Source organism: Bubalus bubalis, chromosome 15 (assembly GCF_019923935.1).
Source record: "Bubalus bubalis isolate 160015118507 breed Murrah chromosome 15, NDDB_SH_1, whole genome shotgun sequence".
Classification (NCBI taxonomy): Eukaryota; Metazoa; Chordata; class Mammalia; order Artiodactyla; family Bovidae; genus Bubalus; species Bubalus bubalis.
Genome location: NC_059171.1, coordinates 47,837,493 through 47,909,581, shown reverse-complemented (window position 1 = coordinate 47,909,581; position 72,089 = coordinate 47,837,493). Strand labels below are relative to the sequence as shown.

The window sequence follows — 72,089 nt, the reverse complement described above, 5'->3', positions numbered from 1 at the left end:
CATACCAAATCACAGAAAGCAGCACACACACATGTCCTCCGATTGCTGAATCTGCCAATCAGTCACACCTCCAATAACAATCAATCACACCTCCAAAAACTGTAGGTCCCTTGAATCAGAGGCTCCAGGCCACCGTCATTTCTCCACGAACATCATTCAGGTTACACCAGGAATCACCAGGAATCAGGATTTCCAACCATGAAGAGGTTGGCCCATCAGTCATTCACAGCAGTTAGAACTCAGCCGCGTTCATTTCCTAATGCTGCTATAACAAACTACCGCAAACGGGGTGGCTTAGAAAAACATTAAAGTCTTCTTTCACAGCTCTCGAGGACGGATGCTGGAGATCAAGGTGTCACCAGGGCCGCCCCCCGCCCCGCTCCACAAAGGCTCTAAAGAAGAATCCATCCTTGTCCCTTCCGTCTCCCGGTGGCTCCAGGTGGCTCCAGGCTCCCGGCAGCGTCTCTCCAATCTCTACCTCTGTCTTCACACAGCAATCTTCCTTCCGTCTCAGTGCCTGCTCCTCTTCTTATGAGGACACAGCCGCTGGATTTAGGGGCTACCCCCAATCCAAGATGATTTCATCCACAAAGGCCCTATTTGCCAATCAGTGAGATTCTAAGGTCCCAGGTAGACATGAAGATTTAGAGAACACCATCCAGCCCACTACAGCAGCCATCAGGCTAAACACGAAAGAGCCACACGTCAGCGGCCGTCTCTGCGACCACGTCCTTGACGCCAGGCGTAACCGCTGACAGCCCGCAGGACCCTTTCACCCCGGGCTCCGTTCTGCCAGCTTCGCCCCCTCTCGCCGGGGGTCAGGTGGTTGCATTCCAAAGGTCGCACGTGGAAGGGAGAATAAAATTTAGTTTGAACAGATGCTGCACCGGGCAGCAGTCTGAGGCGACAGCTTGCATTTCCCGTCTTCCCAAAGGGAGGTCCTGCACTTGAGGTAAAATACTCCGAGGGAGCCGCGAACTAGGGAACCGTGACCTCCCATTAGATGCGCTGGCTATTTAATTTTTTTCTATTTGGAAATAGTCTCAGAACTACTTGTTGAACTGTTACTCTTTGTGACATATCATACCTTTGTTGGGCTTCCAGTTGTTAAGGAATCCATCTGCCAGTGCAGGAGACCGTTTGATCCCTGGGTCGGGAAGATCCCCTGAAGAAGGAAATGGCAATTCACTTCAGTATTATTGCCTGGGAAATCCCATGGACTGAGGAGCCTAGTGGGCTACAGTCCATGGGGTGGCAAAGACTTGGACATGACTGAGCGACTGAGCATGAACACACACACATAACTTTGTTGTGAACAGCAAGTATATAGATGTGAGGGTCTGTTTCTGTTTCATTTAATAAGGTTTGTTTTTATAAGAATGTATCCATTTCATTCAAATTTTACTGTGCTGCTGTAAAATTGTTTATAACATACTTCTGTCTTTTCAATGTTTGAAAGATCAATAGTGATATTTCCCTTTTCAATTTTGACATTGGTAATTTGCCTTTTTTCCTTTTAAAGTCAGTCTCACTAGAGATTTATCAATTTTGTAAGTATTTTCAAAGACCAATTTTTGGCTTTTCCATTCTTTTATTTTAAACTTTCTGTATCCTTATGTTATAAACATAAAGTTGAGCATATATGTGTCTATGTATGTGTCTATCTATCCGTATCTAATAGTCTAGGATCAAATTATAAAGAAAAAAGTATGCTCATATATCCAGTTTGTAATATATTCATGCAAAGTAAATGCCTCAGTGGGGTAAAAAATTACAGTACTATACAATCTGTGGTTGATTGAAACTTGTGTAGTTTAAGGGTCAACTGTAAAGTAATATAAGAAAGGCACTTAGAACGGGACACTGACATGTAATAAGTGGTCAGGAAATGATAGCTGATCTTTTAAAACTCTCTTATTTTTAGCTTTTTGCTTATATTTTGTGCTAGTTGTGTTGTCTTATAAATAGCAAGTCAGTGAGTGTTGTTTTTAAAATGTGGTTTGGGAATTCCCTGGCAGTCCAGTGGTTAGAACTCAGCATTTCATTGCCAAGGGCCTGGGGTTTAATTCCTGGTAAGGGAACTAAGATCCCACAAGCCGTGAGTCACAGCCAAAAAGAGAAAACTGTGTTTTTATTAAAAATAAACATCCAGAAAGCACACAAACTGTAAATCGATGGATATTCATAAAGTGAACAGAGCTGTGGAAACAGTCTTCAGATCAAGCACACCCAGAAACTCTCAACTTGCCTCATTCCAGGCACTGGCCTCACCAAGGGCACCATTTCTAACAGCACAGACGGGTTGACATTGTTTTGAATTTTATCTGAATGGATTTATATAATGTGTGCACCTTCATGACTCGGCTCTTTTGCTCAACATTATGTTTGTGAGATTTGTCCATATTTGTAGGTGCAGCTGCACTTGTTCACTCTTATTGCTGCATAATACTTTATTATGTGATGTATCACAGTTTAGTTTTGCAAGACTCTTGAGAGTCCCCTGGACAGCAAGGAAATCAAGCTAGTCAATCCTAAAGGAAATCAATCCTGAATACTCATTAGAAGGACTTATGCTGAAGCCGAAGCTCCAATATTTTGGTCTCCTGATGTGAATAACCGACTCTTGGAATAGACCCTGATGCTGGGAAAGATTGAGGGCAGAAGGAGAAGAGGGCATCAGAGGATGAGATGGCTGGATGGCATCACCAATACAATGGACATGAACTCGGGCAAACTCCGGGAGATGGTGAGGGACAGGGAGACTTGGCGTGCTGCCGTCCACGGGGTCATGAAGAAGAGTCGGACACGACTGGGCAACTGAAGAACAACAAATATGGTTGATGGTCTTTTGGTCTTTCTTGGTTAGGACTATCTCAAATGATGCTGCTGTGAACACTCTTATGCATGTATTTTAGTGAACCTCATATGCATTTTGGTTGGGAATATGCCTTGAGATGGAATCACTGGCTCACAGGATATGCATTTTTTTCAATTTTACAAGGCACTGTTAAACTGTTCTACAGAGGGGCTGTACCAGTTTACACTCCCACAAACCTTGCCTTTTAATAAGAGTTTGTAATTGTCATAACTGTTATGACCAATGTCATGTTATTTTGTGGTTTTGTTTTTGGTTTCCTTGCTTTTCTTTTATATTTAGTTCTCCTTTCACTATAAACAGAACTTTGTTTGGCCTGCCTTTTGAAATAACTTGGAGGATAAAGAACCTGTTTTTAATTTTACTAATGGTTACTATACGGCAATTCACAATCATTGTCACAAGTCTGTCTAATTATCAAAATTACAATAAAAACAATTAATGTTGACTCACTTTTCATGAAAGGCAAAGATTGCAGTGCTTTTACTCCCTTACCTGAGTCCTGTCTTCAAGAAATTAATGTTGTGTCATAAATTCTATCATCCAAAATTTAGCCCATCAGAGAGGTGCTAATTTGTAGGGCTTGATATTGGCCCATATTAAATTGATCCAATGGCACAATGCCATTGACCTTGAATACTTGTAAGAAAAGCTATGAAACTCCTGATTGTAATTATGAGTATCTTGTTCATTGCATTACTGTGTTTTCCCAGCAAGGCATTTTCCCCAGATCTCAGAATCAGAAATTGTGCTTTTCATGAGCATGTGGCTTATTTCTACCTTACAAACCCAGATATTTTCCTTTTTATAACACTGACTTGTAGGAAATTTAGAATATATTGGGTTGGCCAAAAAGTTCTTTCAAGTTTTCCCGTAAGCCAGGAAAAACCCAAATGAACTTTTGCCCAACCCAATATTTTATTTCTCTATGTTTATATTTTGAAAACAATATTATACTCTTTTGGAAATGAGACAAAATATGAATCACTGCGGCAGGGCAAAGATGTCTTCCATGTCAAAGGTGGTTATCTCCAGGGAGAGAAGTGAGAATGAGAAAAATAAAAAGTGAAAAGAGCTTATTCATTTGCATTATTTAAGTATGAATTTGTATGTTATTGGTATAATTTTAAAAAGAAGTATGTGTACATTGAAAAGAAAGAAACTAAAGGTAAATACATGTAGGAGCTGGGATAGAACTCCCTAAGACATGAAACCATATAGAAATGATATAGCGATCTGACCCAAAATTTCAAAACTTTCTTTCCAGAAGAAACACTAAAAACAAAGTCCCCAAATCAGTAGACTACTGACAGACAAGATTAAAAACAAATGTTATAGACAAAGATGAATAACCTTAAAATATAATGAGCTTCTACTAATCAAGAAGAAAATGAGAAACAGCTAATAAAAATGAGCTAATAAAATAGGATATAAACAGGCAAATCACTAAGAAGAATGATAAAAGACCTATTAACATATATTAGTTAAACTAATAAGTTAAGAAGAACCGCAAATCAAAAATAGATTTTGTATTTCACTCTAAGTTTTTCACTTATCAGATGGGGAAATATTCAAAAAATGCATATAACTGATGTAGGTGAGCGGGAAAAGGGCATGCTATGGATGGTTATAAAAATAGCACAGCCTATGGGAAGGATAATTGTGTACTATATGAACTAACAATCCCATTTTTTAGACTATTCTACAAATACACAAAGATGCATGAATATATATACATATATACATGCATACAGGCAGGCCTTCACAGACTTGCACTGCAGTATTATTTGTAGGAATACAGATAGTAGAAATTATTTAAATGATCATTTTGGGAGAAATTTATTAAAGGAACACTGAGCATCTAATGTGGAAAATTCTGAAAGAGATGGGAATACCAGACCACCTGACCTGCCTCTTGAGAAACCTATATGCAGGTCAGGAAGCAAAAGTTAGAACTGGACATGGAACAACAGACTGGTTCCAAATAGGAAAAGGAGTACGGTAAGGTTGTATACTGTCACCCTGTTTATTTAACTTCTATGCAGAGTACATCATGAGAAACGCTGGGCTGGAAGAAGCACAAGCTGGAATCAAGATTGCCAGGAGAAATATCAATAACCTCAGATATGCAGATGACACCACACTTATAGCAGAAAGTGAAGAGGAACTCAAAAGCGTCTTGATGAAAGTGAAAGAGGAGAGTGAAAAACTTGGCTTAAAGCTCAACATTAAGAAAACTAAGATCATGGCATCTGGTCCCATCACTTCATGGGAAATAGATGAGGAAACAGTGGAAACAGTGTCAGACTTTATTTTTTAGGGCTCCAAAATCACTGCAGATGGTGACTGCAGCCATGAAATTAAAAGACACTTACTCCTTGGAAGGAACATTATGACCAACCTAGATAGCATATTCAAAAGCAGAGACATTACTTTGCCAACAAAGGTCTGTCTAGTCAAGGCTATGGTTTTTCCAGTAGTCATGTATGGATGTGAGAGTCAGACTGTGAAGAAAGCTGAGCACCGAAGAATTGATGCTTTTGAACTGTGGTGTTGGAGAAGACTCTTGAGAGTCCCTTGGACTGCAAGGAGATCCAACCAGTCCATCCAAAAGGAGAACAGTCCTGGGTGTTCATTGGAAGGACTGATGCTAAAGCTGAAACTCCAGTACTTTGGCCACCTCATGCAAAGAGTTGACTCATTGGAAAAGACCCTGATGCTGGAAGGGATTGGGGGCAGGAGGAGAAGGGGACAAGAGAGGATGAGATGGCTGGATGGCATCACTGACTCGATGGACGTGAGTTTGAGTGAACTCCAGGGGTTGGTGATGGACAGGGAGGCCTGGCGTGCTGTGATTCATGGGGTCGCAAAGAGTCGGACATGACTGAGCAACTGAACTGAACTTAACTGAACTGAAGCATCTAATTCCAGAAAAACATCTACTTCTGCTTTATTGACTACGCCAAAACCTTTGACTGTGTGGCTCACAACAAACTGTGGAAAATTCTGAAAGAGATGGGACTACCAGACCACCTGACCTGCCCTCTGAGAAATCTGTACGCAGGTCAGGAAGCAACAGTTGGAACTGGACATGAAACAACAGACTTGTTCCAAATTGGGAAAGGAGTACATCAAGGCTATATATTGTCACCCTGCTTATTTAACTTATATGCAGAGTATATCATGAGATATGCTGGGCTGGATGAAGCACAAGCTGCAATCAAGATTGCCGGGAAAAATATCAATAACTTCAGGTACGCAGATGACACCACCCTTATGGCAGAAAGCGAAGAACTGTAGAGCTTCTTGATGAGAGTGAAAAAGTTGGGTTAAACCTCAACATTCAGAAAACTAACATCATGGCATCCGGTCCCATCACTTCATGGCAAATAGATGGGTAAACAGTGGAAACAATGACAGACCTTATTTTGGGGGGCTCCAGAATCACTGCAGATGGTGACAACAGCCATGAAATTAAAAGACGCTTACTCCTTGGAAGAAAAGCTATGACCAACCTAGACAGCATATTCAAAAGCAGAGACATTACTTTGCCAACAAAGGTCCATCTAGTCAAAGCTATGGTTTTTCTAGTAGTCATGTATGGATGTGAGAGTTGGACTATGAAGAAAGCTGAGGGCCGAAGAATTGATGCTTTTGAACTGTGGTGTTGGAGAACTCTTGAGAGTCCCTTAGACAGCAAAGAGATCAAACCAGTCCATCTTAAAGGAAATCAGTCCTGAATATTCACTGGAATAACCGATGCTGAAGCTGAAACCTCAATACTTTGGCCACCTGGTGCAAAGAACTAACTCATTTGAAAAGACCCTGATGCTGGGAAACATTGAAGGCGGGAGGAGAAGGGGACGACAGAGGACAAGATGGTTGAATAGTATCACTAACTTGACAGACATGAGTTTGAGTAAGCTCCGGGAGGTGGTGATGGACAGGGAAGCCTGGTGTGCTTTAGTCCATGGGTCACAAAGAGCTGGACACAACTGAACAACTGCTGAACTTAACTGAAGCATCTAATAACAAAAATACGGTAGTTTTATCTATCAGTTCAGTTCAGTCGCTTAGTCGTGTCCGACTCTTTGCGACCCCATGAATTGTAGAATGCCAGGCCTCCTTGTCCATCACCAACTCCCAGAGTTCACTCAAACTCATGTGCATCGTTGAGTCAGTGATGCCATCAAGCCATCTCATCCTCTCTTGTCCCCTTCTCCTCCTGTCCGCAATCCCTCCCAGCATCAGAGTCTTTTCCAATGAGTCAACTCTTCGCATGAAGTGGCCAAAGTATTGGAGTTTCAGCTTTAGCATCATTCCTTCCAAAGAACACCCAGGGCTGATCTCCTTTAGAATGGACTAGTTGGATCTCCTTGCAGTCCAAGGGACTCTCAAGAGTCTTCTCCAACACCACAGTTCAAAAGCATCAATTCTTCGGCCCTCAGCTTACTTCATAGTCCGACTCTCACATCCATACATGACTACTGGAAAAACAGTAGCCTTGACTAGATGGACCTTTGTTGGCAAAGTAATGTCTCTGCTTTTGAATATGCTATCTAGGTTGGTCATAACGTTCCTTCCAAGGAGTAAGTGTCTTTTAATTTCATGGCTGCAGTCACCATCTGCAGTGATTTGGGAGCCCAAAAAAATAAAGTCTGACACTGTTTAACATATTGTGGCACGATTAACATAGTGTGGGCTTTTTCAGGTCAGTATAGATAAAACTTTTCATACTGGAGAAGGGAATGAACAGTATGAAAAGTTTTATCTATACTGACCTGAAAAAGCCCACAATATGTTAATCATGGTTGAATGAAAGAATGAGCAGTTGGAAATATATAACATGAATGAAAGCTCAAGTGGATCAAAACTAGATATTAAATAACCTCTGGGCTCAGAGGGTACAGAGAGGGTTCTGGCTTCTTCTACCTTCCTTAGGGTTTGACAAGTAGGCAGTGTGGTCTTAAGTTTCCCAGGTGGTGCAGTGGTAAAGAACCCTTGTGTCAGTGCAGAAGATGCAAAAGGTGTGGGTTCGATCCCTGGGTGGGGAAGATCCTCTGGAGTGGGAAATGGCATTCCACTCCACTTCTTACCTGGAAAATTCCATGGACAGAGAAGCCTGGTGGGTTACAGTCAGTTGCGTCTCAAAGAGTCGAACTACAGGACTACGCCTTTGTAGTCTTAAAGGGGCACTGGCCCTTCAAGATTAGCATGGGGCTAGTTTGCCTGAGAGGATAGTGTCCTAGGGGTGTGTGTGCGTGTTGTGCGTGTGCACACGCGCATGTGTAAGAGCTTTTTTGCCTGTATCTTTGTTTGAGATTGGGTTGTGAATTGGGTTCTGTTTTTACTCGCCACTCTTTCCCCTCTCTGCGACCACCCATAAGGACCTAGGACCTAGCCAGGGAAGCCAAACAGGATCTTGAAGAAAAGCCAAAACTCCCCCAAACCAGTAAGGCTCCCTCTCCACACAAAGACTGCCTTCACATTTCCAAAACGTGTTCTCAAATCTTGCACCATCCCTTCCATTGTGGATCTGCTTCCAAAGCCCACCTCTGATGAGAGGGGAGCCTGAGTTCTCAAGGTGCAAGGGCAGCAAGAAAGGAGTCGGGTATCTGTCTCTATGCCTGGGCATGATCTACACTTCTCCTGGTCTGTGTGGTCAGACTGCTTTTCTCCGCTTCTCATTGCCAATGATCCCATAGCTCATGAGGAGCCTGGCAGGCTATAGTCTGTGGGGTCGCAAAGAGTCAGACACTACTGAGCCACTAAGCACAGGACAGCACAGCACAGGAAGGTCCTAGGGAGTGAGTGGATGCAGTTAGCGGAAGACGCAGGGCAGCGCTACCTGTGTCTCCTGGCCCCTCTGCACCCCCACCCCCAACACACACCCTTTAACAAGATACACAAGTAACTGGGCCTCACGTTGGCAGGAAAAATAGTTTGTTCCCCTTCAGATTTGACTTAACATTTTTCTAGCTCCTTTTTTCCCTCTGTTCCTTCTACCCTTCCTGTTTCTTTTTTTAAAAAATAGTCTTTTTTTCTCCCCCCCCCCGATATCCTAGAAAATAACCAAAATAGCCTATGTGATTTCACCACAGGTAATGAAGTTCTGACCTCAAAATTGTATTGTTGAATGAAGTCCTGCACATAAAATAGCCTACAAGCTTCTGCCAACAGCAAACATACCAAAATGAGGCTACAGAATGTATTTCTTGGAAAACCAAACAAAGGAAATAGGAAGAAATGGGCAAAGTCCATTTCTTTTCTCTGCCTGCCTCCTGTTGCCTAATTCTCAGTTTTCATGAGGTCTTTGGAAAAGGGCAAGATTCCAGAGTTGTGGGCCTGTACTTATTTGATCCTGTTTTTCATGGCTCCCTTTCTTCTCTTTAGCTTCTCTCTCATGGATGGTGCTCACTTACTACATGAACCGTATTATTACCAAATGACATTCAGTGGAGACACCATATATGCCTTTTCTGGAACAAGCTGTAACAAGAGTCTAAAACATGACTTGTGGTTCTCAAAGCGTTTGGTCAGCGTCCATGCACTCTTCCTTGGGGAGGTTGAGACTTGCTGTGTTTGAAGAGTGTGGGGTCTTTCTCAAAAATACTGTGGTTCCACTTGCTAGGTTTGCAGGATGATTACAGAGCAATGGGGTGACAAGTGAAAATGAAGCCCTTTGTTGACAACACAATGCAGGGCCACTCCCCACACCCCAGCCAAACAAATTCCCTTGTCTGTCTATCAGAAGGGAAGTGTGTTTGGCTAAGCAAAGATGGGGTGTGGTGGGCAAATGCAGGGGAGAAGGAGACAAGGGAATGGTGAGGGAAAATGTAACGAAGTTTCTGTGCCCTTGGGGCTTCTGATTCTCCGCAGCTTGGAGCTCATGTCTACCACCGTGGCCTGTGGTTCCCCACTCCCCGTCCCTGTTGACTGGGCTGTCCTCTCTAGACCCTGCCACCCTCACTCCCTCCAGGCCCCCTCATAGCTGGGCCCCTTCTAACTGATGTCTAGCCAAGAAAGAACACACGGTGCCTTTCTGGATAATTTTCAGGAAATTCAAGAAGAGATGAGAAAATGGAATGTAAAAAATTAGTGTTTTAGTTTTTAATTTCCCTTCGAGAAATCTCATTGGTGGAGGCCTCCTCCAATGGTTGGATGGCTTAGATATTCTCTGAGCTAATTAGGTCTTGACATATATTTGCCAAGTATTCTGTATTATTTTTTTCTTTCATTTCCAAAATTTTAAACCTAATTCACGGGGCCATGAATACAACAATATACCAGCATGGAAAATAAATTCATTTTGAAAGAGGAGAAAGGGAGCCTGCTGTTTGATTTACATCATTTTGTTAACGGGTTAGTCAACATTTACTCAGAACCCTCTGGGTACAGAATGTAATAGGCATGTGGGAAAATTACAAAAGATATGGGAAGACATTTTTTTCTGCCTGCAAAAATCCAACTAATTCACTCTAATGGAAGACACCAACTAAAGACATATGAGAACGGCTAAGAATACAAATAAAAGGAACTGGTTGTGTCCACTAAGGACATGTTAATTTCAATTGCCCATGAGTGCTGAAGGCTGGCTCAGACTCACTGGCAATGAAGTATCCCAGTTGGGGACTTTGTGGCATTTCCCTGGCGAAATCCATCCAATAGCAGGTTTCACCTTTCTTAGCAATCTAGGAGGAACCACACAGGTAAGTGTGGCGAACTTGAAGAGCTGATTTCCTAACCATAATATTGTTTAACCATAATGATATTATGGTGGCCATCTTTGGATTTATGCCAGAGGCTTTGTAATTATATCATCTCAGGACTCTTCTATTTGCCTTAGAGTCAGAAAAAGCAGACATGACATTTGGCTCTAAAGACATCAGTTGTTCATTGTTCAGTTGCTAAGTTGTGTCCGACTCTTTGCAACCCCACAAATTGCAACATACCAGGCTTTCCTGTCCTTCATTATCTCCCGCAGTTTGAGCAAACTCATGTCCACTGAGTCAGTGATGCTATCTAAACATCTCACCCTCTGCTGCCTCTTGTCCTCTTGCCTTCAATCTTTCCTAGCATCAGGGTCTTTTCCAATGAGTCAGCTCTTCAAAACAGGTGGCCAAAGGATTGGAGCTTCAGCTTCAGCAGCAGTCCTTCCAATAAATATTCAGGGTTGATTTTCTTTAGGATGGATTGGCTTGATCTCCTTGCTGTCCAAGGGCATCGGCGATACCACCCAATCCTTCTGTCCCTCCTTCTGGCCAGCTCTTTTTGTGGACTTCTTGTAAAGTCAAGTGTCTGCTCTGGATAAATAAGTCTTTCAAGAGGAGTGTGCTCTGCTTTTTCAAAGCTTCCTTATCTGTGTTTACTGCTGGCAGAAATCTGGAAAGCTGCCAAGAACCTGGCCAAAGTCTCTATTTTGAATGAGAACATCTACAGGGTAGGTCCAATCTCCCTTCTGATTCATCAAGAGTGTTTCTGGGTCCTTTTGAGAACTATCAGGTTTAACTGCCTGTGCTTTTGAGCGAAGTGCTTTTGAGGCCCACTTATTTTCTTGGGCTCCAAAATCACTGCAGATGGTCACCGCAGCCATGAAATTAAAAGACGCTTGCTGCTTGGAGGAAAAGCTATGACAAAGCTAGACAGCATATTAAAAGGCAAAGACATTACTCTGCTGACAAAGGTCCATCTAGTCAAACCTATGGTTTTTCTTGTAGTCATGTATGGATGTGAGAGTTGGACTATAAATAAAGCTGAGCACTGAAGAAGTGATGCTTTTGAACTGTGGTTTTGAAGAAGACTCTTTCAAGTCCCTTGGACTGCAAGGAGATTCAACCAGTCCATCTTAAAGGAAATCAGTCCTGAATATGCATTGGAAGGACTGATGCTGAGGCTGAAGCTCCAATGCTTGGCCACCTGCTGTGAAGAACTGACTCATTGGAAAAGACCCTGATGCTGGGAAAGATTGAAGGTGGGAGGAGAAGGGGACAACAGAGGATGAGATGGTTGGATGGCATCACCAACTTGATGGACATGAGTTTGAGCAAGGTCTGCAAGTTGAATGGACAGGGAAGCCTGGAGTGCCGCGGTCCATAGGTTGCAAAGAGTCGGACACAACTGAGCAACTGAACTGAACTAGTAACAAAGCATGTCAGAGCACCTTTTTGGAAAGACAGATTTTTTTTTTTAATCCATCACAGAACAATGTTTTGGAAAATAATAATAAACTACTAGGAAAACTCAATTTTAAAAAAAGCCCAAAGACTACTAAGCACAAGTTTAAATCTCTCTCTTTTTTTAGATTCAATACACAAAAACTATTCTGTCAAACTTCCATAAAAGTTCTAAATGTTTACTCTGTTTCTAAACTTATCTCACTGAAGATTTGTTACCAACAATTTGCAGGATGGACTTGGGTTCAATCTCTAGTTCAGGAAGGTTCCCTGGAGAAGCGAATGTAACCCACTGCAGCATTCTTGCCTGGAGAAGTCCATGGACAGAGGAGCCTGGCGGGCCACAGTCCATGGGGCTGCAAAGAGTTGGACATGACTGAGCAACTGAGCACAAGGTCCAATCTAACAGTGCTCGATAAATGCAGGGAGGAGGAATGAAATAATAAAATAATACCAATTACATGTGCTAGAAAATAAGCACATGTAAGCAGGGACCTTACCAGTAAGATTTAACAATATTGCTGAGAGTGTCCCAAGAAATGTCACTTTCACTGGCATCTTCAAAGGAGAAAGGCTTGCTGACAAACAAGAGGGAAAATGGATGAAGCTTCTTTCCCTGGAACCTGCCCACTATACACTTGCAGGCCACACTTCTCCATGAAGATGGCAGGAACAGAAATACCTGGGAGATACATTGGTGCCAAGGAAAATGGGTGGACCTGGCAGCCCAAGGCCTGGCATCAACGTCCCAAAGACCCTACCCTGCTGGCTTCCCCATCCAATGGCACATTTATCCTGGGTGGGCTGCTCTAACCAATGCCCCCTTCGCTCTTGGCCCTAGTGGTACTCAGCCTGGTAAGTATAATACTTCTCAGCTTACAGGTAATTTTCTCAAGAAATGCCTTGCCTCCTCTCCTTCCATCCTTTTCTCTCTCTCTCTCTCTCTCTCTCTCTCTCACACACACACACATTTGGTGGACCCCTTTACAGTACTTAACTGGTGGGTCAGTGATAAAGTATCTGCCTACCAATGCAGGAGACACAAGAGATGCAAGTTCGATCTACGGGTCAGGAAGATCCCTTGAAGTAAGAAATGACAACCCACGCCAGTGTTCTTGCCTGGAGAATCCCATGGACAGAGGAGCCGCGGGGGTTACAGTCCATAAGGTTGCACAGAGTCAGATACAACTGAGCCCATACCTCTACCATTCCAGCACTTACAGTGTATCATTGTATTTTTGTACATGGTTACTTTCTTCACATTTTTAGGTCAGTGAGGGTTGGGAATCATACCTGTGATGTCTGTCCCTGTGGATTCTGAGTCTTGTCATGTTGTTTGGAACCAGGGCACTCATATCTGTGTGAGCGACTGCTGGGCCTCAGCAACCACTCTGCTTGTACAGGCTCACCTTGCTTTATTGAGCTTTGCAGATACTAAGCTTTTTACGACTTGAAAGTTTGGCACAACCCTGTGTTGAGCAAGTCTGTTGGGGCCATTTCCCCAACAGCATTTGCTTGCTCCCTGCCTCTGTGTCACATTTTGTCAATTCTGGCAATATTTCAAGCTTTAAAAAAAATTATTATATTTGTTTAGGTGATCTACATTCAGTGATCTCTAATATTACTACTATGACTCACAGAAGGTTCAGATGATGCTTAGCACTTTTTAGCAAAACAGTATTTTCTACCTAAAGTATGTACATTTTTTAGACATAATGCTATTGCACACGTAGTAGGCTACAGTATGCTGAAAACATAACCTTTATACGCACTGGGAAAGCAAAAAATTCATGGGACTCTTTTATTACCATGTTCTGTGTATTGCTGTAGTCTGGAGCCTAACCCTGTGATCTCTCTGAGGTCTACCTGTAATGGATTTTTTCTCCATTTTCACTTGTAAACTTTTAATTCAATGAACTGACTTTGATAGGCTGAAATCATGAAGTAACTTAATTTTGTGTCACTGTCCCTTCAAAACCACTCTGTGGGCTCCTTCTCTTTCTGCTAGTGGGGATGCACTTGAAGAGGTCCTATAGCTTGTAGTGTCTGTCATGGGTCATAAAAAGTCACTTGCGTCTCAAGAAATGACTTACGTTACTAGACAGCCACTGCGAGGCCATGATGGGAGCTGTGAACTTTTGCCCACCCCACCCCCAACCTGGGGTATCTGGGCTGCAGGCCTCACCTGGGTCCTAGCAACTGGGGATCTGATCGCTCCCATCAGTCCCTGTGGTCAAGGTCTTTAGTGAGGATGGCGGCCTTGCTTTGGGAGCCCTGCACACAGCAGACTCGGGAAGGCCCTAGCAGGCTTCCAGTGACAGGGGCTGGGGGGCAGTGTCCCTGGGCCCCCACCCTTTTCTGCACTTTTCCATTGTGGGTGTTCTGCAAGCTGGCCTCGGGTTGGGGGGCGTTGCGGTGGGGTTGGGGGTTGGGGGGTGGTCAATGTCTCTTCCCTCCTGCTGGGAGGGGTCCAGCACCTGCCGTCCTGTGGGCTCCCACCAGATCCTTCAAGGCCCTAGGTCCATAAATGAAGTGAGGCAATGTAATGTTACCTTGCCCAAGCTCACTCTGCTAACTGCAGGACAGGCCAATACATCGGGAGGTCCTGTTGTTGGGGGAAAGGAACACGACTTTAATCGGAAATGCAGTGGATGGCGGACTAGTATCTAAAAAACCCATCTCCCCTCAGCTTAACTCAGGCTCCTTTTATATAGAGGAAGGGCAAGGGGAAGGGCCTACTGAGATGTTGACCAATGGCTGAGCAGGACTGCTAACGGTAGCTCCTAATGGTCACTAACTTAGGGGAGGGGCCCACTGCTGATGCCGACCAATGACTGAGCCGGACAGCTAACAGCTGTGCCCCACCCCGCCCCCATTACAGTCACATCTTTTGCTCTTAGGAGGACACCAAAGACTTCCTCAGAGATACATTTGAGGATTTTTTTTTTTTTTTTCAGTCTTTGCTTTCTCTCACCACTTCTGACACCGTTGACCACTTCCCCCTTGAAGCCCTTCTGCTTGGTTTGCTTGACCTCTAGCGTCTCTTCACCTCTTTCCCTTCCCTCTCAGGCTCTCTCAAAAGTTTGTGTTTTCTTGATTGCTCCTTACCTACAGTGTCTCCAAGTTACCGGCCCAGTCTCTCTCCAGCCTTGTGTGCTAAGTCGCTTCAGCCGTGTCCGACCCTTTGCGACCCTACGGATTATAGCCCTCCAGGCTTCTCTGTCCGTGGGATTCTCCAGACAAGAATACTGGAGGGGGTTGCCATGCCCTCCTTCAAGGGATCTTCCTGACTCAGGGATCGAACCCGTGTCTCTCCCATCTCCTGCATTGGCAGATTGGCTCTTCACCTGGGAAACCCTCTCTAGCCTTAGCTGATTGCTTCTTTCACTGGTGGCTAGATTCATTCACTCCTTCCTTCATCACTGGGCCCTGGGCACCAAGCCCTGAAGCACATTCTTCAGATTCAAAACTCAGCTTCAGGACTTCCCTGGTGGTCCATTGGTTAAGACTCCACACTGCTAATGCAGGGGATACTGGTTCAATCCCTGGTGGGCGAACTAAGATCACACATGTGGTGCAGTGCGGCCAAAAAAAGCAAAAATGAAACAACTCAGTTTCAGGTCATTCCTCCAGAAAGCCTCTTCTCAGCTTCCAGACAGAATTCAGCCTCATACCTGAGGCACCTTCTGCTTGAGGTGCCAGGTACTGATCCCCGCTCTAAGACTTTGCCCATTGTTGTAATTATTGTCTGGGGTGTCTGCCTCCCCCTTTAGACTGCGAGCCCTTAAAGGCAAGGACTCTGTTTAGTAAATTTTGTACCCCTGTCATATTCAGAAAATTGGAGAAGGCGATGGCAACCCACTCCAGTACTCTCACCTGGAAAATCCCATGGACGGAGGAGCCTGGTAGGCTGCAGTCCATGGGTTGCTAAGAGTCGGGCATGACTGAACGACTTCACTTTAGCTTTTCACTTTCATGCATTGGAGAAGGAAATGGCAACCCACTCCAATATTCTTGCCTGGAGAATCCCAGGGACAGAGGAGCCTAGTGGGCTGCTATCTGTGGGGTCGCACAGAGTCGGACGCGACTGAAGCGACTTAGCAGCAGCAGCAGCAGCATATTCAGAAAAAGTCTATTAGTGATTATTGAATAAATTAAAATGCTGAGTCTGACTAATGCTGTGTCTACAATTACAAATAACTTTATCTTTGCAATATTACCTGGAAGTAATAACAGTGAACATCAGATCTAAGGCTCTTCTTCTAAGGGCAGGCTTGGGTGGAGGAGGGGTGGGTGGAGGAACAGATCAAACGCACTTGTGTCCATAGCCTGGCTTTGCATGCCTGTATGCTAAGTTGCTCTGGAGAAGGCAATGGCAAGCCACTCCAGTACTCTTGCCTAGAAAATCCCATGGATGGAGGAGCCTGGTAGGCTGCAGTCCATGGGGTCACTAGGAGTCGGACAGAACTGAGCGACTTCACTTTCACTTTTCACTTTCATGCATTGGAGAAGGAAATGGCAACCCACTCCAGTGTTCTCACCTGGAGAATCCCAGGGACGGCAGAGTCTGGTGGGCTGCCGTCTATGGGGTCGCACAGAGTCGGACACGACTGAAGCGACTTAGCAGCAGCAGCAGCAGTATGCTAAGTTGCTTCAGTGGTGTCTGACTCTTTGCAACCCTATGGACTGTAGCCCACCAGGCCCCTCTGCTCATGGTATTTCCCAGGCAAGAATACTGGAGTGGGTTGCCATTTCCTCCTTCAGGGGACCTTCCTGATCTATGGATCGAACTGGGCTAAGAATGGTCACTTTCTATTCATATGGCTCTTATGAAGAGTAAAAATGAGGGTTGGGGAAGCACTTACTATAATTACAACTTAAGCTAGTGGATGTGATGGAATTCCAGTTGAGCTATTTCAAATCCTAAAAGATGATGCTATGAAAGTGCTGCACTCAATATGCCAGCAAATTTGGAAAACTCAGCAGTGGCCACAGGACTGGAAAAGGTCAGTTTTCTTTCCAATCCCAAAGAAAGGCAATGCCAAAGAATGCTCAAACTACTGCACAGTTGCACTCATCTCACATGCTAGTAAAGCAAATGATCAAAATTCTCCAAGCCAGGCTTCAGCAATACATGAACCGTGAACCTCCAGATGTTCAAGCTGGTTTTAGAAAAGTCAGAGGAACCAGAGATCAAATTGCCAATATCCGCTGAATCATCAAAAAAGCAAGAGAGTTCCAGAAAAACATCTATTTCTGCTTTATTGACTATGCCAAAGCCTTTGACTGTGTGGATCACAAGAAACTGTGGAAAATTCTGAAAAAGATGGGAATACCAGGCCACCTGATCTGCCTCTTGAGAAATTCATATGCAGGTCAGGAAGCAACAGTTAGAACTGGACATGGAACAACAGACTGGTTCCAAATAGGAAAAGGAGTACGTCAAGGCTGTATATTGTCACCCTGCTTATTTAACTTCTATGCAGAGTACATCATGAGAAATGCTGGGCTGGAAGAGGCACAAGCTGGAATCAAGATTGCCGGGAGAAATATCAATAACCTCAGATATGCAGATGACACCACTCTTATGGCAGAAAGTGAAGAGGAACTAAAAAGCCTCTTGATGAAAGTGAAAGAGGAGAGTGAAAAAGTTGGCTTAAAGCTCAACATTCAGAAAATAAAGATCATGGCATCTGGTCCCATCACTTCATGGGGAATAGATGGGGAAACAGTGGGAACAGTGTCAGACTTTATTTTTTTGGGTTCCAAAATCACTGCAGATGGTGACTGCAGCCATGAAATTAAAAGACGCTTACTCCTTGGAAGGAAAGTTATGACCAACCTAGATAGCATATTCAAAGGCAGAGACATTACTTTGCCAACAAAGGTTGGTCTAGTCAAGGCTATGGTTTTTCCAATAGTCATGTATGGGTGTGAGAGTCAGACTGTGAAGAAAGCTGAGCGCAGAAGAATTGATGCTTTTGAACTGTGGTGTTGGAGAAGACTCTTGAGAGTCCCTTGGACTGCAAGGAGATCCAACCAGTCCATCCTAAAGGAGATTAGTCCTGGGTGTTCCTTTGAAGATAAAGATGCTGTGGTATTAATGGAAACAAGATCATACATTTGCAAGGGGGAGAGATCGAGGGAAGGGATTGTTAGGGAGTTTGGGATGGACACTTACACGCTGCTATATTTAAAATGGATAACCAACAAGGACCAATTGTAGAGTGCATTGTATCTGATCAATGTATATGGCAGCCTGCATGGCAGGGGAGTTTGGAGGAGAATGGATACATGTATATGTATGACCAAGTTCATTTGCTGTCCACCTGAAACTATCACAACATTGTTTATTGGCTATACGCCAATATAAAATAAAAAGATAAAAAAAAAAAGCAACAGACATTTGCAGAGCTCAAGGAGATGCAGAGCCGAGTATGAACCCATTAAAACTCAGCATCTCTGAAATGAAAATCACCAAATATAAAAATACCCTACATAACTGATAACTTCAGTTTTTTTTTATTTAGGCAATTAGAAATAACAGAAAGAAACTTCTACTACTTCTAAAGCCAGATTTCCAGATTAAAGAGTGAAGCTGTGGATCTACATTCAGCTTGGTCCCTCCCATTGGCTGTTCTATCACATCAGATCATAGTAATGTGTAGGGCTTCTATTTGGAATTTTGAAGCCCAGTGTGTGAAATGGAAGAGGATTCTTTCAGCTGGAAGTTTAGCTCCTACATAAAGAAACAGCTGAAATCATCAATACCAAAAAAAAAAAAAAAAAAAAAAAAATCACAAGCCAGAAGTGTTTCCTTTAGAAGAGAATTTGTGACATTAGTTTAAAAAAAAAGGGAACAAATGTCAAGGGCAGCTGGGTTAATGAGTACAGGAAGTACAGCTGCTCTTGCCGATGGGGACTGGAGCGCTGACGTGGATGGAACGGGAGCGGAAACCACGTCCATTCATAAGGGAGGGTGATTGGCATTGCCGGCTGAACGACAGACGCTGGGCTGTAATTAGAACGTTGGCGCTCATCAAAATCCAGTAAAGCAAGAAGAGCTATGATTACTTAAACCTGAAGCTACATTCCGCAAAATGGCTTTGCTTTTCAAATTCTTTATTGTTTTAGTATTCATTGGAAAAAAAACCAAAACCCACAGACCATGCAAAATTAAGATGCAATATCACAGAAGAATAAATGAGATGAGCCTGCTTTCTGTATAATGGCCAATATTTAGAGATGTGCTCTATAAATTTCAATGAAAATCACTGCAGAATATTTCACTTCAGAAAGACATTTCTTTTGGCTAAAGGGCTCTTTCCCCATCCTCCTCTTGTTTCTCGGTACCATTATTTCTGCACTGAGACAGAGCTGACCCACTATGTCATGGTATAAACTGAGAAATGACTTCTAGGTTAGAACTGGGCTTTCTATTCACAGAGAATGACTGATGTGTAGTTACCCAAGTTCTCTTTGAAGATAAGGTTGAACCAAGCCTTGAGTACTTTCTTTTGAACTCTTTAAAGCTTCATATGTGTATTAGAATTTGGTTAATCACCAGTCTTCTAATGTAGTCCTGGTAGTCTTCTAGACCTTAATCCTACAGAATTGAATTCACTTTTTAAAAGCACTTAAGGCTGTATATTGTCACCCTGCTTATTTAATTTCTATGCAGAGTACATCATGAGAAACGCTGGGCTGGATGAAGCACAAGCTGGAATCAAGATTGCCAGGAGAAACATCAATAACCTCAGATATGCAGATGACACCACCCTTATGGCAGAAAGTGGAGAGGAACTCAAAAGCCTCTTGATGAAAGTGAAAGAGGAGAGTGAAAAAGTTGGCTTAAAGCTCAACATTCAGAAAACGAAGATCATGGCATCTGGTCTCATCACTTCATGAGAAATAGATGGGGAAACAGTGGAAACAGTGTCAGACTTTATTTTTCTGGGCTCCAAAATCACTGCAGATGGTGATTGCAGCCATGAAATTAAAAGACGCTTACTCCTTGGAAGGAAAGTTATGACCAACCTAGATAGCATATTAAAAAGGAGAGATATTACTTTGCCAACAAAGGTCTGTCTAGTCAAGGCTATGGCTTTTCCAGTGGTCATGTATGGATGTGAGAGTTGGACTGTGAAGAAAGCTGAGCACCGAAGAATTGATGCTTTTGAACTGCGGTGTTGGAGAAGACTCTTGCGAGTCCCTTGGACTGCAAGGAGATCCAACCAGTCCATCCTAAAGGGGACCAGTCCTGGGTGTTCATTGGAAGGACTGATGCTGAAGCTGAAATTCCAGTACTTTGGCCACCTCACGCGAAGAGTTGACTCATTGGAAAAGACTCTGATGCTGGGAGGGACTTGGGGCAGGAGGAGAAGGGGACGACAGAGGATGAGATGGCTGGATGGCATCACCGACTCGATGGACGTGAGTCTGAGTGAACTCTGGGAGTTGGTGATGGACAGGGAGGCCTGGCATGCTGCGATTCATGGGGTCACAAAGAGTCGGACATGACTGAGTGACTGAACTGAACTGAACTGAATCTTTTATTAGCATAGATACAGTATAAGCATTTTCCCCTCTGAGTTACAGATAACCTGTGTCTTACTGTTCTGGGTTTTTTAAAATTGCTTGTTTTTGGCTGTGCCCTATGGCATACAGGATCTTAGTTCCCGGACCAGGGATCGAACCCATGCCCCCTGCAGTGGAACTGCAGAGTCAACACTGGACTGTCAGGGAAGGCCCTACCTGTGTCTTACTGTTCTGTTTGTTTGTTGTGAATGAAATCAGCAAGAAATAGAAAAGGACCACTCTATTTTGTCAGATCACTAGTAATCTAAATTTTGTAAAGTTGCATTTTTGAAACATTAATCTCAAATTGTTCTCACAAGGAGTATTACTATAGTTTATCATATTTGAGGGAGGAAGAAACTATTAGTCCAGAAGTCAGTCAACCAACATATAACAAGAGTGGCAACCTCAGTCTTCAGATTTTGGTCTGTTTCATATATTATCCACACTTCGGTATCTGCCTTATCTAGGCCCTCCAGTCCAGTTGTAATTTCTAGGACATTTTATGAGATCAGCTCAAATTTCTTGATAAACACTATCTTGTAATATACCCTTTTCCTTTCCTAGGTAAATACGCTCATTTACCTGATGGAGTTTGAATCTTTCTGTTAGAAGGTAAGGCAATTCTAAGCAGCTAATAGCTCTCTGGGAGTGGTACATGCCATCTAAATGAATGTACAGTTTCATAACCATAGGTATCTGATTTTTAAAAAAATCATTTTTTAGAGATTACACATACTATTTACTTTTATGATTATTGTATCACATAAATGTAAACCATTCAATACAGACTTGAAAGTTTGCTTTATGAACACTCATGTTGGGTAAAAGCATGCATGCAGTCTTCCAATGACTAAATGCTGTGATGGTGACTTGAACATCTCTTGCAGCATCGCTAGCCCCTGAGCTTGAGGGCAGCAGCCATGGAGCACTGTCCTTGCTCAGTGAGCAAGTACTCATCAGCCTCATGCAATGAGGTCTTACAGGGTAAAGTAGTTAACAACTAAAATTACTTAATAATACTATGAGCCATTCATTCCATGAGCTGTTTGTCACAAACTTGTGAGCTAACGAATAACATTTGATAGGCATCAGGCAGGGAGCTATGCACAATCCATTCTTACAATTACTTCATGGGGACAGTGCTATCACTCTCAGGGAACCCGAGTCACAGATGTTAACTAGATCATACAGAGCTGATGGGTGGAGGAGTCAAGATTTGAAGTTTGGCCTTCTAGTTTTGCCACTATGTACTTATTAATGTTCATGGAAACCAGCAAGTTATTTATCATCAAAGTTTAGATCTTCAAAATAAGAGATTTCTTTTTTTGGCCAATGTAAATTCAAAGTTACTAATAATTATGTGATGGAACCTAAGCTTCTTAAATTTTTGATTTTCTTTTTTTTAGAACACAAAATGTTTGATTTCAGCTTTAGGCAAATGTAGTTAATAATCTTTTCACAAAAATAGTTAAGCTAGGCAAATTGGCTTAGCCTTTCCTTGAATTTTGGATAAAGCTGGGTGATGTGTGACACACAGGTACCTTGTGCAGCTTTTTGTTAAGCAAATCATGCTTAGGTAAGCACAAGACTAGTTTCTCTTTTTAAAGGCTTGGCTCTCTGCTGTCTTCATAGGATAGAGCTGAGCCATAGGCGGGTGCTGCTTAATGTGAATGGCTAATGGCTTTACACAGTGTTCAGTAATCAGATGGACAAAGCCCTATTACTGAAGTACAGTTGATTTACAATGTTGTGTTAGTTTCTGTGGTGTACAGCAAAGTGACTAGTTTATACCTATGTACATTCTTGTTCAATTAAAAACTTTTTTTGGCCACACCACATGGTATGTGGGATCTTAGTTCCCAGACAGGATTGAACTTGTACCCCCTGCATTGGAAGCACAGTCTTAACCACTGGACCTCCAAGGAAGTCCTCATATTCTTTTTCAAATAATTGCCATTATGGTTTATTACAGGATATTGAATATAGTTCCCTATGCTGTAGATTTGTCTTCTTGTCTTCCATTCTAGTGGGTTGAGCTGTATACCCAGGGCTTCTAAAACATGTACTCAGTCCAACTCCCTTTACTCTCTTCAGGCCCTTAATTCTTTAATTAACTAAGTCTTTAATTCTTTCAACACTAGCTAATTTCTACTCTGCATTATCTTTTCTGTTGAAGTTTTACAGTAGATGATGCTTTGTTAACTGAATCAAGTATCACACCTAACATCTCTTTAGGGGAAAAACATCTGTTCAAGCACTAACCTAGAATTTCCTCCAGGGTTTCTTTGAAGGCTACTCTTTAAAAAATGCAAACAGGTGATCAGTATCAACCGATTTTTATTGATTGTAGACAGGCCACAGAACTGGTTTTCTGTGAAAACATCTGGCAACACCTTGGAGATAATGGGTGTCATTAGCTATTGCCAACATGTATGTGACAGGTTTCTCTCCCATTTCCTCACTTACACAAGCATTGCTCCAGGATTAGTTCTGAACTTCAAGACTATGCACAACTAATTTTGGAAGAATGTTAATCCATTTTTTCCAGAAGAGTCCACCTGGGCCACTCACAGCCATATCCTAAAATGCAGGCAAGAAGGCATCTTACAGAGGGAGAGACACCCCTAAAGTGGCAAAACAACTAGCTCAAGTTCACTCCGTGACGGCTCCCCCAGGCTTCAGATAGTGCTGGATGGCACGCAGCCTCTGTGGGAAACTTCGCTTGGGGGGATCTAGGGCTTAGCCTGTACAAGTACACTGGTGCATATATGTGTTTTGTAATGCCAATGGCTTCCCATCAAAACCCTCAGCATATGCTGTATGGGTTTGCAGCACCTGTAGCAAGTGGCGTCATTTCATAGGTTTCCTCGCCTGAGTGTGGAGCCACTGTGCTGGGTCCCCACCGCTGTCATTCTAGGTGTGTCAGGAAGCACACATGCACGTAAAGGATGGCCAGTCTGGCAGTAAAAAAAGACGCACCTTTAAGTTTGTTTAGCCCAACAGTCCCTGAAGTTGGTTATTTTTTTTCTTAGACATGCTCTCATAAATAATACATGAAACTAATCATGCTTTTTGGTAGAACATGTGTTAATTTGGAGGAAAGGCTATTCTAAATGTTTATCAAAAGTATACTCTTTAAACATGTGTACAGGACTTCCCTGGTGGTCCAGTGGTTAAGAATCCGCCTGCAATAATGCAGGAGACAGGGAAGATACCACATGCCTCAGGGCAGCTAAGCTGGTGTGCTGCGATTACTGAAGCTGGTGCATCCTAGAGCCCATGTTCCCAAGAAGAGAAGCCACAGCAACGAGAAGCCTGCCAGAGAGTAGTCCCCTTTTGTTGCAACTACACAAAGTCTACACACGGCAGCAAAGACCCAGTGCAGCCAAAAATAAATATTAAAAAAAAAATTCACTTATAAAAATAAATGTGTACCTTTTAATGAGATTAGACACTAAAAATAGTGTAAAATTTGCTAACAAAGAAAACGTTCAAGATGCAGCTTGTGAAAGTAAAAATTTTTATTCTGATTGATTTCTTAACGTATAGTTCAATATAAGGCCGGTTTTCAATGGCAGAGATTTGGTTCCACGGAAACTCCATGATGCTACAGAGAGCTACCACTTTTTCCAGGAAGTAGGTAAACAGCTGGAAACAGAAAGCACTTTCTAGCAGCATGGCAACTCATTAAACTGCAGAGCGACCAGGTCTGCAACTTTTATACTAAAAATGGCGCAAACATTAGCTGGTGACAGAAGTGAGAAGTGGGGAGCAAGATGTGAACATTGAAAGGAGCAATATGTGTCTTGTAAAGATGACAAAAACCCAAGGACAGCTATAAAGATTTGAAAGGATAATTATAGAAAAGGGAACCAAATATTTTACTCAAATGTTTTTTAGAGCCTTTCTGTAGAGATACAAATATATATATATATATATTTATCCAAAAATATGTTTTATACAGATAAATGGTTTCTCAAATAAGGATGGAACCAAAGCTACAGTTATAACATAAAGCACTGTCTTTTATAAGACTATTTATCCACCTGAATTTTCAATTTGAGGTTAGTGCATTAAATATTTTCCAAATATTGACATCCTTTTCATGTATATAAATCAAGTAGGCATTATTTTTTAAAAGGGTTTTCAGGTTAAACAGTATTTTTCTAAGATCCTGTGCATATCAAACTTATGACAAGCCCCATTAAGAATCATTATTTAATAAACATATCAAAAAGGGCTATGGTCAAATTTTCTTCTCTATAGGAAACATTTAATTTTCTGATTTCCAGTTTACAAGTGTTGAAAATGCACAAGAAAGATATTACTTCACAAGTACTTTTATGTTAAGATATTTTGATTCAATATACATGGCAATATATCTCCACACATCGTAACCAAAAGTATGTTTTTTTCCTTAAAAAAATGGGGATGTAACATTACCAATCACTATAAAATAAAGCACACAAGTATTTTGGTGAATTTACAAATCTTTTTTCCCAAGTGTAAAGGCTACAAAAATTCCTAAAAATTAGAGAACACTGAAAACATATTAAAATTTGACATCCAACTTTATATTATTTCCATTTTGCCCTGAAAGATAACTTAAAAAATATGACCCTGCTGGAACAGGCCATCTTGCTTAATATAAAAAATTGGTGAGAGCAAGAAATTGTATCACTGATATGTATAATTTTTGTAAATAGTTATCTCTTCAAATCATTAGAAAAATGCTTAAAGATAAAAAACAAAATAAAATAAAATAAAATATAATATGATGGTGGTCCCTAAACTATTTTGAAGGCAGGTAGCTTAGTCTAAGCTAAAACATTTTTTTCACTCATAGGAATCATCCTCCCCTCAAATGCCCTTTAAAAAAATGCATGAAATAATACAATAGTAGCAAGAATCAAAGAGCAGAAAATGTATTTTCAGGAACAGAAAAAAATCTCTAGTGCTGAAAGATATAGTAAAAAGCAGATTTCTTTGGGGACATTAATCAATTAGATTATAATTCATTATGAAGATTTCTCTTTTCTATTACGGGGAGAGTCTGCTCCATTTGAAGTTACTGTTCCATTGACACCATTTTCTGAAAAGAGAAAAATAATCAGCATTACTTTCTTTTATAAATAAGTGTAAATGACAATATCTTTTATACATAAAGGTACCTTCAGAAAAGAAAATTTAAAACCCAATATATGCTCTTATGCCCTTAGGTGAAACTTACTAGTGCTTAATCCATTCGAGTATTTAACCAATCATAAAACCTGCTAACAAGTTAAACACAATGAACTGAAAGCAGGAAATTAAAAGGAATTATAATATGTCAATTATATCTAAAAAAAAATAGTTCAAAAAAAAGTCTGCAAAGCAACACTTTCATAGAAAAAGAGGAACATTTTTTACATTGGACAGCAGACAAGGGAGGTTCTTGGGGATATGTTTCTTTACAACATATTTAAAAAGTGGCATTTTGGATAACTCTTATGTTTAAGAGTGTTATAATGGCCTTCTTCAAGCTAGGGTGGAAATAACTGATGTCAGACCAATCCTCCCTCCTAAAATACCCATAAAAGGAGAACATAAAAATGGCTATTTGAAGGCACTGGGGAAAAAAAACAAGTCAGCTAAGTATATTTCTCCCCCAAGGGATTTGCCAGCTACTAAATAAGCACATAGCACACACATACACACAAATGTGCACATGCAACAACCAAGACTCAGAAATCCAGCAGAAAGTAACTCTGTGAACAAAAAGCTACACAGAGAATTGGGATGTCTCACAATGACAGGGAGATAAAAATAAGTATTCAGTGCCTGTCAGAGAAGAAAGTCCTTAGAAATAGTTGATGTCCTAGGAATGAGGGCAAATTGGAAACAGATCAGCTTCAGTGACATAGAATGATTCACTCATATTTAATCCAGAGTTTCTATTGATACAGCCGTAGTATCTACATTCTTTTACACAAAACATTCAGTATTCAATTAAAAATTACCAGGTATGTCAGAAAACAAGACCAAATGACTGAAAACTAAGAGAAAAAAAATATCAGAAATAGATCCTCAGATGAGCCAGATGTGGAGCTGTCAGACAGGGACATTAATAGAACAATGACTAATAAAAATAAATGCAGAGACAAATAGTTTCATCCAAGGACTCAAAGATCTTTAATCCTAGGACTGGAAAATACCACAACTAAAAATATAAATTTAATAAAAATTTAATAGATTAGACACAACAGAAGAGATTAGTGAACTAGAAAAAAAATGCTCATATTGAAACTCAGAAAACAAAGGATGGAAAAAAACAGAAAAGCATGAAAAAGATATAAAAGGACAGGGTAAAGGGGTTTAAACACATGTACTAGAATTCCCAAAGGACAGGAGAAATAGAATGGGGCAGAAGCAATATCTGAAGAAATAATGGTGAAGAATTTCCCCTAAACAGTGAAAGAAACCAAGTCAAGATTCAAGAAGCTAGGTACAATGCAGAGCAGGATATACAAAAAGAAAATCAAACTTTGGCACATCATAGTATAACCGTCAAAAAAGAGAACAATTTCGTCAGACTGGGTGAAAAAACTAAAATCAAATTACACACTGCTTACAAGAGACACAATTTATATTTAGGGACAAGAAAAGGTTTAAGGTAGAAAAGGTACACCATGATATAATATAACATTTTATTACAAGAAAGTTGGTGAGCTAGAGTGAATTCAGACTAACTAGAGATGAAGATGGACATGTGACAATAACAGAGGACACATTCCACAGGGATTTACAACAACCCTAAACTTTGATGCACCTGTAATATACCCTCACAATATTTCAAGCAAAAACGTACAAACTACAAGGAGAAGTGGGTCAATACCTTTTGTAATAACTGACTGAACAAGCAGAACTCCTTCCACCAAGTCAGTAAAGACACAAAAGACTGGACCACACAAATGGACCTGATGCCTGCCTATAGAACAACATACTCAACAAACACAATACACATCCTTGAGAAGTCCAAAGGGAACATTCATCAAAACTGAACACCTGACGAGACATAGTGAAGGTCCCAACAAATTTCAAAGAACTGAAATCAGAGTATGTTTTTTTAACCACAGAGGAATTAAGTTAGAAATCACTAGTAAAAACTAGAAAACGCCCAAATATTTGTAAACTACACAACGTACTTAAAAATAATCCATGAGTCAAAGAGGAAATCACAATTGGAATCATAAAATATTTGAAACTGAATGATAATGAAAAAGATGTATCAAAACCTGTGAAATAAGGGTAAAGCACTGCTGAAAGGGAAGTCTGCCCTAAATTGCAAGTAATTCATGAGAAGGGGTAAAAATAAATGATTCCTTTTAACAAAGCCACAAATAACAAAACAGTAAATTAAACCCAAAGAAAGGGAAATAAGAACAGAAATCAATGACAGAACTGAGACAATGAGCAAAAGAAGACAAGTGTTGGTTCTTGGCTGATGGAAGTGAAAAAGAGAAAGGCATAAACTACTAACACGGGAAGTGGAAAATGGGAATCATTGCTGTTTCACAGGCATTAATAAGTAGATACTATGAATAATTTTACATCAATACATTTCACAAATTTAGATGAAATGGATAAATCCTTGAAAAATACAATTTACCAAAAGAGAAATGATAAGAAATAAAAAATTTGAATAATCCCATTATCTATTAAAGAATGTAAATCTGTACCTTCCTATAAAGAAAAGTCTAGTTTGGATAGCTTCACTGGTGAATCCTTCCAAACATTTAAATAAGAAATGCTGGCATTACATGAAGGACAAACCTGCCCAATACCTTTTATAAAGTCAGCAAAACTCATATCAAAACCTGACAAAAGGGCTAATTTTAGCCTAATCTTTTACATGAACACAGTTGCAAAAATCCTAACAAAATATTGAAAAAACCATCCAGCAAAAGAGATATTATCATCAATTTGGGTTTACGCCAGGAAATACATTACCAAAAATATATATCTATATTCTTTATGAATATAGATATAAAAATACTCAACAAAATACTAGCAAGTCAAATCAAGTGACATTCAAAGGATTATGTATGTACATTAACAGTCAGTGAGCTTTATCCCAGGACTGCTCTGTTTCTTTAACATTAAAAAAATAATCCATGATAATAATCTAGAAGAGGAAATGGCAACCGACTCCAACATTCTTGCCAAGATAATCCCATGGACAGAGGAACCTGGTGGGCTACAGTCCATGGAGTCACAGGAAGTCAGACACACTTGAAGTGACTGAGCACACATGCATGATAATAAAGGATACAAACCATTTGATGATCTCAACAGTTGCAGAAAAAGCAAGTGATAAAACCAAACATCCTTTTACGATAAAAATTATAAACTATGGAAAAACGGAACTTTCTCTATATGTTGAAGACCATTTAGACAAAACTCACAGGTAACATTATACTTAAAGTTGAAAGACTGGATGTTTTCCTACTAAGATCAGGAATAAGGTGAGGATGTCTGTTTTCGCTTATTCAAAACTGTTCTGGAGGTTCTAGCCAGGGTAATTTGGCAAGAAAATGAAATAAAAGGCATCCAGACTGAAGAGGGAAAAGTAAAACTATCTCTTTGCAGGTGACATGAGCTTGTATATTGAAAATGCAAAGAAATCCACAAAAATGCAATTAAATAATGAAATAAAATTAAAAAAAAAAAACCCAATAAGTACAGCAATGTTGTAGGATACAAGATCAATATGCAAAAATTCCACTGCATTTCTATACACTGCCAATGAAAAATCCAAAAATGGAATTAAGAAGATAATTCTATTCACAACAGCATCAAAAAGAATAAAATACTTAGGAATAAATTTAATGAAGAAGTACAAAACTTACACACTGATACCTACAAAATTTAATTGAAAAAATTAAAGACCCCAAAAGACATAAAGACATCTATGTTCACACTCCCCAAGGCAATCTACAGACCCAAGATACTCCAAATGAAGCCCAGCTGACTTTTTTGCAGGAAAACAATAAACTGATCCTAAAATTTGTATGAAAATGCAAGGCACCCAGAATACCCAAAACATGAAAAAGACAAAACTGGCAGACTCACATTTCATGATAAAACTTACTACAAAGCTACGGTAATCAAGACAAGGGCATAACAGGCATCCAGATGAAGAGAACAGAACAGAGCCACAAATAAATTACTACTTTTATGATCAACTGATTTTTAACAAGAGTATCAAGACAATTAAATGAAAACTAGTTTTTTTACAAATGGTGCAGAGACAACTGGATATCAACATGTGAAACGATGAATGTATTAATACAACGTTATACTTCAGAAAACAGTTTAGCCGTTCTCCCAAGCGTTAAATATAGTTATTTTTATATGATATGACCCAGCAATTCCACTCCTAGGTATGTATCCCAAACAGCAAAAACCAGGTGTTCAAACAAAAATATGTCCATGAATATTAACAGCAGTCATAGTAGCCCCAACATGGAAACAACCCCAATAGTCATCAATTTACGGATAAACATAACACTGTATCTTCATACACTCGTTTATTATTTGGCCATGGAAAGGAATGAACTATTGACACATGCATGTATGATATATATAAATTTTAAACATGTGCTACAAAAGCTTGTACATGAGTGTGCATAGCAGTATCATACATATTAGTTTAAAAGTGCTCATCAACTCATAAGTAAAAGTGGTATATCCATACAATGGAATATTATTCAGCCATAAAAAAGAATAAAGTACTGGGACATACTACAACATGAATGAATCTTGAAAACATTTGCTAAATGAAAGAAGTCAGTCACAAAGGATCACATGTTCTATAATTCCATTTTTATAAAGTGTACATAATAGGCAACTTTGTAGAGACATTTTCTGAAAATCAGTGGTTGTCTAGAAAGAGATGGGAATACCAGACCACATGATCTGCCTCTTGAGAAATTTGTATGCAGGTCAGGAAGCAACAGTTAGAACTGGACATGGAACAACAGACTGGTTCCAAATAGGAAAAGGAGTTCGTCAAGGCTGTATATTGTCACCCTGCTTATTTAACTTCTATGCAGAGTACATCATGAGAAACGCTGGACTGGAAGAAGCACAAGCTGGAATCAAGATTGCTGGGAGAAATATCAATAACCTCAGATATGCAGATGACACCACCCTTATGGCAGAAAGTGAAGAGGAACTAAAAAGCCTCTTGATGAAGGTGAAAGTGGAGAGTGAAAAAGTTGGCTTAAAGCTCAACATTCAGAAAACAAAGATCATGGCATCCGGTCCCACCACTTAATGGGAAATAGATGGGGAAACAGTGTAAACAGTGTCAGACTTTATTTTTCTGGGCTCCAAAATCACTACAGATGGTGACTTCAGCCATGAAATTAAAAGACGCTTACTCCTTGGAAGGAACGTTATGACCAACCTAGATAGCATATTCAAAAGCAGAGACATTACTTTGCCAACAAAGGTTCGTCTAGTCAAGGCTATGGTTTTTCCTGTGGTCATGTATGGATGTTGAGAGTTGGACTTTGAAGAAGGCTGAGTGCTGAAGAATTGATGCTTTTGAACTGTGGTGTTGGAGAAGACTCTTGAGAGTCCCTTGGACTGCAAGGAGATCCAACCAGTCCATTCTGAAGGAGATCAGCCCTGGGATTTCTTTGGAAGGAATGATGCTAAAGCTGAAACTCCAATACTTTGGCCATCTCCTGTGAAGAGTTGACTCATTGGAAAAGACTCTGATGCTGGGAGGGATTGGGGGCAAGAGGAGAAGGGGACGCCAGAGGATGAGATGGCTGGATGGCATCACTGACTCTATGGACATGAGTCTCAGTGAACTCTGGGAGTTGGTGATGGACAGGGAGGCCTGACGTGCTGCAATTCATGGGGTCACAAAGAGTCGGACACGACTGAGCGACTGATCTGATCTGATCTGAGAGCTGGAAGACTTAAGAGTACTGAGAAGTGGAAACTAAAAGTTCAAAGTTTTTTGGGTCGGTGAAGAATCTGCCTGCAATGCAGGAGACCCTGGTTCAGTCCCTAGGTCAGGAAGATCCCCTGGAGAAGAAAACGGCAACCCACTCCAGTATTCTTGCCTGAGAGATCCCATGGACAGAGGAGCCTGGTGGGCTACTTTCCATGTGGTCACAAGAGTTGGACATGACTTAGTAACTAGACCACCACCACCACCAATAATGTTCTAAAATTTATAGTGGTGATACATGCACAATTCTGTGAATTTACTAAAAGCCACTGAACTGTATACTTTAAATCAGTGAATTATATGGTATGTCAATTTAATCTCAATAAAGTTATTAAAAAGAAAAAAAAAATAAACACGTGCTATGTGAAAAAAAAAAAAATGTCCAGAAAAGGCTAATCTATAGACAGAGAACAGGTAAGAGGTTGCTAGGGGCAGAGGAAAGGAGGGAATGGAAAATGACTGCTAGTGGGCATGAGGTTTTTTCTGGATGATACAAATCTTCTGGAATTAGGCAGTGGTATGCACAATTTTGTGAATATACTTAAGAACTACTGAAATGTACACTTTAAAAGGTCAACTTCTCGTGTATGAATTATATTCCAATAAAGCAGTTATTAAAAAACATTACTGAGAGAAATCAGAGATACTCTATATAAGTGGGAGGTATACAGCATGTTCGGGACTTCCCAGTTAGTACTAGTGGCAAAGAATTCATCTGCCAATGCAGGCGACATAAGAGGCATGGGTTCGATCCCTGGGTTGCGAAGATCCCCCAGAGGAGGGCATGGCAACCCACTCTAGTATTCTTGCTTGGAGATTCCCATGGACAAAAGAGTCTGGTGGGCTACAGTCTGTAGGGTCACCAAGAGTCGGACACAACTGAAGTGTGTGCGCGCACACACACATGGACAGGTAACACCATACTTAAAGGGGAAAGACTGGATGTTCACACACACACGCTCATGGGTTGAAATACTCAATTCTCCCTCAGGTGATCTATGGAGTCAATGTAATATCAACCCAATACCCCAGTGAAGATATTTGTGTATGTGTGGAAACTGACCAAGATGCACTAAAATTCATATGACATACAAAGGGTTAAGAGTTGCTGATACAAACCTGAATAAGGACAAGATTGGAGGACATAAACTATCAGATATAAAGACACAAAAGGAGCAAACCACCACTGTTTATGACAAAGATTTTAAAACAATGTCTCGTCTTATAGTTCCAACTATAATACTACAAGTTGAAAAATTATTCCACTGTCAATGCATTTTCAATCAAAAGCCAGAAGGAGAAACAAGGTGAGATGCAAAGTCAAAGATTAAGGGCCAAACAATCAGGAATTATAAAAGAGCTGTTCCTCTTGGGACTAAAGGGCAGATGGAAAGGAGCTGAAAGGTCTTGTTTTTTAAATATGAGTAAGATGTCTGAAAGTACTATCACTCTTCAGGATACTCACTCATTAAAACTGCCCATGTACACACTGGTCTAGAGGGGCTCAAAGTCACCAAGTCTGCAGAACTTGTGAGAGAGAACTTTAGTGGATGGCTTTTGAGGGGAATAACTGATTTGAGGGAACCACCAAACTGTAAGATGGGGAAAATGATTTTCTTTCTAATTTTGCTAGTAAGTAGAATTAACTCTCTGAGAAAGCAATGGCACCCCACTCCAGTACTCTTGCCTGGAAAATCCCGTGGACGGAGGAGCCTGGTGGGCTGCAGTCCATGGGGTCACTGGGAGTAGGACACGACTGAGCGACTTCACTTTCACTTTTCACTTTCATGCACTGGAGAAGGAAATGACAACCCACTCCATGTTCTTGCCTGGAGAATCCCAGGGACGGGGGAGCCTGGTGGGCCGTCTATGGGGTCACACAGAGTCAGACACGACTGAAGTGACTTAGCAGCAGAATTAACTCTTCTTTTTAAGATTTTAAATCTTAGTAAGATTATAAATAAGACCCCAAAACACGAAAAAAAAAAGTGTTTTCTACTTCAGGTTTTTCACTGTTTACTGAGTACAAACCTGTTCCTTTTCTAGAAGACCTGCCTTTAGTCACTGGTGGCTTCTTCTTCACAGCTGGTGCCTGAAAAGTAGAATGTTCTCTCCACCTTCGAAGCTGAAAATTAATGAACTTCCACATCATGAACGCTTGGGTAATGCAAATGGATGCCAGAACAGCAATTCTGAGAATACAAAGAAATAAACAGAAAATTAACGTGTACCCAAGCAATGCCATTGAATAACGTAGTCTCTCTTGCTTTGACGGTATTAACTTAGTGCTAAATTCCCACTATATTGATAAGGATTATATTAATGAATAATTACCCCACTAATAATTAACCCCAGGTGGCTTAGTGGTAAAGAATCCACCTGCCAATGAAGGAGATGCAAGAGACTCAGGTTTGATCCCTGGGTTGGGAAGATCCCTTGGAGGAGGGCATGGCAACTCACTCCAGTATTCTTGCCTGGAGAATGCCATGGACAGAGGAGCCTGGCTGGCTACAGTCTACAGGGTCAAAAGAGTTGGACATGCCTAAAGTGATTGAGCACAATAAGTAACCCCAGAAATTAAATAAATGCTGTAGTAATTTTTTTTTCAAACTTTAAACTTTTTATTTTTTATTGGGGTATAGCCAATTAACATGTGGTAGTTTCAGGTGAACAGAAAAGGGACCCAGTCATGCATATACAGGCATCCATTCTCCCTCAAATCCTTCTCCCACTCCAGGCTAGCACAGAACATTGAGCAGAGTTCCCTGTGCTATACAGTAGGCCCTTGTTGGTTATCCATTTAAAATACAGCAGAGTGCACATGTCCATCCCCAACTCCCTAATTATCCCCTCCCCCTGGTAACCATAAGTTCCTTTTCTAAGTCTGTGAGTCTCTATTTTGTAAGTTTATTTGTATCTAAACACTTTAGTATTGATACTTTAATTTATACATGAAATTGCAATAGGTATGAAATGAAATCAAATGAGTATTTTCCCCTACCTCTCATAATTATACCTTTAGATTTTAGACAATTCATATTTTAAATTGATAATACATACTACACTGCAGGGCAAGGTGAGAAAAGTGTTAAATCAACCCTACCTAACAGCTAACACATTGAAGTTTCCAGTACTGAAATCCAGCTTCTGGTTCTCTGCTCTTGCTAGGCCAAAGCCAACAGTGAGTACTGAGAGAATTAAAGTCAGAAGTCTTCCCAAAACAAACAGAACTGCCCACAGAGAAAATCTGTGAAAAAAATGTCAAAGTCAGATTCACAAAATTGCAAAGATAAGATTCTAGTAGAAATCAGATTCCTGTTAAGTAAATGCATATTAAAACAGCATTTCTTACAGTTCTGCAAAAAGGATTCTGAAATAAAATGCTAGGGGAATGCTTCATATTATATCACATTCTTGGAGATTGTATAATATATGAGCATATTTCAGGTTCTAGAAGTTCAGTTAAAGAAATACTTTGCTTTTTTTTTCATTTAGCTGATTTTCTGTGTATGCGTATAACAACTATTAGTGATTCTCAGAACTCCTGGTATATAGAACAATTTTGGAAAAGGCTGAATAAAAACAAAGGCCATGTATTCAATTCTCATGAGAGTCCTCGTTTCACTTTTTCTCCCCCCAAGGCTCTTTACAATACATATTACTTCCATGCTGTCCAAGTTTAATTTTCCCATCAAAACATTTTTGTCTCTTTAAGGTTCTATAATCGACTATTTCAATTTCTTCTGAAAGTTCACTTTTCCTCATTATTCCTTCTCCAAAAGAACAATGTGCACTAAACAAGATAGGAAAAGTTGTATGAGAACTTTGAGTTCTCATATGTATGAGTAAACCCTCAACCTTCAAAACTATGAGTTCCAATATACTATCTTTCAAGCTAAGAAAGACTATTTTAGAGAACAAAATACCAACTTCAATTGTTAAAAAGTGTCATTTTATTTAAAGTAGCTTATAAAGCAACATAATTGACAATAGCATGGACCTTGGCAATAGCATGGTCCTTTGCAACATAGGCACAGACTTTAATTACACAAGAAACAGAATGGTTGAAAGACTCACCCTTTCTGATACTTTTCGTCACTAAAGTAAAATAGGCGGGAAATGTGAAAAAGAAACTCGACAAAATAGTGTAGCACCAAAAGCACAAGTCCTAGATGATTCAAGCTGTTAAAAGAACACATTTAAAATGAAAAGATTAATTATGAATTAAGACAGAGTAGCATACTATCTGCCCAGTCCCTAAGCACACCCAAGAAAAATTCCAACTCACTTTAAAAGATAAGCTCCAGCAATGTGAAAGAGGTAAAGGCCGATGTAGACGAGCTGACGAGGAATATCTTCCTGTAAACAGAAAATTGCGCAACAGGTTAAAACTGGGGGAAGTAGTTCTGTTTGGAGAAGTAGTGTGAAAATGTACTGTCACAGAAGACCTGAAGACCACTCTGCCCGGCACCCACTCCAACTGGCCACAGTCCTTTACCCTCTCTTGGCTTCATCTACTCATCTGGAAATGTGAATAACACCTGGGTTTGCTTGAATCAGATGCACTCCAAATCCCTTTTAGTACTGAGTGGTTCTTTTTATAATAAACAATATTAAATGACACAATCTTAATAACCATAATGTCCTTCTAATATTAAAACCACTATGTTTATACCAGGAGAGATTCTTTTGTTTACCCAAATAGTATTCACATTTTTTAGTCCCTTTCATTTCACTGTCAGTCAAGTCATTAAAACCAAAGGTTAAAATTTATCTTCTCACTTAGGATACCATCTAATTGTATATTCTTTATCCTCTTAATAACCCTATAAGTCAGGTTTTCAGATTTCACTTTTGCTTTTCCTTTCCACCCCCGCCCCCCCTAGTTCTTAATGACTTGGTTATCTTAGAAATAGTGGTTTTCAAAGATGTTTAAGTCAAGTGATTCATAAAATTAATTTGGGGGTCATCCTAACATCTTTTGAAATATGAAATATAATTTTAAAAATGCAAGAGTGTACAGCATATTATATTGTTTCACCAGAGTTTTATTCCAGATTTTACACACACCTGTACACACACACACAGAAGGCAATGGCACCCCACTCCGTACTCTTGCCTGGAAAATCCCATGGATGGAGGGGCCTGTACAGTCCATGGGGTCGCGAAGAGTCGGACACGACTGAGCGATTTCACTTTCACTTTTCACTTTCATGCATTGGAGAAGGAAATGGCAACCCACTCCAGTGTTCTTGCCTTGAGAATCCCAGGGACGGGGGAGCCTGGTGGGCTGCCGTCTATGGGGTTGCAGAGAGTCGGACACGACTGAAGCGACTTAGCAGCAGCAGCAGCAGTAGTACACACACACACAGAATTATAATGTAAACTCTCTAGTTTTTCACCTTAGGTTACAGTCAAAAATGTTTGCAAAAAATGAACAGCAGGCCCTATAAACACTTGTTAATTTAGGAAATGACTGTACCGCTCATTTCTACTCTGTTTTTGGCAGTTTACCACATATATGGTTCTACTAGCCTGGCTAGTACTATTCATGTACTGCAGCTCTAATTAAAATGATTACAATATGGTTGATGTCAGCAAACTGAGCACCATTTGCCTGGAACCTCACTAACTTGTCTCTGGCATACAGGAGAGCTGAACGCAGATCTCTTCTCTTTCAGCCCCTACAATTCAAATACAGTTACTTCACCAAATCTTCCGAGAAAGAGTAGAGTTTTTAAGTGTAGTTTTGAAACTGAAACGTCTTTTCCAGTAAGAATGGTACAAAGATCAAGTGTTAGAGAACGTACGACAGTTGAACAAAACTATATCGAGTCCTACACTGTGGAACTCTCGGGGAAAATTCCCAAGACACAATACTAAGTGTATAGTGGAGCTTCCAACTGGAGAAAGAACTAAGGCTGGCTGACAATTTTCTCCACATAATTTTCAAACTTCCAATGAAGTATTTTTCCTTACTAAACTAAATGAGTGAGAAAGAAAGGTGTTGTGATAACATGGCAAAGTTCAACCACAAGGAAGTCTCTTTACTCTCTTAAAATCATTTTGGACCAGCTCAGCTGTAGTGTTATAATTGCAATTTGACACCCTATGGAAACAGAGGTGTCACTAAATACATGGTAGTTGTATTTCTGAAAGTGTGGTGTATATATCATTGGCACTGTACAAAATGATTTTAGATAGTCAATAAAACACTTTAACTTTCACGATAATTTTATTTTTATTTTATTGTTTCTAAAGTTTTTTTTTTTTGATGTGGACCATTTGGTTTTTCAGCTGCAAGGCATGTGGCTTCCCAACCAGGGATCAAACCTGCACCCTCTCCATTGGAAGTCTTAATAACCACTGGACTGCCAGGGAAGTTCCTCACTACAATTTTAAATACATTCTAAGTTGCAGTGAGGTGGCATGTAAGTGACTACATACATGAAACAATGCCATATTCCTTCAGATGTATGCTAAACAATGTTCCAAATTTCTGAGGGGAAAACACCACCAAGAGGACCCTTTGATACTTATAATAAAAGCTTTTTAAAAAGTTTAAAAATTGCTGATTGGACACTAAACTCATTTTATTACATAACCATTTGTGTAAATCAATGTAAAAAACTAATTTGCTGAAATAACTGATGGAAAAACTATAGCAGTGTAACTGCTTGGAAAGATTAAAGAAAAAAAAGATTTTTTTTTTTTTTAAAAGAAGAAACACAAATAGGTTTTAAAAATACACCATTTAGTAGAGAACATAAGCTGCCTATCTTTCTTCCTATTAGACAAATCTAAAAACACTACTATAAATTACAAACATACTATATTTCAAAAAGTCATTCCATTTATTTTTTCTCCTTAAATCTCAACCTAATTATGTGAGGCAAGGTTTCGCTTGCTCTTAGTTAAAGAAAAGCCAAGAGCTTCTTCCCTAAATTCAAGTTCAACTTTGCATCTCAGCCCTGCCTTTCTGATAGCAATCAACTGAGTCAATCATGGTGAGTAAAATACCACCAAAGGTCCCATCTCCACAACTATAAATCCTTAGCAAGAGCTTTTCCAAAAGGACAAAGTGCCAAGAAATCTTTTTCTAAGTAATAGAAACTTGAGCCTTCTATAAACTGGCCAGTGTCTCTAAAGCAATGTTTGCACATTCAAAGCTGAACCAGACAAAAGTGTCAAAATAAATGAGTGACAGGGAGGGGTCTACTGCAAGGAGTGGTGCAGAGTGCAGATTAAAGGTATTCCCCTATTAACAATAAGGTGACAGGTGTGATGTAGCATGATTTTTAAAATGAGACCAGACTTCCTCTGACATTCTTCAATCCTCATAGGGTTACAGCCCTTCTGGGGCTTACATGCCTGTGGCCCACAATAAAGACCTTACCCAGCACCACAGTCTCTGGGGCTTACATGTTTCCCTGGGGTGTGGGGATCAGTGAGAAAAGAGAAGGCTGGGTGGAAAGATCAGTGAGAAAAGATGTCGGCACTCTTAGAGGCAGTTCACGGTATCAGTTAACTGGCCACATCACAGATTTCAGTTAGGGAGTTAGCACGCCATCCAAGGGTGGCTCGTAACTGTTCTAGAATCTAGAGTCTAGATGAATGCAAATGTGGATGAGAAAAAGCTATTTTGGTTTTTCAAGACTCACCACCCTATGATTTTGTTATGTAAATAAACTCTTTTTACCACAAGTCAGAAATGAGGTTTTGTTTATTTACAAACTTTCTTATACCTGAATGGAAAAAATATGTAATGAAACTGAGCAGTTGCCAAATCCTTATATATGCTTAATGCTAATATTCAAGTAGTTTATATAAGGACAAAGTCATAGAATAATGACTTAAAATTCTGATAAGTCTCCTTTTTCATGGAATACCTAATAAACACAGTACACTTAAATCAAAACATATGCTAAAATTATAAATAACTTCAGGTGACATATTTGGTTGTTATTCCAACATCTTTTACTAAAAAGGTCAGCTGTGTACTTTAGTAAATTTCTATTTTTATAAGGAAATGTTTTTCTTTACACAGTACTAAAATATGAACTTTAGTTTAAACTGAATATCGCATATATGCCCAAATATAAGGCAAAGATTTTCCCCTAAACCAAAAATGTAGTCATCTCATATGTAAATTTTTTCAAAGCTCTCATACTACAGAGATCTGTATTGATTACTTTATTTTAAACAACAAATAAATGGGTTAAGATACATAACCTGAGAAAACTCAACCAATGTCATTTCTAAATGCTTACACAAGGTTAGTGGAGGAATCAATAAGACAGAGTAAGGATGTACTCTGGAAAAACTGATTTAAATAAGTCAAGGAAGCTCCTGTGATGAAGGACAGATATTAACAAGTCGCACATGAAAAGTGTGACCGTAACCCTCAGGAAGGAGTGGGCAAAAAGCTTTTTAAGAATTTAATATATTTTATATCATATACAATATGGATAATTAAACCAAATAATTTGAATATCAGAAATAAAACATTTGGATATTCCATCCACACTTTCCTGAAAATTCTTATACTCAAGTTGGCTAAGAAATTACATTTTGAATCCTCTTATGGACAAAAGAGAGGACTGTTTATATTGAAACATACATATTACATGCAATTAAAATATCCTTCTTAAAAGAAACTGAGTTATTTGTGACTAACACACCTCTTGAATTGCTACTGTGTTCCTTTTTCCATTTCTCTGTAGGACTGGGTCAAAATAACCACTGTACTAATTTTTTTCCAGTGAAGAGTTCTTCCAAAAATAATTCTTATAGAGTAAATTTTAAGAAACCGTTGAACACATATGCAGCTGTTACTTTCAAATTATGTTAATTACTTGCAACAGTTACTTTCGACTGTCATATGTAGGTGTTAAAAATAGTTTCAGTTAAGTTCTAAGTTATGCAAATTATTCCATAAAAATTAGATTGCATTTTTGGAGAAATGCCATCTGGCAGGAATTGATAAGAAAAGAGCTTTGAGAACTAAAATGAACAACTTAGAAATGTCCTGCTCTATTTACATGGTCAATGAATAATATATAGACATATGAACTCATAATGAAACCCAGAGGTTAAAACATCCATAAGTACAAAAGTACATGAGGAAAGATCCAAACATCTGAACCATGGTACTGAGACATCAAGGACTATGACGGTCTCAGCAGTGCTCCACAGAACTTTCTGCAATGAGGGCTAGGTTCTGTCTCTGATCCAAAATGGCAGACTATGAAACCATTTGTGGCCAATGAGCATTTGCAACATGGCTAGTGTGACCAAGAAAGCGAACTTTATCTTAAGACAGTTCTAAGTCAAAGGTTTTATGGATCTTCATCCTAATTCTTATAATCAACTGAACTAGAAAACCATTCTACTTTACATGGATGGTACTTTACATGGTCATCAATGATGACCGACACACAGGACACAAAAACCACAGACACAACACAGCAATAAAATCAAGCACTTATATTCATGAATTAACTACCCCGAGTCCATATAGAAAGAAGTGTCTGTGGCTTTTAAGAAGGCAGAGGTAAAATGGTCACTGGATGGGTGGTTACATTTCTGTTTTAGAAAAGCTTCTCAAAGTAAGGGGATTTTAAAACCAATGTTTTAAATGTGGAAAAATGTAAAATACACACAACCCACAGAGAGCATAATGAATCCCCATGTACCTGTCTCCCAACTATGGCTTTAACTCATGACTTTCTTTTTATCCATCACCCGCCACCCCTCCACCCCCCCCACCCCCCCACCAACATGTCAGTTCATATACGGGGATTTTAAAAACAATCTCTCCCCAAAGGAGAATAAAAGTGCTTGATTAATTTATTAGAAAAGGTATCCCAGAGAAAAGAACTATGTGCTGGGATTATAAAATTAGAGAATGTTAAAACTGAATGAGGTACAAAAAGGCAAGAAAAAGGGGCCAGGGGCCAGGGGCACAGATGGGAAGAACCTGGGAACACAGGTGAGCAGCTTGATTTTAATTTAGAGCAAAAAGGACCTAGTACAGTTTTTAGAAGAGAAAGAGTTACATAAAGGAACGAAAGTTTACTCTGTGACATCAGGTAAGACTGACTTCAGAGGTACCGAGGGTAAAACTACACAGGAGGCTACTGCAATGCTCTAGTAGCTGAGTTACTGTTCAAACAAGACAAATGAACATCTTTCCTACCTATTTCATTAGGGAAAGATTCAAGGTGAATATTTAACTCTGGTTTACTTTTCTCAATATTGAATTTTTCTCTGGGACTTATACACAGTACCATTAGTTGCAGAATAATCTAATTAATCCATTTGGTCTCACTTGTGAAACTGCTAAGCGTATCCGTAACACAAATTGAATACTACATTTTACATTGCAAGATTTGTTTAAATTTTATTTTAAATTACCACTAATACAATTTTAAAACGAGAAATTAGCATGTCAAATGTAAGATCCCCCCCTCTTAAGTTGAACCAAATAAAAGTTTCTGCAATAAATAAATACTTAAAGACATTTAGTCTGTGTGGAAAAAGAGGAGGTGAGAGAATAGTGGGGGGATGGGAGAGGGGAAAGGGAGGCTAGAGATGTGAGGAAATATTTAATTTTAAAACAACTTTTCAAAAAAAGGCAAAAATGACAAGACAAATCTAAAAATTACAAAACCCCTGCTTACTTTTTTGGTTTTCTGGAAGTAGAGTTCAGGAAAAGCATGAAACCAGTATGCCAACTGTGATATGTAGAAAAACTTCATCTGAAATCTGTTTAACACAAAAAAGTAGAACATATCGTTTAAAGCACAACATCTTTAAAGAATAAAGTAAAAACAAACACTGGAAATCAGGACATGCTAAGTAGCTACCTTTGTGTTACCATTTCAGGTCCCCTTACAATACTTCCTGTACTTTACTCTGCAGTAGCCCCCTTCCCCTGACCCCCAGGGTCTCCCCACCATCAGTCAGTTCTTCTGGACTAAATAGCAGAAGCAAAGACATGATCCACAGAACCCTGGGAGCAACCAAGCAAGCTACGAGGAAACAGAGCCCCTTGCCTATGAGTGAGTGAGTACTGATGAGTGTGCCTGTTAGCTACTGAAAATATGCGGAACATGTCTCTGAGGGAATCAAATCACACATCTGTAAGGGTTCCTCGAAAGGGAAGTAGGAAGGGCAAAAAGATGGTGAAGAAGTGAAGGTGCACAGATTCACCAGCACTGGAAACTGAGACAATCCCACTTACAACCTCTGGATTTTTCCTTAGGGAAACATGGTAACTCTACCTGGTTGAGACACTTGAGAACCCCTAATAAATGGAAGCAAACTCGGATTCAAGAGAGGAATAAGGCACGGAAGGGCTCCCAGGAGACACATTCTCATCAATCTAAAGTCCACAGTCTCTTCACGCCACACCCCTCTAGACCTCCTCTTTCTGCATTCCCTCCCCATCTCCTCCAGAGGTCTAAAGTGGAAAACACAAAGCCTATCTGAATAATTCTGTAGGGAGAGAGGGGAAGGAGGACAGAGAAGGGGAGAAAATACAGTCCCACATAATATGATGTTTATATCCCCATTCTACAAAAGTTCATTGAATTAATACATTTTTTAAAAGTTAGAATGGCTCAGCAGAATATGGTAATACTGTAGGTCATGTTACTCTCTTCGTATCTTTTTCTCCAATTCTCCCATCACAATGCATCCACTGACTACTGCCTAGATGATAAGCCCCTACAGCTGGCACAGCAAAGGATATGAACAGAGACAATTCCTTCTGCTGTCAATTACATACAGTCTTGGTGGGCATGGGCACAACATAAGACTGACTTACATAAATGAGACAGTTACAGAGCAGCCAAGACAATGTATAAACATAAAATACTGCACAACAAAATGAAAAAGTCTGGAAAGCAGAAGCCCACATAGGCTAAAGGAGCAAGGAAAACATGGAACAGACGTTTTAGAACTGGGCTTGAAGAATGAGTAACTTAGCTAGCTGACTTGGCGACCCCTGAGCTTCTTATAGCACACTGTACAGAAACCTTGGGGGCCAAAAAAGTGAGTCTCTATCCTCAAGCTTATAGTGTAAGAGAGAAGAAATGGAAGAAAAGAGACTAGGGTAAAGAAAAGGAGCAAAAGTGTGTAGACGATCGAGCAGGAATGAGGAGAAAAGATGAGGGAAAAGAAGACAGAGGACTAAATTAGGATTACCATTAAAATCAGCTAATTTAAAAAAAAAAAAAAATCAGTTTTCTTTAGGTAACAGACATACTGAAAAGACTATATGCATAATAAAAGCACAGAGCAGTTTTTTGTTCTTATAGCAGTGTGATTGCCAAAGACATACTTATTGTATGAATTTGCCTCAGGTCTTAAAAGAGAGTAACAAACAAATCCTGCTTAAAGACATGACCATGGCCCTTAAGTGAGAAAAGTCTACTAAAAATGACTTACGTCATCAGGTTATGGGGATAAGCCCTCCACAAAATAGTCGGGTCTGAGATGTAGTTTTCCTAAGAGAGAAGATACAAAAATTAGCCTAATGAGCATGTAAATTCCTTAGAAAATAAGACAGTATTTTCATTTCTTGCACATTTACAACTCTCCATTTCAAGTTCCAAAGGGTCCACGGAAGTCAAACATTTTAGATGTTTTAGTTATTTTTCATTCAGTCGAACTGCTTACTTTAGTGACGTGAAAATCAATGAGTGATGTGAAGTTCAAAAAGACATACTTCCTGGCTTTTGAAATTCTTTCAATCCAGGAGAGTAAAAAAGAAACATATGCAAACACAACCAAAAAACAGGAATGGCACATAACAGTCATCAAGAATGAATTTTTTCTCGGGGTAATCAAAGAAAGGGTTCCAAAAGAGGGGGCACCTGACAGGAGACAGAGGAGCAAGGTGCTGCCAAGTTTTATAAGATGATGTCCGCAGAAGGAGAAGGAAACAGCAGCCCACTCCAGTATTCTTGCCTGGAGAATCCCATGGACGGAGGTGCCTGGCGGGCTGCACTCCATGGGGTCGCAAGAGTCAGACATGACTGAAGTAACTTAGCATGCATGCATGCATGCATGTCCACATAATAACCATGTCTTTTTCTTAGATAAGCAGATCTGTTTAGTGAGAATTATCACATATGTATATATAGAAAAAACTGAAGCAACTTACCCTTAATACCTATTGAGGTTTTAAACACATTTGTTTTTTTAAAACTGTGTAAGACAGAATTTGTGTACATCAATAATAAAAAAATTTTTCTGAGTATATAAGATAGATTTTAAGCTGAATTTTATATTCATCTATAAAGTATCACTAAAGCAGCAGTTTACAATGAAACAAGCAATGGACTTGAAAAGCTGAGTTTTGGTCTGTCTCCAACTGTGTCATACCCTGGAAAATTCACTTGGCCTATTTATTCATCTCTAGTATACATGCAACCTTGTGAAAGTATCACTGATAACTCACCCTTTCTGCTAATACAGAGCCACTTGCAAATGACTACAAGATATGAAGACAACATTCAGATCGACTAAAACTGAGTAAGGCTTTCTGGAACACTGAACATAGTTGGCAATTTTTGCTGTATAAAAACTTAAATAGAGGCTTACTGATGAAACCTGATTTATACTAGTTCAACAGCAGAACTCCTAATCCTAGATAAGAACAACAACAGAAGAGGAATTTTTCTAAGGTTCAGGGTTTGCTTATGAATGCTAAAAATAGGACATCATTTCCTGTTCTGAGTACATAATTAAATACTCTGAGAGATGAGAATTTAAGCATAGTACATACTTACAGATACGAGAATGAATGTGCCCCAAATACAAGAAAACAGGTAGAATGCACTAAGCTGACCAGATTCATTAAACTTGCTGTGTTTCGTTTTGGAGAAATGCATTCGCCTGTTAATTTTCTAAAAATAAAAACAATTGTTAATTTAGGATTATAAAAATGTATTTAACATAACTATAATGGTATGGAGAGCTAGTATGTTACAAAGTATAGATTTCTAAGATTGTATACTTACATCCAACACATATTCTTGAATTATGGCATGAATAATTATCGCCACTAGCATGTAGAAGAAAACTGTAGCCAAATCTTTGATACCATAGTAATAAAGGAACGCTGATTCAGTAGCTTGTTCTTCTGAAGGCCAAAACAACAGGACACACACACACACAAAAATATACATAAGATTATAAAAACAGCACTAAGTACAACACAGTTATGGAAACAAACAAAAGAAGACTAATCTAATAAATAAGTTTATAGAAACATCACGGAATATGCTTTTGGACACCTTGAGTCTTAGCAGCAATGTAAACTGAGATTACCTATAAGTCTAAAGTTTCAGAAATTACTTACAAAGACTTGACACAGGTTAGTTACAGCCATTAAAGATCAGAACACGGGGTGGGGGAGGCCACATTCAGACCCCTGGATATCCCAGGGGTAGAGCAGGTTATATTTCAGTTATATTAAAGTAAGTTATACTTAGCCCATTTGCCTGTGTTTTCATGGAACTTTTGAAACTTTCAACTTTCTAACTCTATTTTTCAAACTAGATACCATATTTATGATTCTGATAGAAAAGCTGACTTTGATTTGATTTAGTTTTGAACTCTAAGCAGGGGAGACAGAAGCAACTGCTGCAGTTGTTTTCAGTCTTTAAAACTGCTAATTTTCCAGAACAAGACTTAAGCAAATACTTGTGAGTTGATAAAAGAGCTTTGTTCTTCTCTGGCATACTCAAATTTCTAAACAACTCTGTGGTTTTCAGTAATCTGATATCTAAATTACTAAACCAAATATTTACAAAATGATAAAACTGAACAAAAACCCAACTCCATGTTGTGTAATTTATCTTACATTCTAAATAGAGAGACTGGGGACAAATTTACTGCCTGAACATGTTATCTTGTTAAGTGAATATCCCACCCCTCATCCATGCTAATTAATTACATTCCTATATTCAACTATAATCAATTTTCAATAACAACTTGATTCTCACCTAGCATAATCTAGAAAAAATTTTTGAAATAAAACCTAAAAATGTAGTTTGGATGCTATTCCCAAGATATCTCTTAGAGCTTACTGTCACTCTCTCATCAAAATAACTGATAGAATGGTAGAGCACAACCAATAAGCAACGATAAAATGGGCTTGCTGCTGCTGCTGCTGCTAAGTCGCGTCAACTCTGTGCGACCCCATAGATGGCAGCCCACCAGGCTTCCTGTCCCTGGGATTCTCCAGGCAAGAACACTGGAGTGGGCTGCCATTTCCTTCTCCAATGCATGAAAGTGAAAAGTGAAAGTGAAGCCGCTCAGTCGAGTCGGACTCCTAGTGACCCCATGGACTGCAGCCCACCAGGCTCCTCCATCCATGGGATTTTCCAGGCAAGAGTACTGGAGTGGGGTGCCATTGCCTTCTCCAAAATGGGCTTAAGAGGGTTGTTATTACAGTTCCCAAACAGAACTCATAAGTCAAAAAAACTGAACCTGAACATTGGGCCTTTAGAAACCTTGACTCAACAACGACACTTCAGACAAATGCAAAATATCTATTCTTAGGATATTTCTTATGAAAAGATCAGAGGGAAAAGAAGGACAAAAAAAAAAAAAAACCCACAAAAACCCTGTTCTTCCATGGAATTTCAAGTCCACTTACAAAAGTACACAGTAAACATTAAACACATAAAAACTGATTTTCATACAGGGTGAGGTCAACCCAAAACATCAGATCTTGCATTATGACAAAATCATCAAGAATAATATTCATTCTCATCATGAATGAGATCTGTGAAGATAATGAAGAACCTAGCGTTCACAGAAATTTCCAAATCTGCCCAGATGAACTCTTCTACTTAACAAGAAAATTCCAAAAGAAAACACCTACCTGTGGCAGGGAGGGTAACATTGTACTGAAGAGTAACAAAAATGATAGAAACTTTTGCTGTTATCTGGAAAGAAAAAAAAGATCAGGTCAATTTGTGACTCTCTCCCAAAGAGCAACTCCAGGGGAAAAAACATTTCAAGTTCTGTCCCTACATCTAAGAACCAAGGAGGGCCCCCCAGGAACTGGGACTTGCACCTGGACAGGCACAACTGGAATCCCCCCTCGCCAAGGAGCTTGAAGTTAACTTAATTCACCAGAGCAGTCTGCAATTTAGGTGGGATTGTGCAATCCACTTCTAACTTTAAGATTTCAAAAAAGAGATACTGCAGTTCCAGTAAACAGTGTTTTTGATAAATAATGTTTCTCTCTCTACCTGTACAATGAACACAAAATTGCCATCAAGAAAAATTTTAAATGTAAATTAATGAAAGAAAAGGGAGCACTGTTACCAGGACGAAAACGGACCAAAGGCAGGGTCTGTGGCATGTGTGTTAATCTCCCACACACGTGGCATAGATATACGGTCAATAAATGTTTAACTGACCTGACGACTGGTACAAGCAAAGTGGTCACAACAGAAAAATGGAACACTTACTCAATATTTATAGGCACCAAGCACTATACCAGGCAAGAAATGATAACAGAGATGAATGATATGATCCAGACGACTAGAAACTTATTTGGGTTCTGGAAGAAACAAATGGTTATAATACCAAAGAATCAGAGCCAACAGGAACCGAGGAGAAACAATGCATTTTTTTTTGTTTTTGATTTCTTCCTGGGGTGAGGAGTGAGGTTCTGTTTTCTTCTGGAGGTGAGGAAAGGCTCTGCAGGAGATGTGGTGCCTGAGCAGCTCCTGCTGGCAAAGAAAACTTCCCTCTCAGGGGATGGAAAGGACAGCCCAGGTAGGAAAAAGGGAAGCGCAAAGGTCAAGAAGCTGGAACCAGGAGGTCAGGCGTAACAGGTGGACATGAGGAAGGGCCTAGTGTGCTGATCTAAGTAGTGTAGACTTTATTTTAGCCTGACCAGACAATTTGAGGAGAGGGAGTTACTGGTGTTTAGAGAGACGTCTGACTGTGGCCCAGCGCTGGCCCCCCAAGTCACCCTCAGATCCACACTCCAGCTGGCAACCAGAATCTTGCCCTCCATCAGATGATCACACTCCCCAGGCCCGCCCACCCTTCCTCCACCCACCCCCGAAGGTCCTCCAGTTGAGTCCCATTCTTTGCAGGATGAGAACAAACTCCAGGGTCTGGCCCTGCCTCCTGCACTCCTCCCACCCAGGGCTCTGTGCGCATCTGAAACACTGCTGGAAAACCCTCTCCAATTGGTCTCAGGTCAACTACATCGTTTCAAGGAAGCCTTCCCTGCCTTTTAGGATAGGTCATTTCCTTTGTTAGACGGCCTCAGAGACCTGGGTTCCATTCTTACAAAATGCACACTCTCGGCGTGGTGATATTCATACTGCTGTTACCCATCACAGTAACCTCTGTAAAAGCCAGGACTATGCTGATTTCTGTTCATCACTAGAAGCTCAAAGTCAAGCAGGGTGTGTGGCATTTATTCAGTGATTGATCAATATTACTAAATAAGTATCAGACAAAAATAATTTGGAGTAAGGAGGCAAGTCAAGTATGAGAGAAACCCCATGAAAGCTAATAAGGCTTGCACTAAGGCAGTGGTGGTAGAAGAGAGATGGAACTTTTGAGGCAGAATAAGGTTAGTGGAGGTGATGGAATTCCATTTGAGCTATTTCAAATCCTAAAAGATTTGACGATGCTGTGAAAGTGCTGCACTCAATATGTCAGCAAATTTGGAAAACTCATCAGTGGCCACGGGACTGGAAAAGGTCAGTTTTCATTCCAATCCCAAAGAAAGGCAATTCCAAAGAACTGCACTCATCTCACATTCTAGTTAAGTAAGGCTCAAATTTCTCCAAGCCAGGCTTCAGCAATATGTGTACCATGAACTTCCAGATGTTCAAGCTGGTTTTAGAAAAGGCAGAGGAACCAGAGATCAAATTGCCAACATCTGCTGGATCATCGAAAAAGCAAGAGAGTTCCAGAAAAACATCTATTTCTGCTTTATTGACTGCCAAAGCCTTTGACTGTGTGGATCACAATAAACTGTGGAAAATTCTGAGAGATGGGAATACCAGATTACCTGACCTGCCTCTTGAGAAACCTGTATGCAGGTCAGGAAGCAACAGTTAGAACTGGACATGGAACAACAGACTGATTCCAAATAGGAAAAGGAGTCCGTCAAGGCTGCATATTGTCACCCTGCTTATTTAACTTCTATGCAGAGGACATCATGAGAAATGCTGGGCTGGATGAAGCACAAGCTGGAATCAAGACTGCTGGGAGATGGTTTGGGAGAATGGCATTGAAACATGTATATTATCGTATGTGAAACGGATCGCCAGTCCAGGTTCGATGCATGATACCGGGTGCTCGGGGCTGGTGCACTGGGATGACCCAGAGGGATGGGATGGGGCGGGAGGTAGGAGAGGGGTTCAGGATGGGGAACACATGTACACCCGTGGCGGATTCATGTCAATGTATGGCAAAACCAATACAATATTGTAAAGTAATTAGCCTCCAAAAAAAAAAAAAAAAAAGATTGCCGGGAGAAATATCAATAACCTCAAATATGCAGATGACATCACCGTTATGGCAGAAAGCGAAGAAGAACTAAAGAGCCTGTTGATGAAAGTGAAAGAGGAGAGGGAAAAAGTTGGCTTAAAGCTCAACATGCTTTTGAAAACTAAGATCATGGCATCCAGTCCCATCACTTCATGGCAAACAGATGGGGAAACAGTGGAAACAGTTGCTGAGTTTATTTTTTTGGGCTCCAAAATCACTGCAGATAGTGATTGCAGCCATGAAATTAAAAGATGCTTACTCCTTGGAAGGAAAGTTAAGACCAACCTAGATAGCATATTAAAAAGCAGAGACATTAATTTGCCAACAAAGGTCCATCTAGTCAAGGCTATGGTTTTTCCAGTGGTCTTGTATGGACGTGAGAGTTGGACTATAAAGAAAGCTGAGTGCCCAAGAATTGATACTTTTGAACTGTGGTGCGGGAGAAGACTCTTGAGAGGGAAAGAGGAGAAAGGGACAATAGAGGATGAGATGGTTGGGATCCAACCAGTCTATCCTAAAGGAGATCGGTTCTGGGTGTTCATTGGAAGGACTGATGTTGAAGCTGAAACTCCAATACTTTGGCCACCTGATGTGAAGAGCTGACTCATTGGAAAAGACCCTGATGCTGGGAAAGATTGAGGGCAGGAGAGGGGGACGACAGAGGATGAGATGGTTGGATGGTATCACTGACTCAATCCACGTGAGTTTGGGTAAGCTCCGGGAGTTGGTGATGGACAGGGAGGCCTGGCGTGCTGCAGTTCATGGGGTCGCAGAGAGTCGGACATGACTGAGTGACTGAACTGACTGAAAGTTTGTTAAGCAGGAGGGAAGAATCAGAGATCATGTACTGATGCTTCAACAAGTAGGTGAAAAAAAATACTATTAATAAAAATGGGGAATACCGGAGGAACAACAGGTTTTAGGGAAAGAGTAGTTTTCAGTAAACTTAGATTTCTTTGAGATGTGCAGGTGAAAAGACCAACAGGCAGGTGAGGCCCACTCCTGGAGCTCCGCAGGGAGGGCCAGGCTCCAGGATTTTTGGACGTCTCTCTTTACAGAGAATAGACAGTACACAGTGGAGGCTGTGGAAATATAGAGAGTGTACAGGACTTGATGAGAAGCAGGACAAATCAGAACCATGGAGAGGGCAGAGAAAGGCTGGTGGGGAAATAACAAGAAATGATCAGAGAGAAACAGCAGAGAATGAAGAGAGCTGGATACCCCAAAAGCCAGAGGGGAAACATTTCAGGACGGTGTGGACAATAAAGCCAAAGCTTCAACAGAGATGTGTTAGGAAAAGAGGACAGTGGACTGGACAATTTAAGAAGTCATCGGTGGTCACAGCTTTTGAGTGATTCCAACAGAGAGAGAGCGAAAGGCACATGACAGGGGTGTGGAGAGCCCAAAAGGAATGAACACAGGGGTTCCCAGTGAGAGAAACCAGGTGAAGGCTTATGTTGTTTTATGATGGGAGGGACTGAGCTGGTGTGAGGGTGGTCAGGAAAGGGGCTAGGGAGAATTTAACATGTAAGGGCATAATGGACAGAAAGATCTGGTAGGGAATGAAACACAAGGATAGCTGCTATTGTTCAGTCATTAAGTCATGAGCGACTCCACAACCCCATGGACTGCAGCATGCCAGGCTTCCCTGTTCTTCACTATCTCCTGGAGTTTGCTCAGACTCTTGTCCATTGAGTCAGCGATCCCATCCAACCATCTCATCCTCTATTGTCCCCTTCTCCTCTTTCCCTCAATATTTCCCAGCATCAGGTGGCCAAAGTACTTCAGCTAAAGGTTAATCTTGAACTGTTTTCCTCTTACACTAAGCAGAAGGTAAAGACGATGGGACAGATATATTCCAAAGACAAGAAACTGAAGAAATTCTCTATGGTGAGGAGGGGAAGCAATGTTATCCGTTAAGCACAGCTGGGGAATCCAATGAGTATTTTTATAGTTCCTTTAAGGAAAGGAGCTGGCCAGGGAGAAGTAAAAAGATCCCTGAGTATTACTCTTGTCTGAGGTCAGAAACCTTTGACTAGTAATATTATCTAGCAGCCCGAGTCCACGACTTTCTCTGACAACCCTGAGCGATCCACAAATGGGGAGGGAGGGAAAAGGCAGGTGCCAGGCTGGAACCACGGCTGGATATGTATAGGTCAAACAGGGAGAAAAACCAAGAGGGAAAGGGAGCTGAGGGCCTGGGGAGAGTGTGAACAGTGAAGTCTGCAGGGAGAAAAGCAAAGCAACGAGAGGCCACTATACTGGAGAAAAGGAAAGGGGACTAGGCCCCACCAAAGTCTGGACTAGACGGAGAGCCAGCAGGTGAGCAGCAGAGGTGGGGAGATGCACAACGTACAGGTTGTGGGGGGCTCTGCTATCCTGGAGTATTACAGGCCTGTGAGAGGAAGTCAGGGTAAGGCCCCTCCAGCGAGTTGCTGTGCTAGGTAGATACAGAAAGCCACTTGACTAGAAGAGGCCAGTAAGGCTTTTCTGTATTACATTCTAGGTCATTCACACGAATACACTACAGCAGAGCGATGACATGTGTTTCCAGGGTAACACTGCTTTTCTGCAATTCTTTTAAATAAAGTTGATGACTAAATTTAATGCTTTAATATCTTGTTTAGATTTCATATACAAACATACAAACACACTTTGCATCTCTGTTTCTAGTTTAAAATATGAGGGCATCACTACTGTAGCTGAAAAAACTTCTAAGTTTTTTTAAACAAATGACAAGGGAAATTCTTCAAACATAAATTTAATATCAAATTCCCAAAGCAACAAAAATTAGATTATCCTTTCATGCTAGGCTTCCAAATAAAATTAAAATCTGGCTTCCAGCTAGCTTAGCATGTGACAGTATGTAGAATAATAAGAAGAAAAATACAAACCACACACCCTACAAAAGTTTATAGGAAATTTTTTTTAAAAAAAGAAGAAAAATTAAACCAATAATCATGCTTTTAGCCATTTCCAGGCCTCCTAAGTGTCATATCCCAGCCAACACTGTTTTAGTTAAACTAATATTACAGTTGATCAATAATAAGACAAATTAGTTGGAATAAAATATGCTACAGAAATACATGGGCTGCTCAGGTGGCGCAGTGGTGAAGAATCCTCCTGTAGATGCATAAGATGCAAGAGACAAGGGTTCAGTCCTTGGGTCGGGAAGATCCCCTGGAGGAGGAAATGGCAACTGGCTCCAGTATTCTTGTCTGGAAAATCCCATGAACAGAGGAGCCTGGAGCACTACAGTCCATGGGGTCACAAAGAGTCAGACACGCTGAGCATGCACACACAAGAAATATATAATGCATTCAAAAGTAAAAATAACCGAGTTTATGACAATTTGGGACATTTGAGGTACTGCTTTCCATTTATAAGAAAAATATGAGACTTATTCAGATATATCTTAAACCATGATGCTTAATGAATTATTTAACTCAGCACTGATTAGAACTATCATGAATATCATAATATTTCTTTCACGGTCACCAGTGGGGGCTCGGTAGCTTGTCATACAGAAATGTTAACTACATTGTATTTGCTAGAGGAAGGAGTGACTACTACACGGACTGGATGCCTTAGAGATAAAGGCAGTTTCTGAATATTAAATCCCACTTCCTCACCAACATATAAAATTAAGTTCTTAAAAAAAAAGGAAAGAAAATGGTGGCATTAAGACAAGCCACACTTAAAAATAAAACAAACCTCCAAGTCTGTTCCATGATACTTGCAATTATAAAGGTCCCCCTAACCTGGCATGGCAAGAACAACCTGCACTCCTGAGTATGTGTAAAGTAACTCCCTTCCAGTAGATCTTCCTCGTGGAGACTCTTAACTCCTCTTCTGCATCCTCGCTTTTGGAAAGCTTCTCAAGTATCCTTACATCTTCTAACTATTAAATTTTCCTCACTCCAATATGAAGTCATGAATTATATACCACGATTTGCAGTATGTGGACAGAAACTGACTATACTAAAAAATACGTAATTTCAAAATTCACAGAAATTTCTGAAAACACAAAGTTCCTTGTAAATTAAAGTCTTCCATTTCCCCCAAACTATTGCTTTATCAAGAATGAATGTGTGTGCTCAGTCGTGTCTGACTCTTTGCGACCCCATGGACTGTAGCTCGCTAGGCTCCTATGTCCATGTGATTTTCCAGGCAAGAATACTGGAGTGGGTTGCCATTTCCTAATCCAGGGGAATCTTCCCAACCCAGGATCGAACCTGAGTCTCCTGCGTATTCTGCATTGGCAGGTTGGTATATACAACTCTTTAGACGCTGTTAGAACCTTCTCTCACATAAAAAACCTGTCTTCTATTTTTTGACCTTGATAAATACCTAAGGAATAATGAGCTATCATTTATGGCATGTCTCCTGTAAGCTAAACTTTCAACTATGAATTATACAAATTAATTCTCAGAGTAATCCAATGAGCCCTATCTTACAGAAAAGGAAACAAGTTCGAGAAGTTAAATGACATGCCCTAGGTTACCACGTTAGCAAGCAGTCAAGCCCTACCTAACTCCCTTTAGCTTCAGCATTTATACTGAGTCTTCATTTTGGCTAGTAATACATTATCTATTACTGCTTTCTCAATTTCACCATAAATCCTCTGACATTTTCTCAATATATTTACACAAAAGGCTAACAGTTCTGTTGCAAAAATATCAACTTCTCTATTATTCTAGCACAGATACTGTCATTCAATAACTACGTTAATGGTGAGATTCATCAGCAATTATTTTGAAAGCAGCAAAATGAACCAGTAAATTTTTTTCCCATGTGTAGTTAACACTCTTTTAAATCCTAAAACTTTAACATACGGCAAGAAAAAAGTCATGGGACATGCATGAACTTTCTTCTGTATACTACTTCAACATTCTTTTTTGCACTGACTTTAAAAACTTCTATTTAGATCTTTGTTGAGTCTATTTAAATTGATAAATTTTAAAAATGTAAAGGTGAAAATCCCTTCACTGTTAAAAAAAAAAAATCATTGACGTGAGGAAGTTAACAGGTGGTGAACTTCCCTAGAAATGTGGTAAGAGAAAAAAGTTTACATAAAAACAAAGTCAAAACATTTTAGTGTCAGCATTTCTGATTTATATTCCATTTCATTCAAAACACTGCAAATACATTTTGCAGATATTACTCCTAAGTTATATCTTCAAAGTCAGCAATTTTTACCATGTGGAGATGAGTTATGGCAAGTCTTACAAAACTGTTCGATATAAGACCAAAGCAGAAGGTATATATATGTAAGTATAATATTCAGAAAGTGAGTACAAATGTTTAGTGTTGCATTTTTAATATCGTACATATTCATACAGTACTTTCTAAACCATGAGATGCCTTCATACCAGGCTATCTGATCCTTGCAAACAATGGCGGTGAGAAGAGCACACGTGGTATTTCCTTATACACAGAAGAAAAACTGAGGCTTACCCCTAGGTCATTCAGGTGGTAAGTAACTGCACAGGCCCAGCCTGAAATGAACTATATGACATGTTAGTTCCCTTCTACCTCCCCATTTAGGAATACTCACTGCCTCCTTAACTGTGGACTAAGTGGGCAAAAATGACACTATCAAGAATTTAGGAAAAAACCAAACTATATCTAGATCAAGAAAAAGCCCATTTGAAGATGAGCAGTAAGTCTGAAAATATTTTAAGTATTAAAATATTCAATTTCTAATAATAACATTTAGAAGAGCCACACAGGCTCTATTTTAACAATTTAGTCATCTTTTGGTCACTGGCAGTCTCATTCCATTAGTTTTTCTTAAGAGTTTTTTTTTTTTTTTAATTTAACTGTTTATTTAATTATTTGTGAGTTGGAAGCAGGATTTCTTGTCTTTTATTGGATACTGTTCACACTGAACTGCATATGAAACTCTTTACTGCTCTGTCTATATTTTGCTAACATTTTTATTGGAGCACAGCTGCTAACAATGTTGTGTTACTTTCTACTGTATTGGTAAAGTGAGTCAACTATACATACCCATACATCGCCTTTTTTTGGATTTCTTTCTCATTTAGGTAACCACAGAGCACTGGGTGGAGAAGGCAATGGCACCCCACTCCAGGACTCTTGCCTGGAAAATCCCATGGACAGAGGAGCCTGGTAGGCTATAGTCCATGGGGTCGTGAAGAGTCGGACACGACTGAGCAACTTCACTTTCACTTTTCGCTTTCAGGCACTGGAGAAGGAGATGGCAGCCCACTCCAGTGCTCTTGCCTGGAGAATCCCAGGGACGGCGGAGCCTGGTGGACTGCCGTCTATGGGGTCGCACAGAGTCGGACACGACTGAAGCGACTTAGCAGCAGCAGCAGAGCACTGGGCAGGGTTCCCTGAGCTACCCCAGTAGTCAAGAATTCTTAATGTCACTCATTAAACAAGTATTTTGTAAGCACTTCCTAAATGCTGGGATATATTCTAGGCGCTGGAAATTAAGAAAAACAAAACAAAAAAAACTGTGCCTTCACTGAGGTTACATTCCAGGAGGGAGACAATAAATAAGTAAAATAATGAGTGTATTTGGTGGGGGCTCTGGAGCTACAGAGAAAAAGTTAAAAAGGTAAAGAGGATAAGGAACGGGCGTGTGTTTTGGGGAGCGAGGGAAAGGAAGCCGTAGGATGTTACCCGTTCACCTGGCAAAGTTTATTACCCACATTCAACAGCTGTTAAGTAAGTCATCACGATACGCGCTACGTGGGAAGAGAATTTACACACTCCTGACATTTCCATCCTCTCCTACTTCAAGAAACAAAAAGAAAATTATTCGACTCCTCGGCACTGCTGCTCTGTACCCCGATTTCTGTATCAGACCTTGTTTCTCTAAGGAGAGAGTAAGCGCGGGGCGGAAAAAAAAAAAAAAAAAGTTCGATCACTGGTAACAATACCAGTTTGGGAGACCGAAGTTCTTAATCGGGTGGGTGATCCTGCGGCGATCGCTCCCTGCCCCGTGTGGCCACCGCCCTTCCAGCGGGCAGCCGGCGCCCGGCTCCGTCGGTTTGCCCCCCAAACCCCGCGAGGCCGCGGCCCCCGGGTCTCCCCGGCCCCCAGCGGCCTGGCCGGCCGGCCGGCCATTCCCCAGCCCGCCCACTGCCCACAGCCAGCTCGGCGCGCAGGGGCCGCCCCCGCAGCCCGCCGGCCCCTCGCCGGCTGCCACGTAACCCTTCGCGGGAACCAGGAACTGCGCGGCCGGCGGGAGGGGGCGGTGTGCGTGGTGGCCGAGGGGGCGACGCGGCGGCCCCGGCCCCTGCGGGCGGGCGGCGGCCAGGCCCCCGGGGCTCCGCAGCCCCAGGCCAGCGCCGGGCGGGGCGGGCCCGCTCTTTGGGGGCCGAGGGGCCGGCACCTCCCCCCTACCCCGGCCAGGGTCCCCCCGCGGTCCCGAACCGAGGGGCTGAGCTGGAAGCCCGGGCCGGCGGCGGGCGGGCGGTTGGGGCGGGCTGGGCTCACCTCGAACATGAGCCCCAGCAGGAAGACCATCGCCACACAGGAGACGATGTCCGCGTGATTCTGCAGGACGAATTCGTGGCTCAGGACCGGGGGGTTCTTGCTGCTCTTCTTGCGAATCGCCATGGTGAAGCCGCCGCCCGTGCCTGCAGGTGCTCCGCCCCGGCTCCGCTTTCCCAGCTGCTCACCGACTCTCCGCCGCCGCCGCCGCCTCCCTCTGGCTGCACCTCACAGCCCCGCCGCTGCCGCTCGCTGGGGCTTCACTTCCCATCCCACAGCCAGTACGCAGCCGCCTGGGCCACCCGAAAAAAAAAAAAAAAAAAAAAGGCGAGCCCACGGCGGAAGCGAGCATGCGCATTGGGAGGGACGGCGCTCTCTAGTGCCGCGGCCGCTCTTGCGAGCCCACAGCGCCGCCTAGGGACTGGAGGCTGTCCGCCCGCGGCCCGGCTGGTGGAAGGAACCTGAGCGGTGCCCCGCCGGCTCCGCGCCGGGGCGGGGGTTGGGAGTCGTTTGAGGCGCGAGTTCCCTGCGCCCCTTTAACAGGCTGATTCCGCGCCGAGGTCCGAGGGCGACCACGTGCTACGGCGTGCACTGCTGTAAGCGTTTCCCCCTGCCCTCCTGGCCACACTAGGCTTGGGTGTCAGTGCCTGCTTCCACGTTGATTGTCTGTTCTTGAAAGCCAGTGCCACCAGCAAGATAATCTTGCTACCTACGTGACTACAACTTAACTACATAAGGATAGGGCCATTCTTTGGTGTTCGCATTTGCTTTAAAAGTTAACTTCAGAATTATTATTAACACACCTGAGGACTTTTTCTTGTTCTTTGTAGCCTTGAGCTAGTTTTTACAAAAGAATAACTATTTGGTCTCACCTGTCCATTCCCATACCCCAACGATGTCTGAAGAGATCAGCTTGGGTTTACTGGCTTCTTACTTTTTAACAACACTTCTTGGTAATCAACGAAATGGTTTTTAAAAGTTTATGGATTAGACATGTCCTCCTTTCTCATACTTCTACCCAATATAAGACTTCTGGTATACTTTCTCCCGATGGACTGTGTCACTGTCTACGCATTTGCCAAATCTAGAAATCAAGTCATCCTGGAGTGATCTCTTTCAGCGTCCTTCCATATACAGCCTATTGCCACACCCAGGCCATTCAGTCCCTCTCCCCATTTATCACTGTTGCAGCCTCAGGAGGGGACTCATCTCTAGCCTACAATATTACAACTCTGGTGAATCCCTTAATGGTTTAAGAACATGGGTTTTAAAATCAGAATTCTGATCACTTATTACCTGTATGATCATGGACAAGTTACTTCATCTCCATGAAATTCAATTCCTCATTTATTTAGGTATTCAAAAATTTTATTGGTTATCTACTCTATGCTAAGTACTGAGGATAAAGAACTGAAGGAAAAATACAGTTGAACCTATTCTTACAGGCTTTCATTCTAGTATGTGAAGAGGGTCTTTACACAAGATTTAAAAAGTGAAACATATCTTAAACTGAGATGAGAGTTCTGGAGAAAAAGAAAGAAAGGGGACTAGGGAAAATGGGAAATTACATTTGCCTGATGACTTGAAGAGGTGAGGGAGCAAACCATGTGGATATCATCAATAAAAAAGAATTGTACCTATTTTGGCAATTAAATGAGATGATTCAAAGAAAATGCTTAATAGAGAGTTAGGTATGAAGGTTAACTATTATTATTTTCCTACTTTCTGATCAAACAATTACTAGTTTTCAGTTCAGTTCAGTTCAGTTGCTCAGTCGTGTCCGACTCTTTGCGACCACATCAATCGCAGCATGCCAGGCCTCCCTGTCCATCACCAACTCCCGGAGTTCACTCAGACTCATGTCCATCGAGTCGGTGATGCCATCCAGCCATCTCATCCTCTTTGTCCCCTTCTCCTCCTGCCCCCAGTCCCTCCCAGCATCAGAGTCTTTTCCAATAAGTCAACTCTTCGCATGAGGTGGCCAAAGTACTGGAGTTTCAGCTTTAGCATCAGTCCTTCCAAAGATCACCCAGGGCTGATCTCCTTTAGAATGGACTGGTTGGATCTCCTTGCAGTCCAAGGGACTCTCAAGAGTCTTCTCCAACACCACAGTTCAAAAGCATCAATTCTTCAGTGCTCAGCTTTCTTCACAGTCCAACTCTTGCATCCATACATGACCACTGGAAAAATCGTAGCCTTGACTAGATGGACCTTGTTGGTAAAGTAATGTCTCTGCTTTTCAATATGTTATCTAGGTTTTACTTACTTGCAAATTCCCTTTCAATTCATATTAAAATGATGCTTCTAACAATTTTTCAAAAATTTTTCAGCATTTCCCTTCTCCTTCACAGAAAGCTGTGTGTGCATGCTCAGTCACATCCCACTCTTTGCCAGACTGTAGCCCTCCAGGCTCCTCTGTCCATGGAATTTCCCAGGCAAGAATACTGGAGTAGGTTGCCACTTCCTCCTCCAGGGGATCTTCCCGACTTAGGGATTGAACTTGAGTCTCCTGTGTCTCCTGCATTGGAGAGAGGCTGAAGGATCTAGGGAAAGCTTCTTTTTTTGGATATGATCTATTTCTTAAAAACTAATTTTCTGAAGTGTAGTTGATTTACAGTGTCATGTAATTTCTGCTGTATGGCAAAGTGATTCAGCTATACATATATTCTTTTTCATATTCTTTTCCATTGTGGTTTATCTCAGGATATATTTCCCTGTACTATACAGTAGGACCTCGCTGCTTATCCATTCTATATGTAATAGTTTATATCTGCTAATTCCAACTCCATTCCTGAATATGATCTGTTGTATGTTTGCACACAGAGAATGACCCATTAGAGATGTCTCTTCTGTAGGAGATTCCTACAGATCTGTAAGAGGTGATGGTGTCTAGTGTACCAGCAGAGGACCCATGGTAACAGGGATGGTGTTTCCATAGTAACCAGAGGAGAGCAGAGTCTGTGGATAGGTTAAGAATGGCCAGATGAAGTTGTCTTCTGGTTGCTTCTATTGTCTCAGTAAAATATGACATGAAATCATCAGAAGTGGGTATAGCATACTGGAGATTGAAGAGGAAATGGGGTAAAATTGTGGGAGGGCGAATGGATTAGAGGAATGTAATCAGACAGCAGTTCCTCCTTGAGACTTGGGGACCTATATTTAAAGTGAGACTCTGGACTTCATGGTGATCCAATGGTTAAGAATCTGCCTGCCAATGCAGGGGACAACGGTTCCATCCCTGGTCTAGGAAGATCCCACATGCCGCGGAGCAACTAAGCCCACAACTACCGAGCCTGCACTCTGGAGTTGGTGCTCCACATCAAGAGCAGCCACTGACCTGAGAAGCCAGAGCACAGCAACTAGAGAGTAGTCCCGCCTTTCCCCAACTAGAAAAGCCCGCACTCAGCAACAAAGACCCAGCACAGCCAAAAAATAGAGTAAATAAATTTTTTTAAATAGTGAGACTAGTAAGCAGAGTCCCACAATTGTTTCCAGTCCCCTCACCTTGCTTGGATATAGCTCTGGAGAAGGCAGGGAGCTGGGGGTTGCCAGGCCAGCATGATGGAGGGGCAGGGGGAAAGGGATTGCAGATAAGGCCAGGCTGCGAGGAGGTAGCTGTACTCTTTCCACCCTCCACCCTCCACTCCATCCTTTTTTGCTGTGAAAGGCAAACCTCTCCAGACCGCCTCACCGAGACTCCCTGGTGCTCTGACTTCTAGTTGACTTCAGCCAGTGGAAGGCCCTGGCCCAAAACCAGAAGGGAGTTGGGGGTTTATTCTCCCTCAGATCCCTCTTTGTGTTGTGGTGGTTCTCGCTGGGAACATGTTCTCCTGAGGCCACAGGCCCCGTCAGCCTCTCTCTCACATTCTAGCTCTCGCTGGGCTCAGAACCTCCTCTCTGCTGCCTCTTTAGGTTGTTCCTAGTGCCCAGGAGCCACCCTGTCTCCGGTTGGTTTCCTCAGTCAGCCTGCTCCTCTGTCCATAGGCCTTTCATGACACTCCCTCCATCTTGGCCTCTCCTGAGTGAACCATCTATGCCTTGCCGGTTCCATATTCCCAGATACAGTGCTGGGGTCTCAGACTTGGGAATGCCCGTGGGGTGGAAGATAATTGGAGCGGGGCTAGTTGGCTGAGCAGGACATGGTCACAGAGTGGGTTGCTGGGAATGATGAATCCAGAGGGCCTGTGGTCATTGGCAATGAGACAGGAAAGGCATGATGAAGGACACGGGTGGCCAGAGGGGATGGAGGGGCGCACGTTAGAAGCGATGAGTGAGGCAGTGGGAGGGGAGGGTGCCCTCCATACACTTCATGAATGTTCTGTCACCAAGAGGGAGTTGAGGAGCAGAACAGAAGGGAGCCAGTGAAGGAGCCAGGTGCTGACGTCTGGCATGAATGAAGAGGATGAAGAGGAGTTGGGAGCTTGGTGAGTGGGTGATGGTGGTGGGGTGGAGGACAGTGGGTGGTATAGTTGGAGGGCATGGGCTTCCAGAGAGGTGGGGGTTTTGAGATGACAGAGAGCTGTCTGTGAGCAGTAGCGAGGGCCACGGGAACACCCACTCCTCCCCTCGGCTCTGTGGCGGGCAAGGTGTGGGAGGGAGAGCAGGTTTGTTTCCAGTTAAGCTGCACCAGGTTTCCATGCAAGAGGGTGAAGAAAATATGCAAAAGAGGGTGGGGAGTTGTAAAGGATCTGGCACAGTTGGGGTGCCAGGGGATGCAGTGGAAGGGTGAAGAGTGGGGAGGTTAGCATAAGTCAAATAAGGGGAGGAAAAGCCACGTGGGGGAGGATGTGCTGGTGGTGGTTGATGCTGGAGACTTGCCTCAAGGGGACTCAGGTGGAGAGCATCCTGCTGCATGGGCGATTACCCAGGTGGCCATTTAGGGGAGAATGGGGAATCAGCTCTAATTTTAGCTTCCTTTTTAGGGTTGGCTGCTTCAGAGGCTTACTGGGGGGAGGGGGGACTGCCCTGAAATCCTCTGAAGGTGGGACATGGTGGCGGGGAAAGTGGTCTTGTGAGGCCCTTAGGGCTCTAGAGACCTCTCTTAAGCAGACTGACTGCTCAGGCGTGTCCACCTCTGGCAGCCGTCATGGTTCCAGCATGGTGCTGGCTCCTATGTGTACAGGTGTTATGTTCTGGGTAAGTGATGTTTTGGCAAGTGTCACTTGGACCCCAGGATATTTTTAATAATTTAAAAAAGAATAAAGAGAAAATTGTTTGAGTCTGTCCAGGAAAAACTGTGGCATGGGGTTGCTGTAATTATGAGGAATATAGAAGAAACGGAAGGATGATCTTTGCCCTCCAAAGAGTTATTTCTAGTTGGTTGTACAAGACACATATTAAAAAGGGGGAAAAAAAAACAGTTCTGAGATGATGTGAAAGTAAGTACAACAAGCATATGTCTAATAAAAGGAAGAACTAAAATGTAACTGTTGGGTTTTGCCATCTCCTAGGGGACAGAAGGATGGAAAATGAGAAACTAATATTTGTTGCATGACTACTATGCTCCAGGTTACATCATTTAGTTTTCATAGAAACCCTATGAAATAGTTGTTAAAATTTTTAAATGGGGAAACTGAGGCTCAGAGAGGTTAAGTAATTTGCCCAAAGTCCCAGTGCTGGCAACCTGTTTGTCTGACAGATCCATTCTTACTTCAATATAAACAGTCCAGGAGTTTTACTTACCAGGATGACCTTGAACTTTCAGAAAGTGATGATCCAGTGATAATCCACTGAAGAAACTGGTTCTGATGGAAACACAGAGCTCAATAATAATAATAATTAAAAAAGCAGGTCATATCATTTATCTGTTTACATGCTATTGTCAAATCATTTACAGTAAGTTTTAAGGATATAAAATTGCACTCATACTGTGAGGAAGAAATTGTATTTCTATGAGGAAGCAAAATCACTGCTTTATTAGTTGGAAATGATATAATTTTCTTGAGCATAAATGTTACTGCTATTGAAACTATAGACCACATTTATAATATGCTGTTTTTACTCTTAGAAAAGATTGGCAGGGAGAGCTGACTGGTAATGAAAAGACTTTGACCCACTCATACCACTCTTGGGTCCTGCTAAGGGTAGAACTGTGACCTTCTGACCTCTAGAAGCTTAAGGAACTCTAGATGGAGCATCTGCTGCTGCTGCTGCTGCTAAATCGCTTCATTCATGTCCGACTCTGTGTGACCCCATAGACGGCAGCCCACCAGGCTCCCCCGTCCCTGGGATTCTCCAGGCAAGAACACTGGAGTGGGTTGCCATTTCCTTCTCCAATGCATGAAAGTGAAAAGTGAAAGTGAAGTCGCTCAGTCGTGTCCTACTCTTAGCAACCCCATGGACTGCAGCCTACCAGGCTCCTCCGTCCATGGGATTTTCCAGGCAAGAGTACTGGAGTCGAGTGCCATTGCCTTCTATCCCTCTTTAAATGATACCTTACTTCACTTTACTTAGTTTCACTTAATTTAGCACACCAAGGGCCCAAGTTAATGCTTCTCTGATAGACTAGAGATCGGTTTCATAAAGTGGTGAACACAAAGTGCAGAAGTAGAAACAGGAAGCTCAAATGGTTTCAAGAAGTTTAGCTTTGAAGGGGAGGAGAAAGCGGGGTAGGTCACTAAAGAATAGGGGGTTAAGGTAGGTTTTGTGTTTGCTTGTGAAGGATGTGACAGTTCAGCATGTTTAGATAATGAGAGAAGGGGAAAGAGGAAGAGGTTGAAGACATTGGGAAAGTGGGGAGGGGTGGGAATATTGATAGGCTGAGGTCTTGAAGGTCTGGGTCCTCCAGAACATAGGTAGAGGGTTAACTTTCTATAGGAGGGGACATCTCTTTTCACACTGAAGTGGAGGGAGAAGGAGAGGTCAGTAGACACAAGGCAGTCATGGAGCTGAGTGGAGGTTCTCCTCCCGGTGGTGAGATCAGGGCGGGCAGTGCCAGGAAGACTGTGAGCTACAATCCTATTTTGAAGGAATGAGTGGGGAATAACAGCCATAGTGTGGAAGTAAAGATGGTGGCAGGAGCAGGGTGGCCCTGGAGGGGTTGGGACGGGAGACTGTCAGCCCCACTAACAGGGCTTGGTGATTTGTTTCACCAGCAAGAGAGTCTCAGGGGCTTCTCACTTGATAGAAGAATCCCATGAGAACTGAGAGACATGGGTTCAATCCCTGTGTTGGGAAGATCCCCTGGAGGAAGGAAATGGCAACCTGCTCCATATTCTTGCTTGAAGAATTGCATGGACAGAGGAACCTGGCAGGCTACAATACAGTCCATGGGGTTGGAAAGGGTCGGACTGGACTAAGCATGCAGACACACTACTGTACTATGCAAAAGGGTTTTAGTTCTCGTGAACAGACAGGAAAATAGTGGTTGGTAAGTGGTTCCTGGAAGATTGGTACATGAGGTCACAGCAGAATACTGGGGGCATGTTTCATGAAGTAACTGGAGACTTACCTGCCAGGTAACTCCTCTGACAGGAAGGCCACTCAGTCATTCATGTTCACCTGAGGAGTGTGAGATAATGAGTGCATTGTTCTGTGCCAAAAGCTTTGCTCAACTGTTTCTAAAATTAGAAGGTCTTATGCCTCAGGGAATTCATGACTGGTGGAGCTGACATGATGTCTTGTAGCCATCAGAAAAATGGTCTATGGCTCGGTGCCCAGTAGAGCCAAGGTCTTGGGGTGGTGGCCAAAGATGCTTTGGAGCCATTTCCCTGTTTGCATCAGCCCTTGTGCTCAAAGGCAAAGCTTCCAGCACAAGTGAAAACAATTAAAATGTGTATAATTCTTTGCAGTCCCCCAAGCACTGTTGATATACATTATTAATTTTAATCTTCATATCAACCAGGAACATAATGTTTTCCCTATTTCAAATAAGGAAGCTTCTGCTCAGTAAAATAACATAAGACTTTACAACTACTACATTTTAATTCCCAAGATGAAGAATGTGCATTTTATCTTGTAAAGTTATGGTAAGATTTTACTAAAGAGCAAATACAGTGCTTTGTGGAGCTTAATTGGTGTGAGCCCAAGTGAAATCATTAGGGAATATGTGAGTGTGTTCTGTTAACAAAATAAATAGCAACTAACATTTATGGGGTGCCAAGCACTGCGCTAAACACAATGAACATTTAATACTCACAACTCCTTGTTGTGCCGTTAGGTACCACTGTCAATCTTTATAGATGAGGAACTGATTGGACAAATAATATTCCTAAACCATTACAATCACCACCGCTACCATGAAGAATGGAAACAGGAATAGGCCACGTTCAGGGAAATCAATCAGTAGCAGTTTGCTTTAACTCAGGAAATGAGCACTAGGCCAGGGAAGGAAAGAGATAGGGGTACATCCCTGAGACCAAGTAAGAGAAATGACAGGCTGTATTCACACCTGTGAAGCAAGCCCCTTTCATTTCCTAGGCGGTTTATCACTCTGGGGCATCTCTCACACCCACCAGCATTTTCTTTGGTCTTCAGATGGTAGCTACATCCTCAAACGATAATGTAAATATTCCCTTGCTAAGTGGTGTAGGGATTAAAAGAAATATGAGCAATCAGGGACAAATTCGGCTGAGGACATGAGAGAGTGGTGATGCTATTTAACCCAGATGGTGATTTGGGAAGGGGAGGTGATCAGGAATATGAGATTGTGGAGTAAGCAGAAGAGTTCCAGTATTAGACAGATGGAATTTCTTCACACTGAAGTCTGGACTTGGTCAGACAGCCGCATGAACAGTTCCTGCTGATAGCAAAAGATTCAAGCTCTAGCATATATTTGGTGGTGATGGTTAACACGACTAAATGGATTAGCGCTTTGAAGTGGTGAAGAAAAGAAAGAGGAACAACAAACTGAGTCTTGGGAGTGCCTGTAGTGAAGAGGCCGAAGCGGGGCAATCAGGATCTTAATTATATATCAGCATTTAATCACAATGGTTTTCAGAGTACTTTTCTAACAGTAATTTCCCTGAAGTCTCCACTCTGGATGATGAAACTTTTAAGAACTCACAACAATCTCTTAGTCCTTCATCCTAACAAGTGATTTATTTTAGGCTTAAATGCTATTGCAGGGAATGTGCTGGTCCAAGGAATAGAATTATTATAAAATATTTCCTCTGAAGTTGAAATTCATGAAAAAATACTAAATGAGACAATTAATAAAACAGGGGAAGAAAAGGACAATGATTATATTAAAAAACCGAATTCCAAGAAAAACTGCTTTAAAACTAGCTTCCAAGAAGGCAAAGTGTGAATATGGTGAATTAAGTAAGATATTTGTCCCATGCAGAGTGTATGAAGCATGGATAATTATTAATATCCTATGGATCCTCCCAAATCTGGAGACTGGTGGGTCTGGGAAGCTATGTATGTTTTCAAAGTTCCCTCTCATTTAGTCTCACTTTCTTGCAACCAGTGAGGTTGCTTAGTCGTGTCCGACTCTGCGATCACATGGAGCCTACCAGGCTCCTCCATCCATGGAATTTTCCAGGCAAGGTACTGGAGTGGATTGCCATTTCCTTCTCCAGGGGATCTTCCCAATCCAGGGATCGAACCCAGGTCTCCAGCATTGCAGGCAGATGCTTTACTGTCTGAGCTACCAGGGAAGCCCAAAGTTCCCTAGGTGATTCTAATAATCAGTCAAATTTGACAAGTCTTAGACTAATAAAGGGCTTCCCTGGTGGCTCAGATGGTAAAGAATCTGCCAGCTATGCAGGAGACCTGGGTTCTGTCCCTGGGTCAGGAAGATCCCCCAGAGAAGGGAATGGCTACCCACTCCAGTATTCTTGCCTGGAGAATTCCATGGAAAGAGGAGTCTGGCAGGCTATGGTCCATGGGTCCCAAAAAGTTGGACACAACTGAGCGACTAAGCACACATAGACAGACTAATAAAGGAAACAGACCAGTTCATATGAGAAAAACTTTTTCTTTAGCTCTAAAATCTGAAAGAGATTTCATTCTGTGAACACTGAAGAACACTGAATAATAAAATACACAATGTCCTCAATAGCATAAAAAAAAAAAAAACAGGCAGAGATTTTATATGTGTGGATCTTACACTGACTTTGAGAAATAAAACCCCAAGACATAAAACTAAATTCTGCTCATGTGAGTAAAGAACCATATGGGTCAATGGGAAAAATTATATTCCTTGGTCCTTTTCAGGAATTCTGATTCAATAAATCTGGTTAGGGACCAGAAATTTGCTTATTTGTAAAAAGTTGTTGTTGTTCAGTCCCTAAGTTGTGTCTAACTCTTTGCGACCCCATGGACTGCAGCACACCAGGCTTCCCTGCGCTTCACTATCTCCTGGAGTTTGCTCAAACTCATGTCCATTGAGTCAATGATGCCATCCAACCATCTCATCCTCTGTTGCCTCTTTGTCCTCCTGTAGTACCCCAGTTGATAGTGATGAAAGTGGTTCAAGACCATATTTTTGCACTAAGAGAATGGATGGTTAAAAATATTCCTTAAAGTTTTGGGTTTACATATAAAATCTTGAGATATGCCATTTGTGATTGATATGTTCACCATTTTTGAAAACTGAAGCAGGAGAAAGCAGCAGGATTAATCTACTTCCACAAAGTAGGCTGGGAATAATTCTGTGGTATAAAAGCAGAGAGCTTCTTTCAGTGAAAAATTTTCTTCAACCCTTGGGAAAATTGTAAAAGCATGGGCTGCATCATATGCCATTAGAATAGATGTCAGTCTCACTGAAAGGAAGAAGTGGATAATAGGATTAACATTCTATTATCACAGGTGATGATTTAGCAGTCTCAACCTCCCATTTCCTCCCTTCCATTATCGTATAAGGCAATTTTAATCAATGTTTACATTATTGCCTATGTAAAATTGAAGAGTCAGATAGTGTTTGGTACTTATTTCCTTCCTAGCATCACTTTTGTTTTCTGGAATCAATAATTGTCTCATTTCCGCCCCACCCCCACCCCCAGTATAGTTTTCTAATAACTGATTGTGGCTTCAGTTGCTCAGCTAGACCTGTCGTCTGATTGCCAGCAGTTCTTTTTTCCCCAAAGCCCCAAGCATCCCAGGTAACATTTCATTTTCCATACCACCCGCCCCCCCCCTCTCTCTGAAGCCTTCATTTCCTCTTGCTCCAATCTACAGGGTGTGGGGACACTTTTGTCTTAGAACTCATTTTTGTGTGTGTGTGGCGGGGGGCCCACAGCACTGCTTGTGGGATCTTAGTTCCTAGACCAGGGATCGAACCCAGAGCTCTTGGCAGTGAGAGAGCAGAGTCCTAACCGCTGGATCTCCAGGGAATTCCCTTAGAACTCACTTTTGAAATTTCTCTGTGTGGGATTTGCTATTTCAACCATGGGCTTTCTTTCCCTTGTTTTTCTGAAGTGCATTATCCAGCAATTCCCCAAAGAGAGGTGCATGGCAGACATTCTTCTTGAGTCCTTACCTGTGCACATGATTGATGGTTGGTTAAAAACTTCTAGGACACAAAAAATTTCTCCCTCAGGTATTTGAAGGTATCATGTCCTAAAACCCACTGTTACGTTGAAGAAGCCTGTGCCATTTAGATTCATGCTCCCTTCTAAGTGAGTCTAACCCCCTAATCTTACCGACACACCCACAGCCTGAAGATTTGAAGGGCTTCTCCTTGTTTTCATTCCTATACCCAGACCCTCAGCTACCCATACGTTCTCTCGGAAGGTAACCACTGTTACTGTTTTTTAAAATTTGGGGGTATTTTCCAAGAGACACTGCCTGCGTACACAAGTAAATACACTTATATAGGCCCCTCCTTCACTTTCCACTTCAATTTTATTTTTAAAATTTTTTGGAGTATAGTTGCTTTACCATGCTGTTTCTGCCATACAGCAAAGTGCATCAGACACAGGTATACATATATCTCCTCTTTTTTGGATATCCTTCTCATTTAGGTTACCACAGAGCATTGAGTAGAGTTGCCTGTGCTACCGAGTAGGTTCTCATTGGTTATCTATTTTAAACACAGTATCAATAGTATATATACGTCAATCCCAATTTCCCTATCTCTCCCTCCACTCCTTTCCCCCTTGGTATCCATACCTTTGTTCTTTACAACTGTGTCTTTACTTCTGCTTTGCAAATAAGATCAAGTATACTATTTTCCTAGACTCCACATACATGCAATACAGTGAACAAATACAATATTTGTTTTTCTGACTTACTTCACTCTGTGACAATCTTTAGGTTTATCCATGAGTATGTTACTGGGATTGCATTCTCTGCTTTAATTTCCAGATGTTTCAAAAGGCCCAGCATCAATGTGGCTGGAACCGACTTTCACAATCAATATTTCAAATATTGAACTTTTTTTTCTCCTAACAAACCCAAGTATTTTAAGCTCCCTGCAAAATGGGAAAGACAGATGAATTTTCCTGTACCAATAATGCCTGGAAACTGGTAGCAAGATGTAGGGGGATGCACTGTGCTGGTGAGTGAGAAAGACTGTCAAGGAAGCAGGTGCAGAAGCCCAGCACTTGTAGAGTTAAGAGAAACCCGCACTTTTATCTTTTCTCATTTTCTCCAAGATTCTAGCCTCACTGCTACTAGTCAGCTTTACTTTTTAATTTTTATATTGGGGTATAGTTCAATGTTGTGTTAGTTTCCAATGTACAGCAACGTGATTCAGTCATATATATACCCTTTTTCAAATGAGTGTCCCATATAGGTTATTAAGTTTACTTTTTCTTGAAGTGACAACCTGGATGTATGAAAATACTGACAAAAAACTTACAAATAATCAAAAGATACAAATACCCAGAAGCAGTCAGGAAAGATTCGGGTTTCAGAGAATTGGCCCAGTCATTCCATCAGCTACTGCAGAGCTATAATTTATTTATTATCTATTGATATTTTATACACACTGAACAGAAGGAAATGCTATTCAGGAAGGAATTGATACTGGTCAAGAATCCTTCTCTGACCCTTTTCTCCATCTGAGGACAGCCCTTGTCCTCTCTGGCCACAGGGGTGGCATGTGACCAGAGCCGGGCCAAAAACAGAACTTCACGCTTCCTTGACCGCGGGGACTGGCCCAACAAATGGGTAATGAGCCAGTGCAAGTCACGGAGTCCTTCCCCTAGGAGTTTCCAAACTGAAGCTGGAAGAACCAGCTTTCCCGGCTCGTGAAGAGCTCACAGCTGCCCATAATCATGTCCTGCACCATGTGAAGAAGCCAGTCTGTCATGGAGGCTTGGACTCAAAACAAGAAAAGACCAGAGAGGTGTCTGGGGTTGAGTTGATAGGATCCAATTCTTCACTCCTGTTCACAAGCCTGACTTCACCTTCATCCATCTCAGGTTGGTTACATTTGCCAACCAACTTCCTTTTTTGCTTACACTAGTTTTGTCACCTGCAATAGAATATATCTTATCTATTTAGCCCCAGCTCTGGACTTCCCTGGTGGCTCAGACAGTAAAGCGTCTGTCTACGATGCGGGAGACCCAGGTTCGATCCCTGGGTTAGGAAGATCCCTTGGAGAAGTAACTGGCAATCCACTCCAGTACTATTGCCTGGAAAATCCCATGGACAGAGGAGGAGCCTGGTAGGCTACAGTCCATGGGGTCGCTAAGAGTCGGACACGACTGAGCGACTTCACGATCATGATCTATATACCTAAGTGCTTACCCAGAATCTCCCTCTGGATGTCCCTTGGTACTTCAGACTCACACCTACAGTACAATGCATCGTTCCTCCCATCCTCCCTCTACCTACTCCATTTCCTGTATTCTATCTTCCTGGTTATCAACTTAGCCACTGGCCAGCTGCCCAGGCCAGAAACCTCCAGCCCCACTGGGTTTCTTCCTTTCCACCTGATCCCCATCCCTCAGGACCTAACGGGTCTCTAAGTTCTTTTCCTCTTTACAAATATTTCTTGTATCTGTTCCTCTGTATTCTACTACATTTGAGACTCCTGTGGCCTATTTTCTCCTTTCCCTGTGGTGCTGAAAAGGCCATCTCAGAAGGCTTACTCGGTGTATTGTGTCTGACGAATGGGGTATGCTTCTAATAAAATTTCCTGGGACCTTTCTAGTCCCAGGTGATTGGTCTAGAGAATTTTACCCTAAAGTCTGGTCGATAACATATAAGGATGGCAGGAGAGCTTTCAAGAGAGATATGGAAGATTAATTACAACAATCAGGTCCTCTTCTATGAGGTGATCTGAATCTGAGACACCTAGAGGGCTACTCAGGGGCTCCAAACAAAAGCTGAACATTTACAGAGAAAGGACAGCGGTGATGAGAAGAAGAATGTAGAGACTCTTGAAAAACTAGGAAATGGGTAAGCAGAAGGTATGAGTAATCCACAACCTATGGGTGTACTCAATAGAGGGTAAAGTAATTGACTGGAGTGATAGAAACAAGAAGAGCAAAATTATCATCATGGTTGGGGGCAAACTCTCTAGTAAGGAAGCAACAAAATTATA

At 41.3% G+C, this 72,089-nt stretch overlaps 1 protein-coding gene and 2 long non-coding RNA genes across 6 annotated transcripts in view; all 3 read right to left on the bottom strand.

Annotated features, from left to right (window-relative positions):
• Positions 1–1,167, bottom strand: part of LOC112579164 — an 11,935-nt gene extending 10,768 nt beyond the window's left edge. Inside the window, exon 1 of the long non-coding RNA XR_003103616.1 lies at positions 1,088–1,167. This is a non-coding gene — a long non-coding RNA (uncharacterized LOC112579164). The remainder of the gene's footprint in view (positions 1–1,087) is intronic.
• Positions 1,168–24,131: 22,964 nt separating this feature from the next.
• TRAM1 (translocation associated membrane protein 1) lies at positions 24,132–57,970 on the bottom strand. Of its 3 annotated transcripts, none has more exons than XM_025265264.3 (11): positions 57,656–57,969; positions 47,538–47,601; positions 45,667–45,788; positions 45,436–45,552; positions 44,090–44,148; positions 42,319–42,403; positions 35,925–35,995; positions 35,714–35,818; positions 34,740–34,883; positions 33,668–33,828; positions 24,132–25,720 (listed from the first exon to the last, which is right to left on the bottom strand). In XM_025265264.3, exons 1-11 carry the CDS (start codon positions 57,776–57,778, stop codon positions 25,647–25,649), a joined length of 1,125 nt encoding a protein of 374 aa, XP_025121049.1. In that variant the 5' UTR covers positions 57,779–57,969; the 3' UTR covers positions 24,132–25,646. The 3 variants fall into 3 exon arrangements, with proteins under 3 accessions (XP_025121049.1, XP_025121050.1, XP_025121051.1); XM_025265265.3 differs by having other exon boundaries at positions 45,667–45,785; XM_025265266.3 differs by lacking the exon at positions 34,740–34,883 and having other exon boundaries at positions 57,656–57,970.
• A 1,815-nt stretch (positions 57,971–59,785) lies between these two features.
• Positions 59,786–69,557, bottom strand: LOC112579163. 2 transcript variants are annotated; one of them, XR_003103615.3, is made up of 3 exons: positions 65,103–69,557; positions 63,335–63,396; positions 59,786–60,710 (listed from the first exon to the last, which is right to left on the bottom strand). It is a non-coding gene; the product is annotated as an uncharacterized LOC112579163 (long non-coding RNA). The 2 variants fall into 2 exon arrangements; XR_006544963.2 differs by lacking the exon at positions 59,786–60,710 and having other exon boundaries at positions 61,985–63,396.
• Between the last annotated feature and the right edge of the window lie 2,532 nt (positions 69,558–72,089).

Bases quoted from the DNA above. Each gene is read 5' to 3' on its own strand.
- TRAM1 (XM_025265264.3), bottom strand. From the start codon at position 57,778: ATGGCGATTCGCAAGAAGAGCAGCAAGAACCCCCCGGTCCTGAGCCAC. The intron at 34,884-35,713 runs GTGAGTCTTTCA...TTTTTTTCACAG, and splicing joins GACGAAAAGTATCAGAAAGG to ATTTTCTCTGTGGGCAGTTC. The intron at 25,721-33,667 runs GTTTGTACTCAG...TTCTCTTTTCAG, and splicing joins GTCTTCTAGAAAAGGAACAG to AAAATGGTGTCAATGGAACA.